We start from the raw sequence: 72,089 nt of genomic DNA on the forward strand, positions 1-72,089 counted from the left end.
AAGTATCAGCTTCATTCACAAAAGTTGATTCTGTTCATCTGGTTGTTTTCAGTGGGAGAAACTTTTCGTCAGTCATCAGGTGACTTCTTCAGTCTCAGCTGACTGCAGGTTTCCCCAGTCTTATAAACAGTACATTTACATAATTACTGAAACTCGCACCACTGAAGGAACAATGGGCTGGGAGGTCAGATCCTTGATCATTAATATGCAAACTCTTGTGCCTATTGATCAACAACCACTGATCAGTGGCCATGAGTACCATTCACAGAGGGTTGGGGAATAGCTGCAATCACAGCATTGTAAGATGGCGAAAGAGGTACCCTTAGGCTCCATCTTATCTTAATGACCTTGTAGTACCATATCACCCTATTAGAGCACTTCGCTCTCGCTCTGCAGGCCTACTTGTTGTTCCTAGAGTATTTAAAAGTAGAATGGGAGGCAGAGCCTTCAGTTTTCAGGCCCCTCTTCTGTGGAACCAGCTTCCAGTTTGGATTCAGGAGACAGACACTATCTCTACTTTCAAGATTAGGCTTAAAACTTTCCTTTTTGATAAAGCATATAGTTAGGGCTGGACCAGGTGACCCTGAATCCTCCCTTAGTTATGCTGCAATAGGTGTAGCTGCTGGGGAATTCCCATGATGCACTGGGTGTTTCTTCTTCACTCACTATGTGTTAACAGACCTCTCTGCACTGAATCGTACTTGTTATTAATCTCTGTCTCTCTTCCACAGCATGTCTTTATCCTGTCTTCCTTCTCTCACCCCAACCAATCACAGCAGATGGCCCCGCCCCTCCCTGAGCCTTGTTCTGCCGGAGGTTTCTTCCTGTTAAAAGGGGGTTTTTCCTTCCCACTGTCGCCAAAGTGCTGCTCATAAGGGGTCATATGATTGTTGGGTTTTTCTCTGTATCTATTGTTGTAGGGTCTAACTTGCAATATAAAGCACCTTGAGGCAACTTTTGTTGTGATTTGGCGCTTTATTTTATTTATTTTATTCAGTGTTTTTAATTTATTTTTTTGTTTTTTTAATTTTTATTGGAAATATTGTAAGTTCTTCTGTTGCTGTTATTAGTTAGGATTTAGTTGAGTTTCATTCTAGTTTTTGTTTGTTCTATAACTCTTGATTTTTAAGTCTTTTCTTGTCCTCTATGTACTCTGTCTTGTCGTCAGTGTTTTACTTTCAGTCATGGTAAAATGGTAAATGGCCTGTATTTTTATAGCGCTTTGCTTAGTCCCTAAGGACCCCAAAGTGCTTCACACACACATTCACACACTGGTGATGGCAGCTACATTGTAGCCACAGCTGCCCTGGGGCGCACTGACAGAGGCGAGGCTGCCGGACACTGGCGCCACCAGGCCCTCTGACAAGTGCCTTGCCCAGGGACACAATGACCGAGACTGTTGGAGCCGGGGCTCGAACTGGCAACCTTCTGATTACAAGACGAACTGCCAACTCTTGAGCCACGATCGCCCCAGTCATCTCCTTTATCTGTTTTCATGTGTCTCTTCTGGTGTTCCGGGTCACCCCAGTCTGTTATGTGTTTTATGTCTGTGTGTTCCATATTGTCAAGCTTGTGTTGTCATGTCATGTCTCTCAATGTTCCCTGTTTTATTTTGAAGAGTCGGGAGTTTCAACGTTCAATGTGTTTTGTTTTACTTCCTGTGGCGTCATTGTCTTCATTCCACTCAGCTGTTTTCCCATGTGTTTCCACTTCCCCTGATCACCTCCTGTGTATACTTGCCTGTGTGCTTTCATTCAGTCTTTGTCAGGTTGTGTCACAGCTGAGTGGCCAGTGTGCTTGTGAAGTGGACCCAAAAGCAGATATGGAGGAGAGGAAATTAAGTATAGCAAAAAGCGAGACATTTATTTAGGCTGATGAAAAAAAAATAGCAAAATCAAGCGAGACAAAACAAAGATGGAACTAAACTGAAACCTAAACTGGAAAAATTAAAACTAACTGTAAAAATGAGGACAAGAGACAATAACATGAAACTGAACAGGAAAGTACAAAAACGTGCCTGTGAAATAATCTGAGCATGAGCATAACCTGCACAGTTGAAACAAGACTAAACACACAGAAGGGTAATGAGTGAAGTGGAAACAGCTGGGGAGACACAGCTGTGGCTAATCTGACATAACAAGACAAAGGAAGCAAAGCAGAATACACTGATATAGGACACAGACTTTCAAAGTAGAACAGGAAACATACAAACATAGAGGCAAGGATGAAAAGGAAGACAGAGAAGAAAAGCTGTATCCCAATTCAGGGTCTGCAGCCTTCAAGGCCGCATTTGAAGGCCAATTACGTCACAGCGACGCGATGAAGGCTGTCCCAATTCGAAGGCTGCTCCGAATGCTGGCAACAAAACCACCCTTCATTTCCTTTAATTTTAAGGATGGGTCGGGTGTATCCTGCGTTGCCCGACCTATCCCTGAATTCATAACACGGCGGTGGGTGTGGATAATTTTTCCGAAAAAAAATGGCAGATGGCTGAAGCGGGGCAGCCGAATGGCGGAGCAGTCTATGCCGACAAACACGGGAGAAACCAGCGCACGGGACGAACAGTCAGCCACATGATTGGAATTACCAGCCACGTACTGAATGTCCATGGTAAACTTTGGACATTGCAAACGTCAAGGGTTTGTGGTCCACGTACGCGGTAAAGTGACGAACCTTGAGAAAAAAAAAGATGGGTTGCCAGGTGGAGAGCTAGTAGCTCCCTGTCAAAAACGCTGTAATTGCGCTCACTGTCTCGTAGTGTACGACTGAAAAAGGTGAGCGGTTGCCAGACACCCGAGATTCAGGTCGAAAGGCATGTGCAGAAACTCAAAAAGGCCGAAAGGTCTAACGACGGCGATTTTGGGGACATCCTCAGCGCGCACGGTAACCTGGTGATAGCCCCGTACCAAATCAATCTTCAAAAAAACCGAGGTCCCTGCAAGATGGGCGGAAAAATCTTGGATGTGGGGAATGGGATAACGATCGTTCTCTGTGACATTATTGAGACGTCGGAAATCCCCACAAGGTCGCCACCGACCGTCAGATTTGGGCACCGTGTGTAATGGGGAAGCCCAGGCACTATTCGAACGCTGCACGATGCCCAGGCGCTCCATGGTGGCAAACTCCTCCCGAGCGACAGCCAGTCTGGCAGGGTCGAGGCGGCGCACACGCGAACACCGGGGGCCCTACTGTAGTTATGTAATGCTCCACCCCGTGCTTCGTCACAGTGCTTGAGAAAGTGGGGACAGTGAGTGAGGGAAACTCAGAAAGCAAACACTGAAAAGAGTTACCCGAAGCTACTGAGTTAGCATGCACCACGGGCTGAGCACCCCGAGTCAAACAGGGTAATGAAGAAAATGACACACCGTCAATTAAACGCCTGTTAGCAACATCAACCAGCAGTCCGTGAGCACAAAGAAAATCAGCGCCTGTTATAGGCACGGAGCTAGCAGCAACTACAAAGTTCCACTGAAAGTCACGGTCATAAAGTCACGGTCATAAAGGCAAACAGTAACCAACCTTTCACCAAAGGTTTTGATGGGGGAGCCATTAGCCGCAGTTAACAGGGGCCCACAGCCCTCAGCTAGCCTGTCCGAGCCAGCTGGGGGAAGAAGGCTCTTCTGTGAGCCGGAGTCCACCAGGAAACGCCTCCCCGAGCGCGAGTCCTCCATGGAAAGCAGCGTTTCCTTGTTGTCAGCAGTCGCGGCTGCTACAGCGCGCTGGTGGGCCCGTTTCCCTGGGTCTTGAAACTGCAAGGCGGCAGACAAAATGCTGGTGATAAAAACAAAGCCCTTTTCCGCGGTGCTGCGGTGCCACCGTGCAGCGATTCCAGCCACCCCAACACTTCCCTTAAACTCGGGTGTGAGTGGAGCCACTTGGTGGTCTGCCACAATAGGAAATATAAATCACTGCAACGTGAATCTTTACTGAAGCTCAGTATTTGACACAGAGTTCGAGTTCACTGCTGTAATAACTAATAATGATTAATATAATAATAACTTTAATAGTGGCCATATTATATTTACATTACCGAAGTGAGATGATTTTAGTCTCATGAACAACATCAGCTAATTGTTAATTAATTTAGCTAATCTTAAAATGACTGTTCAGTACTAAAACTGAAACTTTAAGTTTCAGTTTTAGCTCTCGCCCTGTTCGCCTTGCTTTGTTTTTGTATTCATGTTTTTTCAGCCTAATAAATGGCTCGCTTTTTTGTTTTAACGCAGTTCCTTCTGCTTTCATGTCGGCACCTGGGTCCTCCTCACTGCCACACAGCCAGCTTCAGCCAGACTTACACAGACAAGAGAGGGCTTGAGGGCTGTCACGGTCCTGGGTCGGTGATTCATTGTTTTGTGTTTTTGGTTAAAGTTTTATTCTTCGAATTATGGTTTTCTGTTTTATTATATTTATTGTTCCTGGGTTCTAGGTTTTTATTCTGGATTCTGAAGCTCTCAATTTACCGGTCGATGTACGTCCCTACCCTCACCTATGGTCACGAGCTGTGGGTAGTGACCGAAAGAACAAGATTGCGGATACAGGCAGTGGAAATGGGCTTCCTTCGTAGGGTGGCTGGCCTCTCCCTTAGAGATAGGGTGAGAAGTTTGGCCATCCAGGAGGGGCTCCGAGTAGAGCTGCTGCTCCTCCACATCCAAAGGAGCCAGTTGAGGTGGTTCGGGCATTTCCCGCCGGGACACACCAGGACACGCTGGAGAGATTATATCTCTCGGCTGGCCTGGGAAAGCCTTGGTGTTTCCCTGGATAAGCTCAAGGTAGTGGCTGGGGAGAGGGAGGTCTGGGCTTCTCTGCTTGGGCTGCTGCTCCCGCGACCCGGCCCCAGATAAGCGGAAGAAGATGGATAGATGCATGGATAGGCTTTGGCAGTCTATGTCCTGTCATCTTTTTTAAAAAAAAGTTTTTTTCTTTATTTTATTTTATTTTATATTATTATTATTATTATTATTTTAACTTGTTCAATGTATCATTTCTGGTATGTCAAGTGTACAGCACTTTGTGTTCAGCTGGGGTTGTTCTGAAAGTGCTATATAAATAAATTGCTTGCTTGCTTACTGTGTCCATGTATTGAGTTTTGCTTCCCCTGTGTCTTGTTATGTCCGATATGTCCCAGCTGTGTTCTCACCTGTTCCCCATCCTTTCATTTTCCTACTTGTGTATTTAAGCCCTGGTTCTTCCTGTTCCCCATTTCAGGTTTTTATGTTTCACGTCTCTATCCTGTCCACACGTTCTGCCAACTTGCTAACCGTGGCAGTTTCTATCCCATATGTTAAAACAAATTCCAGAGTGTGATTAGTGTGGTGGGTGGGTTCTTTTACATGCAGAGAGACGCCAATTGAGTCTAAAGCAGTGTTGAGGCTGTCATTTTTAGCATTTACATGGATGGTAAAATCACCCCCAATAATTATTTTATCTGAGCTGAGCACTAAATCAGATAAAAACTCTGTGTGAGGCCCAGGTGGACGATAGATGATAACAGATAAGACTGTTTCTGAGTTTTACAGGATATGCAGAAGAAGATTAATGGATGGAGACTAGTATTTTTACTTTACTTTGATAGTTTTTTTTTAAATCATGTACTATATGGGACGACCGTGGCTCAGGGGGTTGGGAAGCGCATCTGTAACCGGAAGGTCGCCGGTTCGATCCCCGGGCTCTCTGTCCTGGTCGTTGTGTCCTTGGGCAAGACACTTCACCTGCCGCCTACTGGTGTTGGCCAGAGGGGCCGATGGCGCGATATGGCAGCCTCGCTTCTGTCAGTCCCCAGGGCAGCTGTGGCTACAACCGTATCCTCCACCAGTGTGTGAATGAATAGTGGCATTGTAAAGCGCTTTGGGTGCCTTGAAAAGCGCTATATAAATGCAATCCATTATAATATCTTTTATACTGTAGCTGTGTTGTGTTATTACAGTTGTGAGCCTCAGAATATTGTTTGATAGCAACATATTTAATCAGTAAGAGCTGCAGAACTGTAAATAGAGAGCTAGTAACAGCCATGAAACCACGATGTCACACTTACACAGACTTGTTCTAAAAATTAAATTTGATTAAACAGAAATAAAGCAAAACAAATCCTGCCTTCACTGTAACCAAACAGCCTCCTCAGTGAATGTACTGTCCTTGAAAACTGAAGCCAAATACTGAAGAAATCCAGCAAGAGGAAAGGGTTAAGAGGTTGACTCCTAATTTCAAATGGTGTTTGCACCGTACGCTTGTATGTGAAATTCACTGTTACACCACACATTTTTGTATTAAGTTCACAGAGACCAAAGAAACGTTAACATTTACTTTTCAAATTATTGTGACTGACAGGGTTAGCACTGCTTCCTCAGAGCAAGAAGATCCCGGTTTGAATCCCACTTCCCACAGTCCAAAGACATATTAGGTTTCTGTTAGTCCTGCGATAGACTGGTGATCTGTTGAGGGTGTACTCTGCCTCATATCCCACCAAAGCTGGGAAAGGTTACAGGCCCCTCAACCCTGAGCTGGATAAGTGGAAAAAAATAGATAGATCACCATCCATCCATTCTGACTGCAACTAATGGAGGATTATTAAAATTATAACAAGGACAGGCTTGTATCGCTGGATTCTAAAAAACTACTGTAAAAAACAACATGTTATTCTTAAAAGGAAAAAAACAGGAGGAGAAGCTTCTAGTTAATTTAGGATAGTCACTTAGTAGACAGTGTGACAGAGTTTAATGAGCGTACAGAAACATTCATTGCTTCTTTCCAAATGTACTATAAGGGTAAATCTTAGCCTCCGCTGTGGCAGCTAAATGTTTCAGTTGACAACATAGGTTAGAAACAAGGATGGGTCTGATGGTCTGGTCTCTGAGACCATAAATAAGTGCACTCAGACATCTGGGGAGAATAAAAAGAAGGACATAAAGAGCATTCTGTATGAGCACAGACACTCTATTTGAAACAGTTTTTGAGGTGAGTAAAAGTAATGCATTGTTCACAGTTGAAGAGAGGCTGAAGCCGAGCTGCACCAGATGTAGCAGCAGGGTGTTACGAGCCTTCCGGGCTGAAGCTTTGTCTGTGGAGGCCGATCTAGCTGCCAACATAACACCTATATAAGAGCAAGTGACTCCAACAAAAGCTGACACAAACAGAAAGCACGTGTAAGCTTTGTCATACTCATGAGATACAGGTGTGAGAAACATGAGAAATGTGTTACAAACATATCTTTTCAACTGCAGACTCTGCAGCTCTTCAAATGGAAATTCTAACAGCAGCAGAACTCGAATGAGAATATTCAGTGAACAAAAGATCCAAATCATAATAATGGCCACCTCTGTGTTTCTGATGGTGATGATAGTAGCGTGCCTGAGTGGGTAACACACAGCTACATATCGCTCCAGAGACATCAGCACCAGAGTGAGAGGAGAGATTTCATTGGTGAGATTAGCAAACATGACAAGAATACCACAGACAGGATAAGGTAACGTTATTCTACAAAAAGACATCATGTATAGTATCTGGCTCACTGCCATCTGTAGAGTGTCTGCAAGAATGAGGTTGTACAGGAGAATGTAACGGCAGGTTTCACGAAACACTGATTTACTCCTCAAGGTGAATAACGTGATCACATTAATGCAGAAGAAAACACAGCATGGTAATGTAGTCAGGGAGGAGAGCAAACCTCTTTCGAGGTCATGCAGTCCAACAGAGATGTTGGTCTGAGATATATCAGACATATCAGAAGAAACATTGATATCATTAGACAAGAAGAATGCAATAAGTTTCTATTATTATAAATTCTGGTTTAAAACTCCAGTTGTTTACCTGTGCAGGTAATTATCAGGCTTTAGTCTGTGCTTGGTCCTATGGAGGGCTGGTCTGCCAGGTTTGCCTGCATTTGAATGTCATATATCATTTCCTTTACAACACAGAGCTCATGTGACACAGTTATTTGTCAGCATGGTTAGCAGGCCAGTAACAGATGATGTAATCTAATTTATCACACTGACTGATTGGTTCACACAGTCTCTCCACATGTGAACAGGGCCCCTCAGTGCCACACCAACACGTTCTCGCTCCCAACTCGTCAAACGTGTGAGGCATGGTCAGGCTCCCTCTGCTTCACTTATCGACGCGCAGGGTCCCCCCCTCGCGTCGACAATTGACGTGCAGGGTCCTCTCATTGAATACTATAGAGCTCCTTAAACGTTGCTTATTGAGGACGAGAGATTGCCGCGGAAGAGCCTGTTGTCCGTATATTTATATATTTCCAAAATCACATTGTAGTGACGTATACAGAAACAATAAATTATATAATTAAACAACTACCCGAGAAACAGCAGAGAAATTAATTATAGGCTGTTACTTTTGTATCGTTTATTGCATTTATGGAGGGAGTGATGTATGCTGGGTAATGGCACAGCTAGCGACTGGGTGACTTTATTCACCCGCTTCGGCTGTTATCAGTCCATACAATGGGCGTTATTAGCACAAATCAGTCCCATAGATATGGGCCATCTCCTGCTAGATTGTTCAGAAGGTTGTTCTCATCCATCCAGATGGAGGATCACTAACAGGAGCGTGGGAAGACTCCAGAATCCACTCTGGCTGGAATCCGGTGGATACAGCAGTGTGTACAGGTAAGACCATTTAAACGGACAGCATTTATAGAATGACTATTAAAAGTCAGCGAGTGTCAGTAATGTTAATGTGGTTATGTTAGTAATACACAGAGTGCTAATATAACAGCTTTAAGATGCATTTGTAGATATTATTACGTGTTTTACCGTCTTTATGGTGCTAGCTTAAAGTTACGGTGTAAACGTTAGCTGAATGACCACCAAACGTTAGCTTATGGGTTGTACGGAAGCTCCAAACGCAATTTCATTGTTCTCTGACAATGACAATAAATACTTATCTATCTATATTGGAGGAAAGCTGTTACTGTTTAAACGATGTTAGCACAGAAATATTAGCTTCTGTCATGACTGATGAAGTTACTGGTTAATAAAGTTTCCAGTAAAGTGTTTAATCGCAGCCACAGACTGACAGCAAATATCTCGATTAGCTTCAGTGCATCTGTAATAAATATGTGCAAGTTTCAGTGCTTCGTTTAAACTGTATGATACTTATACTGACCCAGGGTCAGTGTAAAATACAATCCTAGCTGTGTGAACAAAGCCTGGCTCCTTTAATCCTGCATGACAAACCTCAGGATGCAGGTTATTATTACTCTTTCCTGCTGGCACACCTGAGAGTCAGCTAGAAACTTACAGTGACGTGGACATCATGCAAAGACTGCCAGACTCTGTAATATGGCCTGCATTTGTATAGCGCTTTTCTAGTCCATAGGACCCCAAAGCACTTTACACTACATTCAGTCATTCACCCATTCACACACACATTGGCGATAGCAAGCTACATTGTAGCCACAGCTGCCCTGGGGCGCACTGACAGAGGCGAGGCTGCCGGACACAGGCGCCACCGGGCCCTCTGACCACCACCAGTAGGCAAACATGGGGTTAGTATCTTGCCCAAGGATATTTGGCATGCAGCCAGGAGGCAGCCTGGGATCGAACCACCGACCTTCTGATTAGTGGCTGACCTGCTCTGCCACCTGAGCTACAGCCACCCCAGCTGTAATACTGCAAATGATCAGTGACTCATGTTAACACTAAACTTTAAACGGCACCTCTGTGTCTCTGTGTGCTGAACATCTAGGATTGAGTCAGGCTGCATCAGCTGAAGCTGTTATTTGTACATATCAGTATTTTTTATTCAGGTGTGGGGAAAATACGTAAGACTGCAGTGAAGCGATGCACCAGATTAATCCCTGGCCAAAGCTATCGTACTTAAATCAGACTACTGATCCAGCCACATCAGCCTTTTGTGAGGTCTGTTTAAAGTAGACTAAAAATGAACTGCAGGTTCCTGAGAGGTGGACTGTGAGCACAGAAACACATGTTCATACATACAGCTGCAGCAAACTTACATTAATTTTAAATAGATTTGTTACTCTGATGTCTGTCTCTGTGTTAGTCCTCTGACAGACTGGTGACCTGTCCAGGTGTGCTCTACCTATGACTACTGGGACAGGCTCTAGCTCCTGTAATAGAAATTTTCTGTTATTCTCATTTAAAGTATTTAAGTGCTTATGCATATGCTTAGTTGTGACACTGTTACTGTTCAGTGAAAGTTTCTAAAACTAGATGAACTTACTTCAGCGTCAGCAGTTTGAGAAAACAACTCCCTTTACAGGTGCTGATAAGGCCAAGGGCACAAAACAGCTTAACCATTGATCCGTTAGGTTTCATAGCGAGACATAAAGGAGTAGGAGCACAACTTCTGTGGCAGCGCTGACATGACTGAACTGTTTGATGTGTGTTGGCGCAGTAATAAATAGCTTGATCACAGCTCTTTCTGTGTTGCAGACTTTATTTAAAAAATTCCACGACACCTCCCACCCTCCCACTGTGAACCTGAATTGAATATTCAGAAGACATTTGTTTAAATAGTTCTACAAATCTGAGCTGTTGCTGTGTCCTTGGATTGTGTGGTAATAATATTAGAGCCTGCAATCTTTCTTACTGAATCTCTGCTATGAGTCATGTTACCTGAGATTAATTCTATGTTTACCTGTCAGCCTGGACGAATGTGCTGTGTGAAGGAAATTACATTAAATCAGATCTGAACTGCGTACATTTAAGGAAGCTGTTCATCCAGCAGGACCCAGACAGCGTTTTCTATCTCCCAGCTGGAGGTTTTTGTTTGTCTGTGACTGGAGAGTCAGATTTTTGTTGAGCTTCACACTTGCAGAGGTAAGTCAGTTTGCAGCGATCCCTCCCACCCTGGCTTTTATGTGCTAGATTTCTTATCTGAAACAGTAATATTTCAGTGACTGCTGCTTATACCACAGGTTAATACGCTCTACTGGTCCCTGATGGGAGAATCATCAATTTTGGCAACAAAGAAGCCTGGTGGATGTTTGTTTACAGTCTGATGATGGGACATCATGCTCTGCATTTCAAAGTTTGCCTCCTCATTATTATTCATACCCAGTAATGTGAAGTATGCTTATATCTACTATAACTGAACCAACCTGGTGCTCTTCATTGAGTCTGAATGTTGGATGTTGTGTATCTCGTGTTCTCTGGGCTTTGTTGTCCTCAGTCTTTTTGCAGGATCAGAAAACAAAACCAGGAGGCGCGTAAATGTTTCTTCTCCATGATGTTTCTTCAAATGTTTCTTCTGGATGATGATAAGACTGTGACACGGGATGCCACCTTTGGTCTTGTGATGAAGCAAAGCTCAGGAAGAAGTGTGATTAAATGGTACCCACATGTGTGCTGCTGAGAAGGATGTACAGGGGCACCTGCAGCCAAATCCAAGCCTCAGGTTAGTTGTAGTTGCAGAACGCTATAGGACTGAGACAGCTGAGGCAGCAAATGTTTGATTAAACGGATGAAAAATAAAATTATCACTTCTTAAAATCTGTAGCAACTTCAAGTCTGTCAGCATGCTGAGCATGCTCAGAATGTGACAATATATTTTTGTTCAATATTTAATTTCTGTCAGTTGCAATTGTTAAATGAAAAAAAAATAAAAATATATTCTTATAATTTAGCAAACTAATTCATCAAAAAAATATATATACACATATCTGTATTAGTTTTAATAAATTAATGTGTCACCTGTATTGAAAATACCAGATTGTATTCATACAGAATCAGTTTGGTATCTTTGTCTGTCTGCTCACTGATTGTTGAAACTAAGAGCTGCTTTGATCTGTTTAGATCTAAAGTATCCAAAGTTGATGTTTCTTCACCCTTGTGTGTGTGATATGTGATTTCCTACATGCTGGCAGAGCAGAGCAGCAGTTTGTGCTCACAGATGGTGACGGTGTGGAGAGACGGTGGCGTTTCCTCAGAAGAACCAGCAGAGTCACAAAGGACACCAGTCCATCTCACCACCGTGACTCGCTGACTGATGCTCGTCTGCACTGCACAGAGGAAATCAACTGACCGAGGTTTGTCCAGTGACGTGTTATGAATGTATATTTGTTTTATGCTTACAGATGTTTTTCTTGACAGAGGCTCTGCAGAGGTTAGACAAAGCAGAGAAAACATGTGCTTTACATTTTACTGTGGTTTACTGGGATATTTGTTGCCTGATGGAGAAATGGAATCAAAGGGAGATGTTTTTGCTGTTTTTGTAATGATGTAAGTAAATCTTCAATATTATTTATTTGCTTGGTTATATTAGGAGTGTTTCTGAGTGAGGGGGAGAGGAGTCATCATCCAGGTAAAGTGACGTGGATCAGTGGATACACTTGTCTCCCCTTTAAAGGAGACAATCAGAGTCATCCTTAAATGTTAGTGCTTTCAAATACACAAACATTTTTAAAGGACAAAAATGAACATCCAACTTTGACTGTAACACAAAATAAATCTTTGCATGTGTGTTTTCAAACTCTCAGATGGGCAGCATATCAGTCTTGGACTGTCTAACCTGCAGCACTGAATGACCACCACACATGAGCATGTTCCTGCAACATTCAGCATCTGATCCTTCATCTGTGTGCTTCTGCTTTTGGTAAGTAGAGTTACCCAACTCCAGTAACTCTAAACACATGCCATCCGTTTCTAACGGCCTGGTTACTTCCTGCTTCCTTTTATTGCGTCACACATTGCTTTAAGTTTTTCAGTGTCCAGTTATTTTTTACTGCTGTTTGAATTCTCTGTATGTTTGACCCTGTAGACTGTTTGATGGACTGCTTGTCTTCCTGTTTGTAACCGCCGCCTGTTTTTGACGAAAGATTTGGATTCCTGACTTTAACACAGCCTCTGCGTGTCCTCCCTTTGTGTCCTCTTCCTCTGTGAATGTGTTGCATGCAGTGTTGGTCAAGTTACTTGAAAAAAGTAATCAGTAACTAATTGCTGATTACTTCCCCAAAAAAGTAATCCCGTTACTTTACTGATTACTTATTTTCAAAAGTAATTAATTACTTAGTTACTTAGTTACTTTTTAAAAACACGATTTACAACCTGAATAGGTGATAAAGTGATAGATCTTTCAGCCCAATTCTACTTTTTCTACATAATCCATCAAATAAATGTAATCAAATGGAAAAGTCTCTTTTTAAAACTTGTTTTATTAGTTTTAATCTTTTAACTTTATGCATCAAGCAAAAATTTAATTATATGCACCATTCTCTGACTGGAAGAAATTAGTTTAACATTTAAACCTATTTTCTGCACATAAAATAATTTTTTTTTTGTGTTTACACTCAGTCTTTCAAATAGATGCAAGTAAAACACAGCAGAAAATAAATAAAATCAAAGACTAGCGGTCCTGTTGCTCTATTTTCACCTGTAAAGCAGGAGTGGGGCAGGCGGAGGTTTACCCTGGTGCAGGTGAGCCGCAGCGGTCAGTGGAAGAATCCGCGAGTTTCTCTGAGTTTCCCATCACGTCGTAGCTACTCGGTGCTTGTTTGGAAGTTTAGGGGTTTTTTTCGCTGTAAAAAGAAGTTTTCTTCCCACGCACAACGGACACTAATGTTTTTGTCACTTTTTATGGAATCAAACTCAAAGTAAGGTCAGTACTTCCACGCTTTAAACGCTGCACGCTCATACTCTCTCCTGCACTCGATATATGATCCATTGTTGATCTGCACACAGCTGTTGTCACAAACTTCGCACTTGCTTACGTCACTGTCATGAGACACTCTCGCAAAAAACTCACGGTTTTAGTAACGCAGTAACGCAGCGTTCCTACGGGAAAGTAACGGTAATCTAATTACCGTTTTTGCAATAGTAATCCCTTACTTTACTCATTACTTGAAAAAAGTAATCGGATTACAGTAGCGCTACTGCCCATCTCTGGTTGCATGTGTCACAGATTCATTTTATTAACAGCTTTCCCACAGTGAGTTGCATCAGCATTCATTCACAGCACATTGCAGAAGGATTCAGATTAATACAGTGATCTTACAGTCAGAAGGATCCTGACAGAGTGCCACTGTGAATTATCTTTCATCAGGTAAATTTTAAAGTTCAGTATTTCAAAGCAGGCGTTATGAAGAATCCTGCTGGCATTAGGACTGTAACAATATGTACTTACAAAGTCTAATTTTTCTAATTATGTTAGAATATTGGAAGACAACCAACTTTTAGTGTTTTCCGCATATTAATTATTCTGACATGGAGACGTGACTCTAACTGTACAGAAGCACTAAACAACTGACAATCTAACAGACATCATTGGCCCGAGCCGTCATGCACAGTGAGTCTGATCCTTTGCTGTGAGAGTCTGACAAGCATGTTTCTGGTCAGTTTGGAAGAAATAATATCACAATGTTGATCTTTCTTTCCAATATTCCTTCTCTTTTACAACAAACTGTGATCCAAGCTACTTATGTTCACAGCATGTAATGATACTGACAGTCCAGGGCATTGTGGTCTGTTGAGCTAGGGTTAGGGTTTCAGACATATTCAGTATCGGTCCTTTTATATTATAACCACGTATCCACCCAGGCTCATGGTGGGGCAGGGCTCTGTCCTGGGATGCTTGAGTACAAGGTAATGTACACCTGGCCAGGTATCCAGTCTGTCAGAATTGTTTTCAATATTTGGTTCAAAAACACGAGTGAAAACAAAAATCCAACAAGGATTCTTGCATATGATGAATGAAGTCTGTCTTTGACTGTATTGTGCAGCTGATCCATCAAACCCCCAGCAGGTGAACCTTATTCATGACATAACACGGCAACAATGTAAAAAATGAAACAGCAACAGTCTAAATGTAAAGTGCATTCTAAACTCCTCTTCAATAAATCATATGCAAAGAGTCATTCAGGACTGTAAAACGTGAACTACAGAACCCAGAGTCTTCATCATTAAATCTCTGGTTGCTTCATTTTTCTATCCTATATCAGATACTTTAAGGTTAGGTTAGGTAAACTTGCATTCTCATGGTGAGGCAAAGTGCTTTATGTGTGTGTGTGCGTGTCATGAACGGCTATAAAAGGCCTATAATTAAAGAACAAAGCGGGGTTTGAGTTCGAGTTGCGGCAGACTGTCACTGCTTGTAAATGGAACGCAGCCTTCCTACGGCGGACAGCTAATAACAGGAATCGGACGCGGTCCACCCAAGTCCACAGCAACCACCATAGCAACCGCCTAGCATGACCTTCAAAACATATTCCGTCATCATAACTGTGGTGGGGCGTGGTCTGCGGTGCCGTGCAGGGAGGGCGGACGCACCTGCATGGCATCCGTAATCACGCCCGCTGGGTTAAAACACGGGGACTCAGGTGTGCGTGGGTTGTGTTGTGGTGAGATGTGGATAAAGGTGGCTCTAAATGATACTCCGTGGACCCGCCGTGCCTTATTCTCACCACATTGGTGCCGAAACCCAGGAGGCGGCACGGCGGGACCTTATCGGAGCCAGGGAAGGGAGGAGCTGGCCCAGAGGGTGGGTGCCACCCCTACAGGTGTGTCCCGAGGACAGTGAAGCGGTGGAGGAGCCGCATGAGGCACCTCAGCAGCCGGACGTGGCGGACGAGGCTCGCGGGGATCTGCGCCTGCCGGAGGAGGGGGAACAGCCTGATGAAGGGCTGCTCCTGCCGGGAGCGGTGGAGGAGCCGCTCCAACCGGAGGCGGCGGACGAGGCGCGTGAGGGTCTGCGCGAGGGCTGCTGGAGCAGGCTCCCGCCAGCGGTGGAGGAGCCGCTCCAGCCGTTAGAGGTGGAGAAACCGGGAGGGGAGACGGCGGTCCCCGTGCCAAGGGAGCCTGCTCGACCTGGGCCCGAGGTCGAGGATCGAGCTGCCCCGGAGCGTCAGATGCCCGAGGGGAGGGGCTCACTACCGGGCCGGCGGGGTCATGCCGGCTTGCCAGGTAGCCGGCCTCCGGACCAGTTTCGCCGCTGCTGCTGGAGGCGTGGCCGACCCCCGGACCAGCCTCGCCGCCATTTGAGGCGCAAGGGACTTTGCTCTGTTCCCAGGTTGGCAACCGGTGGGGTGGGGAGTAGGTTCGGCCGGATGACTCCCCGGCCTCAATTGGGCGATGGGGGTGCGTGGTGGGGCGTGGTCTGCGGTGCCGTGCAGGGAGGGCGGACGCACCTGCACGGCATCCGTAATCACGCCCGTAATATTATTGGCCACCGGGCCACAGTGGATGTCCCAGGTCAGCGAGGGGGCAATATAACTATGTGTGCTGCCATTTCTGAGAATGGTGTGGCCACTCACATCCCCAGTCTTGGCCCATACAACACACACAAGCTCCTCATCTTCTTGGATCGCCTTTATACCAGTTTTATCCCTGAAAATGAGAGAGGTCTCATAGGGCCTCACCTACCCATTTATGTAGTTGTGTGGGACAATGTCAATTTCCACCATAGCCCACTCATTAGGGGCTGGTTTGCAACGCATCCAAGGATGGTCATGGGGTTCCTACCACCTTACTCTCCTTTCCTCAATCCGATAGAGGAGTTTTCCTCTGCTTGGAGGTGGAGAGTGTATGAGCCTCATGCTCAGGATCAGCCGTCCCTGCTCCATGCTATGGACGCAGCGTGTGACGACATTACAGGAGATCAATGCAGGGGATGGTTGCGGCATGCACGCCATTTCTTCCCTCGTTGCATCGCAAGAGAAAGTATCCGCTGTGATGTGGACGAGAATCTGTGGCCAGACGGACAACAGCGTGTAAATAATCAGGAGGGTGAAGACAGTGGACAAGAGCGGGAGAATGAGTACAGCGACCACTGAATAAGTCCTTGTTTTTTGATTTTGTGTTCATACAATTTACTACTGTAATGTACATTTTCTTTTTACATATGTATGAAACTTTCTTTGCGTGTGAATAAAAAATGGTTATCATTTCCTTGGTAGTGTGAGTGCAATCTGTGGCGTCAAACCTCGGAGGCTACTCTTTTCTGTTGTATATTGTTGGTCCTCTGCCATAGTGACACAACATCTAAACATTTTGTATGGCAGTACTCACACAATGCCAAAGGGACGATGCATTTTGGGGGCACTGACTGTTTAAATGAGAAAGGGATTTAGACTGAAGCCTGAGTGGACAGTTTTGGAAGAGAGATGAGCTTTTGCAGAGTGTTTTGCCAAATGATCGTAGAGTTTTGAGAATGTAATTTCTGTTTCAAGAAATGAGCCAAACCAATGGAGAAAAACTGTAAGCCAGGAGTAGCATCTTTCACGGCACCCGAAGTTCTAATCCCAATAACATATTGTTATACTAGGAACCAAAACTTTTCTGTGATTAATCTGGCAGATTTAGGGGTTTTTGTTTCAGTGATAGGTTGATTCTGCCAGTTAGGTTTGGGTTGTCTTCTTATTTTAACAGAGAGAGTTTTTCTATACATGGACATGTCCAGAACTGGGCCCAATATTTTTGTAACAGTGCACTTAGAGAAAACCTGTCAGGTGTCACCCTTATGGTGATGATGTTTTATGTTTTGACGATTTAATAATCAGCTCTCTTTTTCTCATTTTTGTTCTAAGCAGGCCTGCAAGATTGAGTAAACAGCGCTGTAAAACATTTTTGTGAGAGCAAATATAAGGTGAGCTTTTCCAGATTACGATGGGCTCAGGAGAAGGCTGCCTATGGGGGACCTGATCAGAGTGTGAGTCCCTGTCTAAAAGGATTGCAGCGAGTCAATCCAGTCCAAAATCATAAAGAATTGTTTTTCCTTTTAAAAATGATGACGTGATCTTGCTGGTGATGGAGGCTGGAATAGCTTGCGCACCGGACTCCACTATCAGCAATATCTAGTTTGAATGCAGGTGAATGAGTGTGTGTGACTGGACTGACGATGTGGACTAAAGTCTTGACTGACTGGATACTGAGACAAAGACTGGCTGTGATTGGGTCATTGTTGGGAAATGCTAAAGTGGAAAAACAAAAGAAAAAGAAAAAAGGGGTTGCAAATGTGAAGTTCATATTAATCAACAGGTTTTGTATTCAGGCATGGGCGGTGTGGAAGAAAGCTCGAGGAGTTGAAGAGATTTAACATGATAATTAAACTGACTTCATTTCTTAACATAGCTTTGCAGGCCCGGAGCATATTTACTCTAGAGGAGAATTTCTGAGGTTTTCCGAGAAATGATATGACGAACCTTTTTCTTTTAATTTCGTAGATGTGGTGAAGCCTTTTCCTTCTGTTTGACACATGAAAATGTGTCAAAATGGGGAATTTTAGGTTTAATTTGAAACAATGGGTTCCATGTATGACCTTTTGTGTGTTTGATAATTTAGGTATGATAAAACTATTTTCATGTTTAAGCTTAAATGATTAAAATAAACTGAATCCCGTTTAGAAGATAAAATGCATGTGTTCATGAGAAGCTGAGTACCACACTGAAGGGGAAACTGTGGGACAGCAAGCTGAATGAAACATATGCTTTTGTGAAAGAAGGGAAGATGTTAAGATTGAAAATGTTTGATTTCTTTTTGATTTCTTTTACTAAAATAAGCGGTTATAATTATTTTCATACACACATGACAATAATGAAGGACTTAGAGTGCAGAGCGGTAAATGCAAACACGCTTACACACATAGAGAATAATTAGACTAATCCTGTAGATCAGAGAGTCCCGAACATGATATTCTGAGCCAACTTTGAATAGCTAAAAGAACAATGGATGAATAAATTAGCTTATTGAGGCTTCGCAGAGAGGTGTTTGCCTTTTCTGTCCTTTACAGAAGGAGCAGATTCCAGAACCACAGCAAAAGCACGAAGGGGTTGGCGAGAATCCAGGAAGCACCAGACCGAACGGATCTGGCTAACAAAGGGGGACACAGTGATCTAAAAGTAGCATAGATCCCAGAGAATCACCCGTCCCAGAAGATTAGTTGTTTAAATTGTAAAGAAGGTCAAAAGCTCGTTAGACAGAGGTTCTAGTGTGAGCACAAAAGTAATGAAAAGTAATGGGAGAATTAGCTTTAGTAATAGTCTGTAGGATTTTTATGTTATGTCAATTGCCCGAACCCAGTGGTCATGCCTGATATGGTCTAGCCATTAAAGGGGGACAGAGCGACAATTAAGAGAACTGACAGGTACGGGGTATAGAAATAGCAACCTGGGGATTTAGTGGTGTGCTGAAAAAAACAGGAGTGCTGTTTAAAGAGGAAACTGCTTAACTCCGTCGAGACTGTTTCCAAAGATTTACAATAAGACTATTCCAGGACCTTTTACTAGGAAAAGCTGGTTACATTTGGTTGGATTTTACAGTAAGCAGTGAGGGAAGTCAGAAGCGGGTTTAAACTACTTAAACTCATGTAATGAGTATCATAATTTCTATTTTCTGTCCTATTCATCACATATTTCATAATATAAGCTTATATAAGCAGAGAGAGAAGATATGGAGACTGTAGAAAACTTTAGAAAAGGACTGTGCTGTAACTCAGATGGTGGATACATTATTGAAATCTAATAGGTAACATTATTGTAATGTTGTAAATGTAATTAAGTTTTTTTATATAGCACCAAACCACAGCAACAGTCATCTCATGCATTGACAAAGCATCATTATTTAATGTGAACATATGTTAAGCCCTGCAAAGTTAGCACATTATAACTTAATTTCCCACCTCATCCAATGGCAGCAACCTTTCTCTCATTGTTTTTTTGTTTTTGTTTTGTTTTTCAATTTTGAATCCATAGTTTTCAGTCACATGACTGACTCACACATGAACTGTCCAGTAGAATAAAAATCTCACCTGTCCCGAATCAAGACCACTCAGATCATCTGTTCATGGAAAAAAAGCTACGATACAAGGAGAAGCTACACATTTTGGGGACTCGTGATCCATATTCTCCCCCAGCAACTGTCCCACAGCCCCTGTTTGGTGACATCTACATGTATCTTGCAGAGAATCCTTCACCTCACACTGCTGCCTGAATAAAAGCTTTCAACTGCAGACCTGTAAGGCTGGGTTATTTAAGGTATGCTCACATGTTGACGGTATAATCTATGCCATTTTGGCAGCTGTAAATAAGCAAAGTACAGCTATATATATATCACAAAGTCACAAAAGTCACCTCAAGGCGATTTATGTAATGGGGTGAATACCATACAATATACAGAAAGTCTGTGATCAAACTATTTAAGACTTTTTGTTGATTGAAAATTCACCAAATTATTCAAGACTGATAGCAGAGAACAACTTTACCAACACAAAGCACCTTTAGTTTTCCAAAGTGCTGAATTTATTTGCACAACTTGGAACTGAAAGAAAACCCTCTAGGACACCTACAGTAATTCCAAGGCTAAACTGCAGGTTTAGAAGTAGGACAAATGTAGGCCAATTACATCTAATTAAAAATTGCTGCAATTTCTTTGCCTGAGCAGTGCTTGAGATAGCGTGGCTGTGCACAGATTACGGGGTTAAACAAATGTGACGCTCTTTCCTGTTTTACCAAAGCATGTAATAATTTGAGAGAATTATAAAGAATTATGTTCCTTTAGTAAACAGCAGCAAATAATTCCTCACTTGTGTCATTTGACAACTGTATGGTTTTCAATAAAAATTCAAAAGTCAAGTCAGTAACAGAAGGAGTTATCCTAAATTGCAGTACGGTACTTTGAGGTTTGTATGCTTGTAAGCGTGGTGTATACTCTGACTAACACTCTACTTCGATCACAGCCTTCAGTCTTGGCTGTATGACTGAGTATTTCAGTCGACAGCAAAGATAATATATGAGCACAGGTCTGATGCTTTGATCTCTGATACCATAAATCAGTGAACTCAGACATCTGGGGAAAAGGAAAATACAAACATAAAAAACATTCTGGATGCGCACAAACACTATCCTTGTTAAAACTCTTGCAAGTGCTGTGAGTAGTGGGTTACAAATGGTTGAAGAAAGACTGAGACCCAGCTGCACCAGATGTAGCAGCAGTGTGTTACAAGCCTTACGGGCTGAAGCTTTATCTGTGGAGGCCGACCTGGCTGCTACTATAACACCAATATAAGAGCATGTGATTGCCACACTTGCTGAAATAAACAGAACACATGTGAAGGCTTTGTCGTAATCATCAGACATAGACCCACCAGACATTGCTATTTCAGAGCAAAAGTCCTTCATCTGCAGACTATCAAGGGCTTCAAAAGGAAACTCTAACAGCAGAAGAACTCGAGTCAATATATTTAGTGAACCGATGGCCCAGATCACAATGATGGCCACACCTGTGTTGGTGATAGTGATGATGCTAGCATGCCTCAGTGGGTAGCACACAGCGACATATCTCTCCAGAGACATCACCACCAGCGTGACAGGAGAGACCACAGTTGTAAGATTGGCAAGCATGGTGAGAAAACCACATACAGGATATGTTAGTGTTATCCTACAAGCAGCAATAATATACAATAACTGACTCAGTGCCATCTGTACTGTGTCTGCAAACAGAAGGTTATACAGGAGAATGTATCGCGACGTCTCACAGAACAAAGCTTTACTCCTTAAAGTAAAAAGCATGATTCCATTAATGCAGAGAAATAAACAACATGGCAGTGTAGTCAGAGTGGAAAATAAAACTCTTTCCAAAACGCCTTGATACTGCTGGTTAGCAGTGACATTGGTCAGAGACAGATTGGCAAGTAACATTTCAATAAAGAAATTCAGTTTTTAACATCTTCAGTGGAAATAAAACACAAAAAAGTATTCCAACATTTAAAACAGAAAGATCCACAAAGCTCTTTTCAGGTCATCCTCCTTCTGCAGGAAATTAATAGGTTAGAGGGCTGTGGCTGCTTTCAGCTAAACGGCACTGGACAGCAAGATTTTCTTACCCACACATTGTGTATATACGCTCTGTAGTCACACCTTTTCATGTGACTATCACATGTCTGCATTATTTTTTCCAGTTTACTTACAACCCCCCTCCTCGCCCCAGGGACATGATAACTTGAACATTATAGTATAGGAGTAATACATTAATAGCCTGTTAAGTTGATTCCATATTGTTTAAAGTCAAAGGAGCTTGGAAAGAAAAGCGTCTGGACTTCTTTAAGTTGCTTGAAGACGTTTCACCTCTCATCCAAGAAGCTTCTTCAGTTCACTGGTGGAGAGTCCGAGATTTAAACTCAGTGGGAGTTTCCCCCCAAAGAGGGACAAAGGACCCCCTGATGATCCTCTAATCACATGAGCCGAGGTGTGAAAGCGGGTGTGGGTCCCAATCAGCCAGGGTTTCAGGTGAGCTCATTGTGAAACCTGGCCCCACCTTATCATGCGAATTCCTGAGGTCAGATGGCCCAGGATGTGAGTGGGCGTTAAGGCGTCTGGGGAGGATCTCAAAGCTGGATTATAGATGGCAGAGAGTTGGTGTCGTAAACCCCGCCTCTGTTCAAAGATGGTCGCTCACAGTGGACATAGATGCTTCTTTCACTCCTCTTTCAAACCATCTGTCCTCTCTGTCCAAAATGTGAACATTGGCATCCTCAAAAGAGTGACCTTTGACCTTTAGATGCAGATGGACTGCTGAGTCTTGTCCTGTGGAGGTGGCTCTTCTGTGTTGTGCCATGCGCTTGTGAAGTGGCTGTTTGGTCTCTCCGATGTAGAGGTCTGGGCATTCCTCGCTGCACTGTACAGCAAACACCACATTGTTAAGTCTGTGTTTTGGCGTTTTGTCTTTCGGGTGAACCAGTTTGTGTCTGAGCGTGTTGCTGGGTCTGAAATGCACCGGGATGTCATGCTTGGAGAAAACTCTCCTGAGTTTTTCTGATACACCGGCTACATAGGCGATGACAATGTTGTTGTGTCTTATCCTCCCTCGCTGTTGGATAAATTTTCATGGAAACATAATATTGCCTTCCATTGCTATGCAGATGATATCCAAATCTATTTCCCCCTGAATTTGGATCTCCAGTCCCCTCTATTGCTTTTGCTAAACTGCCTGCGTGATGTTAAAGACTTGCTACTGCACAACTCTCTCACCCTTAATGAAAACAAAACAGAAATTAGCATTTTTGACAGTCACATCCCCGTGGAACAGCTATCGGATATCCTGGGATCCTATACCAGTCATCTTTCCTTTACTGTTAGAAACCTTGGAGTAGTGCTGGATAGTTCCCTCAAATTAGACAAGCAAGTGTCTGCAGTGGTGAAAACCAGCTTCTACCAACTACGCCAAATTTCCAAGGCAAACCCTATATACAACATAAAGACCTAGAAAAGCTCATTCATGCTCTTATTACTTCGAAATTGGACTATTGCAATTCTCTTTATCTAGGCCTTCAACTTTCCTACATCCAACGCCTGCAACTTGTCCAAAATGCCACAGCATGTCTTTTAAGCGGCACCAGAAGACATGATCATATTACACTTTTAAATTTTAAAGTTATTTTAAAATTTTAAATAACTTGGCACCCAGCTACTTAATCAACCTCCTTGACCTATACATCCACAAGAGAGCACTTAGATCCTCTAATCAGAGGCTCTTAGTGCAACCGATGTCCCGATGGAAGACTAGAGGGGATCGTGCTTTTGCTTTTGCCGCACCTCCATCCATCCATCCATCCATCCATTTTCTTCCGCTTATCTGCGGGCGGGTCACGAGGGGAAGCCGACCAAGCAGAGAAGCCCAGACCTCCCTCTCCCCAGCCACCTCCTCCAAGGCGTTCCCAGGCCAGCCGAGAGATATAATCTATCCAGCGTGTCCTGGGTCTGCCTTGAGGCCTCCTCCCGGTGGGACATGCCCAGAAAACCTCACCCAGGAGGCGCCCAGGAGGCATCCTTGTCAGATGCCCGAACAACCTCAACTGGCTCCTTTGGATGTGGAGGAGCAGCGGCTCTACTCTGAGCCCCTCCCGGATGGCCGAACTTCTCACCCTATCTCTAAGGCAGAGGCCAGCCACCCTTCGGAGGAAGCCCATTTCCGACGCTTGTATCCGCGATCTCGTTCTTTCGGTCACTACCCACAGCTCGTGACCATAGGTGAGGGTAGGGATGTAGATCGCTTTCACACTCAGCTCTCTTTTCACCACAACGGACCGGTACAGCGTCCACATTGCTGCGGCCGCTGCACCAATCCGTCTGTCAATCTCCCGCTCCCTTCTCCTGTCACTCGTGAACAAGACCCCGAGTTACTTAAACTCTCTTTATTTAGGCCTCCAATTTCCCTCATCCAACGCCTGCCACTAGTCCAGAATGCCGCAGCACGCCTTTTAAGCGGTACCAGAAGACATGACCATATCACACCCACCCTCGCCAACCTTCACTGGCTCCCCGTCAAATATCGTATCGTTTTTAAAATCCTTTTATACCCTTTTAAAATTTTAAATAACCTGGCACCCAGCTACTTAATCGACCTCTTTGACCTATACATCCCCACGAGAGCTCTCAGATCCTCTAACCAGGGGCTCTTAATGCAACCAATGTCTCGACGGAAGAGTAGGGGGGATCGTGCTTTTGCCGCACCAAAACTCTGGAACAGCTTGCCGATTGATGTCCGTGCATCGGAATCCATCCAATCTTTTAAATCATGTTTAAAAACCCACCTGTTTAAGCTTGCCTTCCAAACAACTTAGTTTTTAACTTTTCCCCAGTTCATGCTTGTTGCCACGTCACCATCTGATAACTGTATTTCCTTAGCTGATAACTGCATTTTCCTGCTCCTCTACTGCTGTAACCCCGCAAATGCGGCTCGTCTGTGAAGCACGTTGATGTACCTGGGTCTTTTAAATGTGCTATAGAAATAAAATTGAAACTGAAACTGAAACTAGAGAGGGACCAGCAGATTGATTGGTTGATTGTAATTGATTGTTTATGATGTATTATAATAATAAAAATGGATTGCATTTATATAGCACTTTTCGAGACCCTCAAAGCACTGTTCAATTCCACTATTCATTCACTCTCGCATTCACACACTGGTGGAGGCAGCTACAGTTGTAACCACAGCTGCCCTGGGACAGACTGACAGAAACGAGGCCGCCATTTCGCATAATTAGAGAGTTGAATGTATTAAGAAATAGTAATGAAAATGATATTAATTAAATGTTTTAGTGTGTCAATACAGGTGGACTCTTGTCAACCTAAAAACATGAGTACAGCGGCAAAATGATAGATTAACAGAATTGGGATGAAAACAGGCTTTGGCTTAAAATGTGACAGCTTCACCTCTCATTCTGTCCTCATCCTGAGAAGAAGCTTAAAGGACAGTCAATCTCCTGATGAAGACAGAAGACAGACAGAACATCGTGGACTTGAAGAATTAACAGCAGGCAGAAGGACAGTGCAACTGAACTATAACACTGAAGAGTCCAGCAGCAGCATGTCAGAAAACACTTGATGGAACATGCACTCTGATTTACAGGCTGGGAAGTTGAACAGTGGGATGACTGTGTGAAAGCACTGGACAGCACTGGACACTGAGTTTCAGATTTGCCATGCTGGGAGTGAACCTCAAAGGAAAGACTGAAAAGATCAAGAGAGAAGCAATGGAGAGAAGAAACAGCTGATTTGGGCCTGTGTTGATCTGCGAGGCCACACAGCTGATTGAGGACAGGGACGAGGATGATTGGAAGGTGAATCTGGGGTAAGATAGTGAATGTGGGAAAATTGGATTGAAAATTGAGACTGAACTCATGGAGGTTTAGAAATGTCCAGAACATGACAACAGAAAGGTAAAAAAAAAAAAAAGATAAAAAAAGAAATAAACTAACAAGTACATGAATGAATAGAAAACACACACACAAATTGTTACATGTGAAATTATTTTTTGATTCTTTTTATTATTTTTAAAATAAAAAGAATTTAATCATGTGGTAGTGTTTTAAATATGTATTTCTCTTGTCAAGGCAACTTCTTGAGATATGACTCAGTATGCAAATTAGTTGAATGAGTGGCGACAGGAAAAGAAGAAAAATGAACTTGAGTTTCCTGTCTGACCATCTGAGTGAAGCTTGCACTGAAAGAGAGTCTGTGTCTGTGTGAGAAGAATGGTTTGGTAAAATACAGGATAATTAAATAAAGTGGTCAGGTCTCTCCAGAAGTGCAGATTTGGACAAGAAATTTATAATTTAGTGATGTCACATTGTTATAACGTCTTTAGAAAGGGCTTAATGAGAATATCAATAGCGTGCAAACTGTGGCTTTTAACAAGATTTCCTGTGTATTTAGCAGGTGAAATTATGTCAGGTGACCTCAGATTGTCAGGACGCTGAAGAACCTGAGGCCACTGAAATATAATGTGGGGAAAATGAACAGAGGGAGTGATTTTAAGTCTGATTTCAGACTATGTAAGTATTAATTAAACCAAGAGGAGGGCAAAACCTTTGTGGCCCTGATGTTCTAATCCCCACAACATATCGATAGATTAATAAGCAAAACTTTTCTGTGATTAAGATCTTTGGGGTTGTTGTTTAGTGATGGGTTGATTCTGTCAGTTAGGTTTGGGTTGTTTTCATATTTTAATAGAGGGAGTTTTATTAATCATGGACATGTTTATAATTGGGCCCTTTAAAATTGTAACAGTGCACTTAAGATAAATCCTGTCAGGTGATTTTGTTTTGTGCTTTGATGAGCTACTAATCAGCTCTCTTTTTCTCATTTTTATTCTAAGCAGGCCTGCAAGATTGAATTAACAGCGCTGTAAAAAATTTTGGGAGAGCAAATATAAGGTGAGCTTTTCCAGATTACAATGGGCTGAGGAGAAGCCATCTGTGGGAACCTCGGAGTTCCTGTCTAAAAGGATTGCAGCGTGTCAATCCAGACCAAAAATGATAAACAATTGTTTTTCTTTTGTGTGAATGAGTGAATGAGTGTGACTGAACTGCGATGGACTGACGACGTGGACTAAAGGTTTGACTGACTTGACACTGAGACAATGACTGGACCAAGGTCAGGATGAATGAAGGTTGACAAACAATTAACCACGTAAGGGAGAGAAGGAGACTGGAGGTTTACATAAGTTTGGAGCTGCAGAGATTTTTGTGGGTCGCTGATGTTTGATTTAAGAAAATTTTGTTTTATTGACTGGATTTAGATTATGGTAGTAAATTATATAGTGGGGAAAATGCCAAATGCTAAAGGGGAGAAAATGCTGGACGTTATTCATGTTACTATTAACAAAAGCAGGCCACTGTAGAAGTAAATTAAATTTTATAGAGAAAAAAAACTACAACCAAAGTCATATTTATGAGTCACATAGGGGATTGCTAGACTTTTCATATAAAATGCAGTTATAAAATAACAAACACTTGTCCAAGTGACCAAGGTTTTTCCCTTTAAAGCAGTAAATTATTAAAAGAGCTGGTACTGGCATATATATATATTTTGGGTAAATCTGATAAAGTAAAATGAAAATGTACCGTTACATTAAGAGGAGCAAAATGAAATCAAAATGTGGAAATCGTGTATGAAGAACATGACTGATAACTGTTCTGTCTTAAGTTTTGTTATAACACAGTTTGCATTATAAGTGGGAAAGTTGAGTTTTAAAAATTAAGTTAATGTTAACACACAGGTGTTGTTTCTAGGCAGCTCTGAGTGGAGCCAGGACTTTAAAAGATTTAACATGAGGATTAAACTGATTTTATTCCTGAACACAGGTTTGGAGGTCCGGAGGATGTACCTGAGAGGATGATTGCTGAGGGTTTTAGAGAAATAATATGACTAACCTTTTTCTTTTAATTTTATAAGAGGTGGTGAAGTATTTTCAGTTTTAGGAGCTGGTCTTTAGCTTACTTGACACATAGGATGTGTCAAGAAGGGGGGATTTTGGGTTTAATTTGAAATAAGGGGCTTTAGGATCATTTTATGACTTTCTGGGTGTTTGATAATTTAGCTATGATAAAACTTACTCATAAGTAATTGCTTTTATGCTTAAACTTAATTGATTGAAAATGTTTGTTTTCTCTTTGAATAGAAGAAGTGGTTATAATGAGTTTCTTACATGAAGAGATGATCTATTGTGAAAGGTGACAGAGTGTAGTAAAAGGTCAATGTAAAAAATGCTTGCAGAGAAAGATAACAGGAAGTTAAGACACAGTTTGCTTGGAAACTTTGCACTTGCAGAGAAACAGTTTTTTGTACAGGATGTTCATGATCAGATAAGAGAAGAAGAGAGCTTCTTAAAAGGGTGTCAAAAGTGTCGCTTACCCAAACGAATAACATTGAAGATTATATATGTATAAATGATTTTTTTATACACACATTGCAATTGTGCTCATAGGAGTTGTCACTCGGTCAAGTGAAGGTCAAAAACGTCGTTCAGCGTGACTGACTGAACTGATATATTGTAGGGAGGACCTTCAGTGCCGATGGATAAATGCCAACACGCTTATTTCATTTCATTTCATTTATTTATTTATTTCACGCTTGGTACAACAGTTTCCACAGTTAGTTCTTTCAGACAAACCAACCACACTTTCTATCAGTAAAGCAACCATGTGTGAAAAGGAGCAGGAAGAAGAAAATATTCTTATTAAACCCCGCCCCCTATCTACAATCCAACTTATATTGCAAGTGGGCACCAAAAGTCAGGGAACAAACTAACATTAACATTTATCTCCGGTCCTAACTCAAACCAAACAACAAATTTACAATCAGAATATACCACTCCACATAGTAACAAGGAGAAAAGATAAGTAAATAAAATAAATGAGGCAAAAAAATAATGGATCCTTTTTCAATTAACTCCAATTTATACACATAATTAGGCTAATCCTTTTGATTAGAGAGTCCCGAACATGATAGGTTGAACCAAGTTTGAAGACTTCAGAGAACAATTGATGAACATAATAGGTTATGGAGGCGTAGCAGGGAAAGGTGTTTTGTTTATTTTTTTACAGGAGATTTCAGGACCACAGCGACCACAGGGGTTGGCGAGAATCCAGGAAGCCCCAGACAGAACGGAACCAACCAGAGAAAGGGGAACCCGAAAAAGAAGCACAGAGCACAGAGAACCACAGCTCCAGAAAATGTGTTGTTTAGGAGATTAAAAGAACGGGAGTAAATTTTTGAAGAGGAAACAGGTTAACTTTATAGAGGCTGTTTCCAAAGAGTGACAAAAGTAATGTAGGACCTTTTACCAGAAAAGCTGAGTATATCTGTTTTTAGTTAACAGTAGTTATTGAGGGAGTCAGTTAGTTAGGTTAACTAATAGAATTAGTTAAAAAGGGGAAACTGTTAAGAAATAAATATATATATTCTTAATGCTTATTTGCTGATTAGATTGTTTTATGAGAGGCCCAGACTTGAGTGTAAAACTAGGTCGCAGGCTGACAGGAAACTGCATGTTTTGCAGAGAATATGAGGTGCAGACATTGAGTGAAACTAAGTTCAGACGAAGGGTGACGGGTTGCCCTGGCAACAGACCTCAGAAATGGGAAGTTATTGCAAGCTGCACAGGAAGTAAGACACAAAGAAAAGAGGAACGGAGTAAAAGGAGTTGTTTGTATCAAAACTGTGTGTGACGTGCCAAGTACCAAAATAACACCTATATGAGACACATTTTTAGCTTCTAATGTTAGAGATTCTGGAACTGGCTTTGGGCTGTGCAGGGCTCTCTCTCTTCCGGAAGATGATTGAATAAAGAATTATAAATGTTGTGACCACTCCTGGGTCGGGTTCTCTCTGTTCTATCATGGGGATAAAAGAACCGGGTTTAATATTGGGCAGCGCTGGTTAGCAGAGTTTGACTGAACTCAAAAGCAATTTATTAGCTCGGTGTTTGCAACCTTGTCACATGATGATCACTAATGAGTGATGTTAATTTCTCTTTCACTGTTACCCACTAGTTTGGTCTTCTGTTGTTCTTAGTGAATGAAGTAATGAATTACATTTCTAAAGAACTCCGTTATAGAAAGTAATTAATATACTAATATACTTTGCAACATAGTTAACAGGTACCTACGCACACCTGAGGCCTTAGTGCCACACACTGACATGAATTCTTATTTTAATGAAAACACAGACTATGCTATTTGGCATATTGTAAATGGGATACTTTGTGGCATTTGCATAGTTATGACTTTTTTCTGGCAACTTGACCATGCAGCCCATCCTTCTTCAAGTGCCTCCTTATTGTGCACCTAAAAACAGCCACACCACTTTTTTTTTTATTTTTCAGAGAGTCCTGTATTTCACCTATAGTTATTTGTGGGTGTTTACTTGCATCCTGAACAATTTTTCTGTGGCTGAAATTTTAGTTGGTCTACCTAACCATGGTTTGGTTTCAACAGAACCCCTAATTTTCCACTTCTTAATCAGAGTTTGAACACTGCTGATTGGCCTTCTCAATTCCTTTGCTATTTTCTCTTATACCTTTCCTGTTTTATAGAGTTCAACTACCTTTTCCTGCAGACCCTTTGACAAATCTTTTGCTTTTCGCATGACTTAGAACCCCAAAACTATCAGTGAAAGACTGGATGAAAATGCAAGGGTCTATCAGGGGTCCAGAGTCCAGAAAGTCACTTTTTATACACACTCACTATTTACAAGCAAACAGATCACAGGTTAAGATGGTTACCTTTAATAGCCTTTCTAACCCTTTTGTGTGAAGTTGTGCCCAAGTTATCAGGGCCAATCACCAGGGTATGTAAACTTTTGATCGGGATCATTTGGGTAGTTTGTGTTGTGATTATGATTTAAAAGAATGTAAATGACAACAAATGTATTTGGGAGAAGTAGTAGCTCTTCTCTGTGCTCCTCTGTAACTTCTCACCTATCTCTAGGAGACAGCCCAGCTGCCATTTGGAGAAAACATGTTCCTGCTCTTTGTCGATGTGATCTCCTTCTTTCTGCCACTACCCAGAGCTTGTGACCATAGGCGAGGGTAGGCACATCAATGACTAAATTGACTGCTTCGCTTTCATGCACAGCTCTCTCTTCACCACAAAAGACAAAAGAAGGAACAGCACCAACATCGCTTCAGACATGGTCACACATGCTCCTGTTTTTGCAGGACTTAGCTAGCATTTGTAGTGGCTTTAACATTGTTGGATTTGGACACTTGGTGAATGGACTCCCATTCGATGTGAGAACGTAATCCATCTGTTTGCAGAGGGAAAGTGTGATTTTTTTAAATTAATTTTTTGGGGGTGCATAACATTAGCTGGCACAATGTTAGCTTGGATTTGACCTCTGAATTCAACCTTGTCATGCGATGACTTCAGAAGATCAGGGTTGAGGTAGGGCAGTATAGGATGAGATTTTATCCAGGTGCCAGTCATGCACCCTCTCTTCCTTGTGTTTTCACTTCTTTGATGAAGGAGATTTCTTCTCAGATGATAAAATATAGATATGATTCATATCTTGAATTTGAAGGTGTACACACAAATTCAAATTGGTTTCTAATGGTTCTAGGATTTCTCCTCCAGCTTTATATATGAAAATGTGATTAGGCAGAATGTCCATCTCTGGAGTACGGGTTGGCCAAGGGGAATGATTAGCTGAGTGGAAAAATATAAGTGACTGTTGAACTGGGAGTGGGGAGTGTAGATATATTTGTAGCCTCAGTATCGCTCTGCGTGGGTTGAAAAGAGTGACACAACACATGACCAGAGTGACACCTGATGATGTCCCTCATGAAAATGGCAAGTGTTTAAATCATGCTTGTTAAGCATGATGGTGTTATGGAGGTGAAAACTGTCTATATATAGCAAATGTCTATATTAGGCCCGGTGGTATGATGGAAACACTAATTCTGAAAAAAAAAAAGGTTAGTCATTGTTCTGAGTCAAAGTCAAGGTATGTGACAGTTTACTTCGGCAATGACTTTAATTTTCCGATCAGCAGCAGGATCAAGAACAAGAAAGAGTTTGGCGAAAAGCTGAAATTTTATATTTGAAAATAATTAACAGTGTACTACAGTCTGGATCAGTTTAATATGAGAGGTACACATCTTGCAGAAACCCAGCAGATAATCTGAGGCTTACTTTTATTCAACCATTTCAGATTCCAGGTGAAATATTGCAAGTTACTGACTTCGTTTCTGATGACAGCATAGGTGGTACATGAGGACAGGTCTGATGGTCTGATCTCTTAGCCCATAGACTAGAGAACTCAGGCATCTGGGTAAGATAATAAAGCACAAATAAAATACATTCTGAACCCATGAAAATATTGTCATTGTTACAGTTCTTGAAAGGGCTGCGAGCAAAGGGTTATTAATAGTAGAGGAGAGACTCAGGCACAGCTGCATCATATTCAGCAGGAGAGTGTTTCGAGCTTTACGTGCTAAAGCTTTGTTTGCAGAGGCCAACCTGGCAGCTAATATCACACCGATATAAGAAAAAATGACTGCCACACCAGCTGATACAAACACTAAACATGTGAAAGTGGTATCATATTGATCAGACCTTGTCCCGAGTAATAGAGCTATTTTAGAACAACTGTCTTTCATCTGCAGGTTTTTCAACACTTCAAATGGGAAAAAAAAGATGAGTCGAGTGAGATTATTTAGTGAACTGATAATCCAAATCACAATGATAACAGCCCCTGTGTTTCTGATGGTGATGATGGTAGGATACCTCAGTGGGTAGCACACAGCTACATATCTCTCCAGAGGCATCACCAAAAGGTTGAGAGGGGAGATCCCAGTGGTGAGATTGGCCAACAAGCTGAGACATACACATACAGGATATGGCAATTTTACTCTAAAAATAGAGAACAGGAAAAGAACCTGACTCTGTGCCAGCTGCACAGTGTCTGCAAAAAGGAGGTTATACAGAAGAATGTAACGGGGAGTGTCACGAAACACCGGCTTACTCCTCAGTGTGAACAACATGGTCCCATTAAGGAAGAGAAAAATAAAAGATGGAACTGTTGACAGAGTGGAAACAATAATTACCCTCAGTAGGTCCTGATACTGCACTTCAATAGACATGTTAGTGTAAGACTGAGATACATTTGACATTGCAGAAAATTTATGACATGTAAAACATAAATCTGTTGAAGTCAATGTAGCACAGAATCCCAATAATTGCAGTATTCATAAAGGAGAAAAAAACATTAAAATATCTCACAGAAGCCTGGTGGTTGATAAAAATCCCAGTCCCACAAGAAGATTTTACTGTTCCTTCTACCGGCAGTCAACAGGTCAGGATCTGTGTTTGCCCATTGTTGGCAGAGCTCTTCTACAGAGTTGGTCTGACATTACATACAATTTATTAGTTCTGTCCTCGCAACCTTACAGTGTCACGTGACTCTCAGTTGCAGTGTCACATGACAATGATCACTAATGAGCAATGTAAACATTCTTCTTTGTTTTTGCCCATCCCGTTTGGTTCTTTAGCCATCAGAATTTCTGCCTGAAGGTCAAGGAAGATGCCCAACAGATTTACTTTGGCAAGTGGATCATCACGGCCTTGGTCCATTTGATTGAACTTTGTTATTATTATTTGTTTATTTTATTTTCAGTTCGTACAGATTGGACAGATATGACTGGGGATAGGAAAGGGAGAAAGAAAGTAAGAGAGGGAGGGAAAGAAAAACAGAGGGGAAGAGGGACAGTGAGAAAGTGCACATCAAAAAAAATTAACCGGATCACTTGATGAGAAAAGAAAAAAGAACAAAAGAGAAAACAAGCAAAAAAGAGATCAACATAATAAACACAACACCATTACAATAATCTAGCTAAGTGTAAATTACAGTAAATACTAATTATTGAATGTTATGGTGCATCACGCAAGACCGACAGTGCACAGTGTACTTTGAGGTAGCAGCCAAGAAAGTAGTTTGTGTCTGTGAACACCCTTGTTCACAAACCAGCATTGTTGGGAAGGTTACTTTTACCTCTTCTACTACAGATAACAGAATACATGCTCCAAAATGTATTTTGTAACATATTCCTACTCAATGAGAGTAACATATTCTGAATACTTTGGATGCGCCAGAGTGGACCGAGCCCCAGGCCCCCCCACCCCCTGGAAGGGGCCCAACCGAGCCACGGGTGCCAGGCCCCGCCAAGCAGCCACCAGGTGTAAGTTGGTACACACCTGAGCGCCAAGTCCAGGACACCAAGAACCACCAACGTACCGACATCTGAGGGCATCAGCCCCCGGCAGGGAGTGTGGAAAGCAGAGATATCTTGGAGGATCTTCTGAGGTGTTCCCAGAAGTGTAGAGTCTAAGACCCAACCTAACATATAGACACAGACGTACAGGAACAAACAGACACAAATGTGTCCCACCCTCATGCACACATATACAAATACTCAGCACTCACCCAAAGCGCAGACAGACACAAATGGGCACTGTACACACAACCACTCTCCCCAAACATACCCTATACCCCAGGGCCAGGTAGCCTTGCCCCCAGAGAGGGAAACTGCACCTAGACCCAGGAGATGTTACCCTTTTCCCTGGGGTGGAGACAAGCAGACCGTCCCCGGCTCCACAGTAGCAGGGAGGCCCCGCATCCCAGACCTTTGTCATGGTCCGGGTGAGTGCTCAAACTTTTCTGCGTCCTGGTGATTCCACCTCAGGGGGCGGCCCTATTTCCTTGTCATCATTACGCCTGAGAGTAATTAGGCTGCAGGCTTTTTATGATCAGCGTTCTCAAGAACTCATCGCCAGGACGTCTGCTAACTCACGTTGGTGAAGGCTTCTATAATCAATGAAGAAACATAGTCATAGATATTCTCGTGCTAACGTTATTTTCTGTCCTCACAGTAATCCACTGGATATCGCTGCTCCCCACTGCGACACTTGCCCGTTAATCCGCTGATCAGCTCGCAGATCCTCCGCACCTCTTTACCTACCTGCCCCCTTGCCCAGCCTCAGATATTCACGGAGTTATTCTCTGGACTCTCCTGTTTTCATATTCGGATCACTTACCCCCCTCCACGCCTCCAGCAAAAAAATAAGACCGGTTACATTTCACCATTTACACACTGTTGTAACGGCTGGAACACCTCCTCACATCTGTCTCCCTCATTACAGTGTTTTTGCCACATAATTCCTCTCTGGCTTCATTTCACGGTTGCTGCTCCGGATGTTATCTGGTGTCGGGTTCCCCTCTTTGGTCTACGACAGCTCCAAGACTCCCTCTTGGACCTCACCACCCATTTAACCGATTAACCAGTGCCTCGTTTTCAGTTCGTGTTGTTGAGCCTGTTAGAGTCTAAAGTCTCTTTCATGTCTTCGAAGCGTTTGAATGTGTGTCCATTGGAACACAGTGTATTTTTGTTCATAGTGCCTTCAAAGAAGAAGTGTAGTTCCCTTAGTATTGTGGCTAAATGCTCGCTCATAGTGGTTTTTAATAGGAAAAGTTAAGTTGCGCTGTCAGCATGGTAGCTGTAATCTCATCTCCTGCGTCTTATTTAAGAACTTCTAGTTTAGAATCTTTCGCCACCTAAGTCGCTCGCTCTTAGTTCACAGTGGATGTTTCTGACGTGTTTTTGCATCCTTGTACATTTAGTGTTTCCTCTAGAGTTCCGTAATGAACTTTACTTTGCTCACAGTCCCTGCATCTCTGAGTGGTGTCTGCACCTGACTCTATTTCCTTGTGTTTGGCTGTCTGGCCATGGCAACCCTAACCAGACGGCCAAATCCTTCTACCAGCCCCTCCGTCCCGATGACTAACAGAGAACGGGGGTGTGTGAAGACCTCATACCTCCCTTGGACGGCTTACATATAGTGTTGCTGTATGCTGTTCTAAAGTGTATTTAAAACACGGGAGGTCATGGTGATTCCTGTCATAGAGCAGCAGGTGTCAGCACGGCCCCTCCTGAGAACCTTCAATGTCTACATGCATTTAAAATTGAGAGGTGGGCACCTGTGCCAGAGGTGAGGTTGAATACATAGACCGTCCTCTGGACGCCGTATAGTGTGCCCACCCCCAAGGCCCTATGTGTATGTGTTATGAGAGTGTGAGTAATGTGGATGTCTAAGTTGTGGAATAAAATTGAGGCACAGGTGGCCAGAAGGGGACAGGGGGGGGATGCTTCCCCTGCATCCTGGTGACTAGGGCTGGGTGCCGTCACTGATTTCTAGAATCAATTCGATTACGATTCACAAGGTCCTGAATCAATTCGATTCGATTCAATTCGATTTGAATCAGGGAAATTTTGCCTCAGACAATCAGAAATATTATAATTCTGATCACTTATCAGTACATTTCCATATTTTATATCTCTAGAAAAGAAAGCTGACACTTGCGAGACTTTATCAGAGGTATAAGCATCACAGCAGATACCTTTGTGTCAAAGTAACTGAGGATAAAACACAGAAAAATATGAAGGAGATTTTCCTGGGCTGGGTTTTTATAGCAGATAACCTTAAAAATATTGTGCAGTAGATCAAAAACGAAAGAAAACCATTCATCAACATATGAACATGAGCTGATGCTGCTGAAGTGAAGTAGCACAAAGTTACAGAGGTTTTATTAGAGACACAGCTAAGAGTTTTGCAAACAAACAAACAAACAAACAAAAAACCCAGGCTGGCAGCACTGTAAACAACAATAGACGGGTGGGTAATCAGCACGAATAATGCAGAAAAAGGAGATTTTTGGATGGGAAACTGTTCCTGAGAGAGAGAGACGGCGAGCTCTGCATGAAGTGTGACTTTATCGTGGATGAAGCAAAACAGCAAAAGTCAGAGGGAATTCGTGACGATGTTCTTGTGAAGCAAAATGTGAAACGTAGTTGGGATCTTCTTTAGTTGCTGGTTCAGTCAATATTGTTAGAAGAGAGATAAAACCTGCAGCTTCAGAATCTAGCTCAAAAAAGATGTAACCACAAAGAGTGGGCCCACCGACGCATAAAAATCAGTGAGCTGTCTGCTTTCAGCCCCGACGCCCCCAGAGATGGGCAGTAACGTAATGGGCAGTACTGTAATCTGATTAACGAGTAAAGTAAGGGATTACTATTGCAAAAACGGTAATTAGATTACCGTTACTTTCACGTAGGAACGCTGTGTTACTGCGTTACTAAAACCGTGATTTTTTTTGCGAGAATGTCTCATGACAGTGACGTAAGCGAGTGCGACGTTAGTGACAACAGCTGTGTGCAGATCAACAATGGATCATATATCGAGTGCGGGAGAGAGTATGAGCGTGCAGCGTTTAAAGCGTGGAAGTACTGACCTTACTTTAAGTTTGATTCCATAAAAAGTGACAAAAACATTAACGTCCGTTGTGCGTGGGAAGAAAACTTCTTTTTACAGCGAAAAAAAACCCTAAACAAGCACCGAGTGCGCTACCACGTAATGGGAAACTCACAGAGAAACTGCCGTATCCTTCCACTGACCGCTGCGGCTCACCTGCACCAGGGTAAACCTCCGCCTACCCCACTCCTGCTTTACAGGTGAAAATAGAGCAACAGGACCGCTAGTCTTTGATTTTATTTATTTTCTGCTGTGTTTTACTTGCATCTATTTGAAAGACTGAGTGTAAACACAAAAAAAATATTTTATTTTATGTGCTGGAATGTGCAGAAAATAGGTTTAAATGTTAAACTAATTTCTTCAAGTCAGAGAATGTTGCATATAATTAAATTTTTGCTTGATGCATAAAGTTAAAAGATTAAAACTGATAAAACAATTAAAAAAAAAAAGAGACTTTTCCATTTGATTACATTTTTTATGATGGATTATGCAGAAAAAGTAGAATTGGGCTGAAAGATCTATCACTTTATCACCTATTCAGGTTGTAAATCGTGTTTTTAAAAGTAACTAAGTAACTAAGTACTTAATTACTTTTGAAAATAAGTAATCAGTAAAGTAACGGGATTACTTTTTTGGGGAAGTAATCAGTAATTAGTTACTGATTACTTTTTTCAAGTAACTTGACCAACACTGGTCGAGATTTTGTGAAGTTTAACCTGAGATTCTGGCATTTCGGGGAAAATAAATCTATATTTAAAAATCGATTCAGGATTTTAATGAATCGATATCACATTATCCAAGCTAGAATCGATTTCAATCAATAAATCGATAATCAAAACCCACCCCTATTGGTGACACATCTGCATCCCAAAGCCCTGCATGTGTGGGTGGGTGTGGTGGAGCATGAAGACAGGCGGTTTTTCCCGAAGTCGCAAAAGTATGACATCACAACATTCTGATTGGTCACTTGCAATGTTGATCCTGGAACAACATTTACTATGTTGACCTGGGAACAACTCCAACACGACGATATCAGATCGTGCGTCGGTGAGAGATTTGACCGACTCCCGTAGCGTGGCATTTTCAGCGGCAAGCGTTTCCACCTGCTGCCGGCTGAACTCCAGGGATTCTCACAGAGATTTAAATTCCCAGTGTAAAATCTCCACCAGGGACAGCCTCGCATTGAAACTGGACAATCGCTTGTCGATTGACTCCAGGATGTCTGCAACGTCTTTGCCGGCAGGCGATGTTGTGCCGGGGGAGTCTGCCGGGCGACATCTCTTCGATGACGGTGTCTCAATTTTGGCCGGGGAAGATGCACTCTGGGCCTTCTTCCTGACTAAATCTTGGAAACAGCGGTCGATGTAATCTTGGAGAGCGTCTAAACTCTCCCCGTTGTCCTCCAGGGTGTTAGAGATGATAGGACAGATGTTGTTAGTTATAAGACAATTGATTAGTATATTTGGTAATACTGAAGCTTAAAGAAACTTTGTTAAATTCTAAACTACCATTCGCTTTAATTTTCCGCCAAAATCTCCGGCGTCTGACGTCAGTTACAACATGAGTCGCTTACCTTGTCCGTCACTTTCATTCCCAACAACACCGCTCCAGATGTCTCTGTAACCAGGGCTCTGGAGGGTCTGAAAACTTTGTCCAAAACTATGCATGAACATTCGGGAGTCAATAATGCGCTGGAGAACTGGGTGACATCTGTGTTTGGGCAATAGAAGGGTGTGTTTATGTCTGCCATGTTTTCTCTTGTTACTTTCATAGGAATATTGGTTACAGGTTGTTGTCTCATTCCTTGTGCCAGACGAGTGCTGGAGAGACTGATAGAGAGGGCTATGGATTCGGGGCCGAATGGTCCGGGGTCTATGATGCTGTTGGTGGTGGTGGCTGACTGGACTGAGGAGTGAGACAATAGGAAGGCTGTTGGCCTTTTTCAAAGGCCAAAGAGAGGGAAATATGGGGATCATATCATTTTATATCATGTTGATTCTTTTCTTCTTTTTATTAAGCTTTGAGCAGTGGCATTTGATTAAACATTTATTCAATTAATTAAACATACAGGTTTAATCATGTTATTACACACATTGCATTTGTGCTCATGATAGAGTTAAGCATACAGTCTAATGAAGGTTAAAAGCGTCGTTCAGCGTTATGTCTGAACTGATATATTGATGAAATGACTTGAATGCTGTGAATGAAGGCCTAACACGCTTACATACACATAGACATGAAGTATAATTTCTAGGGTAAAGGTGAAAGACATCTAGCTTTGTCTCTGCTTGGTAACTAGTGATCCGGGGTCTACAGGAAGCATCTGGAGGAGCCAGACAACCATATAGGGAAAAATGCTGTTAAACATGGAAACTTGTTGAACTGTCGTTAATTATAACCTATACATGTGATGTTTTGTCTAACGCGAGAAGGGGCGTTAACCCTGACATAATAAAACCATGCTGAAAGTATGTTTTGACGGGAGATCTGGGGTGAAAATATCGAGCTGTGTATCTTCCCACACATGTGTTTAATAAAATCATTGTTTTGACGCACTTGGACCAGAGGTCGTTTGTCTCTCACCTCAATCACGAATCAGGACAGTTTTTAAGCCCCTCAAGCAGACTTGGAAAATGTGGTAAAAAAAAAAGAAAAGAAATGGCTATAGCTATCTATGCTTCTTGAACAATAATACCTATCGTTCATTTGTTTGTTTGTTTTAATTGAAAGATGTTGCTTTAAATCACGAGACTCAAATATGCAGACCAACAAAGGCCTCCATCCAAACTAAACATGTCACCCCTTGTCTTCTACCACTGGGCATTTCAATCGACAGCATAGATGATATATGAGGACAGGTCTGATAGTCTGATCTCTTAGTCCATAAATGAGAGAAGTCAGACACCTGGGTAAGATAATGAAAAACAGATAAAAAGCATTTTGAATGCGAACAAGTACTATCCTTGTGACAATCATTAAAAGAGGCACGAGTAATGGGTAGTAAATAGTTGAGGAGAGGCTGAGGAACAGCTGCATCAGATTCAAGAGCAGTGTGTTACGAGCTTTAAAGGCCAAGGCTTTGTCTGTGGAGGCTGACCTGGCTGCTACAATCACACCAATGTAAGAGAAAATGACTGCAGAATGCAAGTACAGTAAATCTGTGCAGAGTGTTAGCATCCTATTGTTAGTATTTGTTGTGATGTGGGCAGAGCTGTTCTGCAGTGTTTTCTTGAATTCACTTACAATTTATAATGTTTGTCCTTGAAGCCTCTTCACAAGATGCAACACGTCAGCAAATTTACCAGCTCATTAAGCGCTGATGTAATCCTTCTTCTCACATGTAGTGTAAGGTAATAATGCATACGGCTTTAAATTTTGGTTAGGGTGGTTCTGAATTACCTGACTACCACTGTTTAAAACCCCAGTTCCTAAAATTTTGGGAAACTAAGTAAAATCACTACACAATATTAAGCAAATAAATACAGAATGCACTGATTTGCAGATCAGAGAAAATGTCTCTGTCATCATAGGCTGTGTGGTATGCAGGGAGGAAAGGTGGACCCAAGAGCAGGACTCAAAACCGGGAGTTTAAACTCAAAACACAGCTTTATTCATGGGAAAAAAACTCCTCATAAACAAACTCACAAAAACAAAACTCTGAACAGAGAAACTAAACTGGAGTATGAGACAATCACACAGCTTACAGAGGGTAGGAAACATTGACGACGTGACAGAGGGCAAAGGCAAACACAGGGTTTAAATACACAGAGACCTAATCAGGGAATGGGCATAACCAGAACAGAGTCCACTGACACAGTTCAGGAGAGTGACCCTGGGGCCAACAACACAGAAGTCCGAGCCGTTCAGGTGGCCAATGACAGATCCAGAGGCTGACCGCGGGGAAGGCAGCGGTGGCGACAAAACAGGTCCGGAGGCCGGCCGTCTAGAAGGTAGCGGGGGCGACGCTCAGTCCCTGCTGAGTGTAGCTGTTGCTGTTCTGTGAGTCTATGGTGCATGTCGTGTGATATGCCCATGAAGAAAGGACAGCACTGCCTGTATTTGGTAAATGGTCTGTATTTGTATAGCGCTTTACTCGTCCCTAAAGACCCCAAAGCGCTTTACACAACCACCCATTCACACACACATTCACACACTGGTGATGGCAGCTACATTGTAGCCACAGCTGCCCTGGGGCGCACTGACAGAGGCGAGGCTGCCGGACACTGGCGCCACCGGGCCCTCTGACCACCACCAGTAGGCAACGGGTGAAGTGTCTTGCCCAAGGACACAACGACTGAGACTGTCCAAGCCGGGGCTCGAACCGGCAACCTTCCGATTACAAGACGAACGCCCAACTCTTGAGCCACGATCGCCCCCAGCACTGCGACGCTGGACTTGCCCTTACTCTGGGCTCCCTCTTTATTCTGGCAACTGGTACAAAGAAAACAGCACACAGTCGTCATCAACAGTGTAAAAAGCAACTGCAACATTCAGTTCACCAGCTTGGGAGTATTTTCCTTTTTTTTCAAACATAACACTTAACAAAAGACTAATATACATTTCTCCAACACAACATCGACAAAGTCTTTCTTTAAAAGTTCTAGCTGAAACCAAACCTGTGATCATATAGTGGCAGTATTATTTATTTATTTTTCTCCTTATGGTAACTGAGAGATGACATCATTCTTCATCATTTTTTTATACAACAATATCAACTAAAACTTGTACTTAACAGCGCCTACCTCAGCGGTCCCCAACCTTTTTTGCGCCATGGACTGGTTTAATATCAGACTATATTTCCACGGACCGGCAGGTGTTGCGGATAAATGCAACAAAATAAAATGATACAACGAAGACGACAACTGTGGTATTTTGTAAATATAATATTACACGCGAATTCACTGTGTAATCGTGTAATTTTATTAACAGCGTCCTCCTAAAATGCGCCAACAACATTGAGAGTAACATCCTCCTCTCTCCCCCTTAATGCTCTTTGGTCACTATGGTAACCCATAAATATTTCTTTCAAAATAAGACACAACTACAAAACAAATATAAAAGTACAAGAAAATATATAACTCACCATAACGCTCAATCAGTGAGAGCCCTGTGCGTGTTTTTCTGCAACGAGACGGTCCCACCTGGGCATAATGGGGGACAATGACACCCGAAGTGTGTTGCTTATGTTAAGTCTGCTCCTCAATTTTGTTTTCGTCGCTGTTGTTGTGGCAATCTCGGGGTATCCTGCCATGACTTTTATCCAGAATACCGGCAAAGTTGATGTCTCGAACATACTTGTAAGGCCGCCGTCATTTGTGATTTCCAACAGCTGATCTTCTTCTTACAAACACAAGCGTGATTCACCCGGTTTATTGACAAATGGGTCGCGGATCCATTCCTTGTCAGTTTGTGGGTCTTTTGTGATTGGGAAGTAGCGCTCGAACTCTTTTAAAAGCAAAGACAGGTGATCGTGCACTAGCTGGGAAAATGATTGCTCAGGCTGAGTCTCTTCCAAAAATCCAGCCAATGTTTGAAACATGTCAAATATGCCTCTGTTTACGCGTCGTCTCCACAAGTCCAGTTTGGCTTTAAATGCAGCTATTTTATCTGCCAACTTGAAAACAGTTGTCATTTTCCCCTGAAGGGACAGATTGAGTTCATTTGGTAGGCTGAATATGTTGCATAAGTAAGCGAGTTTTGCGACCCACTCCTTGTCACCGAAATGTGCTGCCAGCGGTGACTTCTTTTCTGAGAAAAATCTCTGCAGCGGCTCTCGTAATTCAAAAACTCTGGCCAGTGATCGCCCTCAGGATAACCACCTTATTTCTGTGTGCAAGAGAAGGCGGCTGTGCTCTGCATTCCTCTCCTCACAAAGTTGCTCAAACAGGCGTGAGTTGAGGGCGTGTGCTTTGATGTGGTTAATAACTCCAACTACATCATTCAATACGCTGTTAAGTTCTGGTGGCAGCTTTCGACTAGCCATCATTTCTCTGTGAATGACACAATGTGTAGATTCACATTCTCCTGAAACTTCAGAACAAGGCTTAACCAGCTGGATGATCTCAGTGAAAACAGTCTTTTCTAGATCAGACTGAACAGGTGAGGTAGAAAAACCATGGTTGTTGTCATTCTCTGCCACAAAAACACAGTCCCAGAGTAAACAGTCCCAAAGTCTGAAACAACAGGAAAAGTCAGTTTTGCTCACCACAGCCGGCTGCTTTGACGCCCCGGAATCCGGCTGTGGGATGGAATGACGGCAGTGTGGACGACGTTTCCTCCCAGATGAGGGAATGGAGGTGCTGGAGGATGTCGTGCTCCCAGGATAAGCCCGCTGGGTCCATGCAGTGTTGCCAACTCCTCAGTAAGGAAAATCGCTATTGGCTGTCCTAAAAGTCGCTAGAAGTTGCTAAATGACGTCATCACCTAATTTGCATAATTGGTCATGCTAATGTAATTGTAACCTACGCTGTTGGAGAGAGACCTAACATCGTGGAAGAGACATAAAGTGAGCAAAAAACGTCCTAAATGCATTTAGAATTTATTTAGAACTACAAATTAAATTTATTTTAGCAATTATTGTTTTTTAATGTCACAATTTCAACCCTGCTCCTTTATCCGGGCTTCGACCGGCAAAAGTGACCCAAAATTGGCGCTCTGGTGGAGTTACTTTGTGTGTGTGTGTGTGTGTGTGTGTGTGTGTGTGTGTGTGTGTGTTTATAAGTAGTTTTAAACCTTGTGATCCACAAAACAGCATAACAGTAAAAGAAGAACTGACTGCGTTACAGTCAGTGCGGGAGCAGCGGCTTCGCTCATGCGCGATTCATTTGCAGTTTGGACGCATAGGTGTGAACGTCTCCTGCAGCTGGGGGAGGACTATCCTCCGCCCGTGAGCGCTTTAGCACGGGTGAGGTGCCCACGGCAGCACCGCTGCTTGTTGAGAGTAAGAGCAACACGCCCTTTCACGTCAAAAAGTCGTCATAAATAAGTCTCCAATAACACCAGAAAAAGTCGCCAGATTTGTCGCTAGTCGCTTTTTAGAAAAAAAGTCGCTAAGGGGTCTGAAAACTCGCTAAATATAGCGACAAAGTCGCTAAGTTGGCAACACTGGGTCCATGTAGTGGTCGTGTTGTTCTGTCATGATAGGCTGTGTGGTAGGCAGGCTGGAAAGGTGGACCCAAGAGCAGGACTCTGAGAGATAGACTAAAAGAACATAACACATGAAACACAGAGAAGACAGTGACCTAAAATAGAGACCAAAAAAGTAAATAACGTCAAGAGAACAAAACCAAGAGTAACCAATAATTAGGAAATAGAATTTAAACACAAAACGCTGGGTAACACCCAGGACCACGACAGCCTCCTTTTAAGAAAAACATTATTTAATTATGGATTTGATAGTAGCGCTTTGAGGCAACTGGCGTTGTGATTTGGTACTATATAAATAAAACTAAACTGAACTGAATAGTAGTTGTGAGCCTGACTCTGCCAGATGTTTCTTCATTGTAAAATGTTGGGTTTTTTATCCCAAAAAGTTGATCCTGTTCATCTGGACGTTTTCAGTGGGAGAAACATTTCATCACTCCTCCAAGGGACATCTTAAGTCTCAACTGACTGCACATTTCCCTGATCTTATAAACAGTACATTTGCACAATAACTGAAACCTTTATATAAATACTTTGTATAAACACTACAAAATGAGGAGCTTTTCCCCAAAAGAAACAACGCGAAATCTCTCAGACAGACCCAGAACCTTGAAAAAGAGGTTCGAGGTCACTGGCAGAGGCAATTCCTTTTTTCGTTAGCTGACCAGTACTCAAAGTAACATTTCATTCATGAGTTCTATCTGATCTTTAGTAGTGATAGGGAGGGTGTGATGAACAGTGAAAGATACGTGTCACGGCGAGTGAGATGAGCCGCGTGGAAGTAATAAAGGAGGATCCAAATGCAGGCACTTGTAAAGGTGTGAAGGTGGTTTATTAAACACAAAATAAAAATGGGCAAACGGCAAAAGGAACAGAAGGCTATCTAAACTGAGAACAACTAAACTAGTGAACACAAACCAGGACATGAACATGAAGGAGGATGAGCAGCGGAGAATGACGACGGACAGCAGGGAAAACACACGAGTGAGACATGGTGGACACACAGACGGACCAGCAACTACAATGACAGAAGACGCGACTTAAATACACACAGAAACACAGGGAGATTACACACAGGTGGTGGACACAGCTGGGAGTAATTAACGAGATGAGACAAGGGAGGTAAACTGAACACACTCACATGAGACGCAGACCTTCACAATAAAACAGGAAACAAGAAAACACTGCACAAAGACGCAGACTCGACACTGAGACAGACTAGACACTGAACTAACCCTGCAATAAACATGAGAACACAAAACCTACAAACTAATCCCTAACCAAGAATAACTGAAACATAGATTCATCATCATCATCATCATAAGAAGAAAAGAGTCCAAAATGCAAAAACACACCAAAACATAACAACTCAAAATACTGGGTCAAACTGACCCAGAACCGTGACAATATGGAAAGAAGGAGAAACAGGTGAGACATTAAAAACAAAAACAGACTGGATCAGTTTGGAGAAATATACCTCTACAGTAAAATGCTACAAATTAATTTTATATATAATGTCTTAATATTTTATATATGTGCATTTGATAACCATCCATTTATGGTAATTAAGGTTGGTGACATAATTTTTTAAATTCCCTTAACGCTTAGAAGCGACAAATTAAAGTCCTTCTCTGGGTTTCTCTTACACCTGCCATTGAAGGTTTTCAGTTTAGACCCTACATTATGGAGAATGGAGAGCACTGGGTGTATTTTTGCCCTAATTAATAACTAATACTGAAGTCTTAAATTGGCAGATGAATATTCCTTGGCTGATAAAGGGAGGTTTGGGAACAACTGGAAGACAGAATTACTGCTGAAGATTTTGTTCTGGCTTCCTCATCTGAGCCTGCAAAGGTTAATGTTAAGTGGAGAATGGTTTTTACTGTACTGTCTATATAGCTTGTGCACTAACAAGGGCTATGGCTATGAACAGTGTAGATTCACCGTTTAAAACAGAACCGAAGAGTGTCGGAATTTGATTTAAATGTTCTTAAGATCTTTCAGTTTCTCAGCAAGAGCTTATTCAGGAACAGTGTGCTGATGCTACTTTGATTAAGCCGTCTGACCAAGTGTGGCCTAGTGAACCAGCTAGAAGCACAGCCATGGGTATTTTCAGAACAGTACTGTACTTATTTGACTTACACTGTGTTAGAATTCAAGTTATTTAAATCATAGTTCCATTTAAGTATCGTGAGAAAGTATTAAAATGTTTTCATGATCAGAAATTGAATTTAGAGAGGAAAACAAATAAATTCAATAACTTGTTTAAAGCATCTCGCATAATGTCTTGGCCTGATGGTCTTTACAGCATTGCTTCACTTCATTGAGGTTTGTGGCTTTCAGCTACACATACCATCTCAATTAAGTCAGGTTGAGGTCTAGAGCTTGGATGGGTCATAGCAACTTTTTGAATCTTTTCTTTTTCATACATTCTGTTGGATATTTGCTGCTTGCTTGGGATCATTGTTCTGCTACGTGCCCCAATACAGGCTAAGCTTCTGCAGGCAGACAGATGACTGCGTATTTTACATTTCCACTTTAGTATACTGAGAAACTTGTGGTTAACTCAATACCTGGAAGTTGCCAATTTCCTGTGGCTGCAAAACAAGAATCAAATCATCACCACTCCACCAAATGTGGCAGTATCCATTGCAGCTAAAAATCTACATTTTTTTGCCTCTCCACACCCAACATTTGCAGGGCCTAAAATTTAGAACAGCCACACTAATCTCATCAGATATGTGGTTTTGTTTAAATCAACTACAGAAAATCAATTTTCATGTCATTTTCAAATACTGCGCAAATATTTTTTTGACCATAGTTAACAACTATTGCATGTATGTGTCAGGATCTGGAGACTCGACTGGAAAATTCCATCAGGCACCTGAGTTCCTTGGTCTCCACCCCTGGGCGGAGCCATCATCCCTGCTGCAGTCCTGCACACCTGAGACTGATTCAGGGCAATCAGGTTGAGGATTTAAGGCCCCCTCAGACTCTCCTTCACCGCCAGTTCGTCAACGACCTCACGTTGGTATTGACTCTACGGCTTTTTACGCGCTTGCCACTTTTTCCTTGTTAACTTTGGTTTCATGCGCTTCAGATTCCCTGGACCTTCTTTGCGATCACTCTCAACCTCAGCTCTCCGTGGATCATCTTCATATTCAGGAAAAATACAAGGACCCTCACCTGCCTGCCCTCCAGCCTCACTCACCACCTTGGACACAGCGGAACTCAGGTCTGCCAGCCTCTCCACTACTCCCCTGGACTATCGCTGCCTCTCCCTCAAAGCGAGGTTCACGCCGGTCACCAACGCAACCGCTCCGTTCCCGTCGCAACCTGCTAGACCCCCGTTCACCCCCACTGTCACACGGTTACATCATTAGCGACACCCTGCCACATATTCACTTGTTGACTAAATAATAAACACTGCAAAACGTTGAGCCGTCTCTGTTGTGGTTATCTGCAATCGAGTCCGATCTAGCTATCGGCCCGTGGCCACTGTGACAGTATGTCAGCATGTCATTAGGAAAAAACCCAAAAGACTGTACTTTTGACTATCAGTTTTTATATCTGGTAAATATATACTTTTTAAGTGTGTGTTTTTATTGAAAGCAATTTGTCACTCTGTGTTTTGAAAATTGATATAGTGTGAAAACTATTATAGACATTATTACAAATCAAGAACAACCTGTCGTAATAGCAATCAGCAGCAAGTAACAGTAAAAGGTGCATAACAACAAGACAACAGATTAATAATTCATTATTCATTAATAATACAACAATACATCTCTCACATAAAACTGCTGTGTGGGAAATTTCAAACAACGGAGCTTCACCGTTTGCCCAGGTTATCTGCAAGTAGAACACCCACCGAGAAATCTTTCTGGTATAACAAATAGACATCAACTTGAAAAAACAACAGGAGAGTGGAAAATGCCCCCAAAAACAAAGTTTTAATCATAACGATGACAATAAGCAGCCTGAATATTTTACATGTAATCATTAAGGTTGTATTTATGATGAGTATCTTAGTGAACCTCGTGTAAAATTGTCTCAAAACTGGCTCCCACAGTGGCATAAACAAATAGAATTTATACAAAATATTTGACTGGAGACAGGAAGTGGAGTACAAAAATATCAACATCAATATCAACAGTCTGCAGAGGGTCACAGTGCTGTGGAAGACATCATGCATCGTCCCTCGTCCCTGTACCAAAGACGCCACGCCCCAGTGGCCCCCAGGATTACAGGCCCGTGGCACTGACGTCCCACATCATGAAGACCCTGGAAAGGCTCATCGTGGACCAGCTGCGACCCATTGTCAGACCACATCTGGATCCCCTTCAATTCGCTTACCAGCCTCGTCTCGGAACAGAGGACGCCATCATCTACCTGCTCAATCGTGTCTACACCCATCTGGACCAGCCGGCGAGCACTGTGAGGGTCATGTTTGTTGACTTTTCCAGTGCTTTCAACACCATCAGGCCGACCCTCCTGGGTGATAAGTTAACAGAGATGCAGGTGGATGCTTCTCTGGTGTCCTGGATTGTTGATTACCTGACAGGAAGACCACAATATGTACGTCTCCCACAGTGTGTGTCTGAGAAGGTACTCAGCACCACAGGGGACCGTCCTCTCCCCCTTCCTCTTCACCCTCTACACCACAGACTTCAGCCACCGCACAGAGACCTCCATCTTCAGAAGTTTCCTGATGACTGGTGGTTGGATGCTTCAGCAGGGATGATGAGACAGAGTACCGGGCTGTGGTCGACTCCTTTGTCACGTGGTGTGAGCAGAATCATCTGCAGCTCAACGTGGCAAAGACCAAGGAACTGATCGTGGACTTCAGGAAGACCAGGAAACACTTGACCCCTGTTTCAATCCAGGGGGTCAGTGTTGACATTGTGGAGGACTATAAATACCTTGGAGTACACATTGACAATAAACTGGACTGGGCTAAAAACACCACAGCACTTTACAGGAAGGGCCAGAGTCGTCTCTATTTTTTGAGGCGACTGAGGTCCTTCAACATCTGCTAGAAAATGCTCAGGATTTTCTATGAGTCTGTTGTGGCCAGTGCGATCCTCTATGCTGTTGCATGCTGGGGGAGCAGGCTGAGGGTCGCAGATGCCAACAGACTCGATAAACTGATCCGTAAGGCCAGTAATGTTGTGGGGATGGAGCTGGACTCCCTCAAGGTGGTGTCGGAGAGGCGGATGCTGTCCAAGATAAAGACAATGTTGGATAACACCTCCCACCCACTCCATGACATGCTGGTCAGTCACAGGAGCTCGTTCAGTGAGAGACTGAGGTTACCGAAAAGCACCACTGAACGACACAGGAAATCTTTCCTGCCTGTGCAGCGCATCCACTTAACACACTGTATACTGCAATAGCTACACCCTTTTTGGACATGTTCTTCCCTTTTCAACCATTTATTAATAAGTGACTTTATGGATATATATGCATGTATATATGGTGCTATTCTTAGTTGTGTATTGTCTTTCTTTTTTTACTGTCTTTTTACTGTTTGTTTATAATGGAGCACTGTAACGATAAATAATTTCCCCTAGGAATCAATAAAGTATTCTGATTCTGATTCTGATTAGGTAAGAGCCTCAAGCAGACTTGGAAAATGTGGTAAAAAATGGCTACAGCTATCTATGCTTCGTTGAACAATAATACCTATCGTTCATTTGTTGTTTGAATGAAAAATGAAAAATGTTGCTTTAAATCACGAGACTCAAATATGCAGACCAACAAAGGCCTCCATCCAAACTAAACATGTCATCCCTTGTCTTCTACCACTGGGCATTTCAATCGACAGCATAGATGATATATGAGGACAGGTCTGATAGTCTGATCTCTTAGTCCATAAATGAGAGAAGTCAGACACCTGGGTAAGATAATGAAAAACAGATAAAAAGCATTTTGAATGCGAACAAGTACTATCCTTGTAACAATCATTAAAAGAGGCACGAGTAATGGGTTGTAAATAGTTGAGGAGAGGCTGAGGAACAGCTGCATCAGATTCAAGAGCAGTGTGTTACGAGCTTTAAAGGCCAAGGCTTTGTCTGTGGAGGCTGACCTGGCTGCTACAATCACACCAATGTAAGAGAAAATGACTGCCACACCAGCAGCCACAACCACAATACAAGTGAAAGCTTTGTCAAAATGATCAGACTTTGTCCCGAGCAGAATAGCTATGTCACCACAAAAACCTTTCACCTCTAAATCACCCAGCTCTTCAAATAGTGATAAAAACAATAGAGTGCGAATAATAATGTTTAAAAAACTGATGGCCCAAATCACAGTGATAGCTGCCCCTGTGTTTCTGATGGTGATGATGGTTGCATGTCTCAGTGGGTAGCACACAGCAACATATCTCTCAAGAGGCATCACAACCAGCGTGAGAGGAGATATCACAGATGTGAGATGAGTGAAGCCCACAAGAAACGCACATACAGGATATGACACTGTTATTCTAAGAACTGCAAGAAGAAAATGAATCTGACTCTGTGCCAGCTGCACAGTGTCCGCAAAAAGGAGGTTATACAGAAGAATATAACGGCAGGTCTCACGAAACACAGGTTTACTCCTCAGAGTGAACAACATGATGCCATTGATAAAGAGAAACACACAGGTTGGAAGTGTAGTTAGAGTAGAAATCATGACTCGTTCTGCTAACCCTGGAGACTGGACTGTGATGTTAGTGAGAGTCTGTGATGTGCTTGTCATTGAAGAGAAATATTGCTGAAATATTAAGCTGTTAAAATCACTGAAATACAAAAGTATAATGCCCAATATTTACAAGAAACACAAAACAAAATGCAAGTACAGTACACAAGTACTATCCTTGTAACAATCATTAAAAGAGGCACGAGTAATGGGTAGTAAATAGTTGAGGAGAGGCTGAGGAACAGCTGCATCAGATTCAAGAGCAGTGTGTTACGAGCTTTAAAGGCTAAGGCTTTGTCTGTGGAGGCTGACCTGGCTGCTACAATCACACCAATGTAAGAGAAAATGACTGCAGAATGCAAGTACAGTAAATCTGTGCAGAGTGTTAGCATCCTATTGTTAGTATTTGTTGTGATGTGGGCAGAGCTGTTCTGCAGTGTTTTCTTGAATTCACTTACAATTTATAATGTTTGTCCTTGAAGCCTCTTCACAAGATGCAACACGTCAGCAAATTTACCAGCTCATTAAGCGCTGATGTAATCCTTCTTCTCACATGTAGTGTAAGGTAATAATGCATACGGCTTTAAATTTTGGTTAGGGTGGTTCTGAATTACCTGACTACCACTGTTTAAAACCCCAGTTCCTAAAATTTTGGAGTTAATTGCTGATAAGTTTGGTTGTTTGTGGTGATTTGATGTTCTGAGTTTGCTGTGTATTGTTTTTGGGAGGCCAAATTGTTTAGGAAGATTAAGTGGAGGCAGTCATATTTAACACTGATGTGGTTTATTTGTGGTGAATACAACGGTTTATAGAAATCCCTGAAAATGTTGTTCATTTTTTTCGGTTCATATATTGTGTTCCCAGATGAATCTTGAACAGCACCTATAGTTGTTTTTTCTTGATTTATTTTTAGCTGGTTTGCTAGAAATTGACCGGATTTATTACCATGTTCATAATTTTGTAAGCGTAGTCTTTGTACTGAGAATTTTTATTTTTTTTTAACAATTATCTCATTTAATTCTAGTTTTGCTTTGCGTATTTTGTTCAATGTTTCCTGATCTTGGTGGGACGCGTAGGCTTCTTCTAGGGATTTGATGGTTTTTTCTAATTCCTGAATATTTTTGTTTCTTTCTTTCATTTTATGTGATGAGAAAGAAATTATTTTACCTCTCATCACAGCTTTCCCTGCTTCCCATAGAACAGAAGCTGATGTTCCGGGAGTGTCATTATAGTCTAAATATGAAGTCCACTCTTTTTTAAAATATTTAATAAAGTCTTCATCTTTAAGCAGTGATGTATTAAATCTCCAGTTTTTACTTGGCGTAGTATTATTCTTGTGCATTAGTGTTAAAGATACAGGAGCATGATCGCTGACAGCTATAGGGTGAATCTCAGTGTCTGTAATGTCGCTCAGCAGTGAGCTGCTGACCAAAAAATAATCCAGACGAGAGTAGGAGTGATGGACATGTGAGAAAAAAGTATTTTCCTTACTGGTGGGGTGAAGGGAGCGCCATGCATCGCCAAGACCAAAGTCGCTCATATACTGTTTGATTATATTTGTGGACTGCCAATTATGCTGAGTTCCTGCTGTGTTGAGCCTATCCATTTCTTCATTTAGTCCAAGGCTGAGGTCGCCTCCAAGAACAAGTGTGCCATCTAAGTGTTCAGAGAGTGCACTGAAAAAACCGTGAAAGAATGAGGGATCATCAACATTTGGACCATATACACTTACAATACATAGCTTTTTATCACGTATAGATAGTTTAATGATTAAGAATCTGCGCTCTGGATCTATAACTGTATCGAGTATTGTGAAATTAATATTTTTATGTATTAAAATTGCTACTCCCCTTTGTCTAGAATTATAACAAGCTGAGAACACATTAGGAAACTCAGGTGTTTTAAGTTCATTCGAACCTCTAAGAGGTCTGTGGGTCTCTTGTAAAAGGACAACATCTGCCTGTAGTTTTTTGAGATGGTTAAATATTTTTAACCTCTTTTCTCTGGAGCCAGCTCCATTTACATTCCATGTAACAAACCTTAGTGCGCCCATAGATGTGTGTGTATAAATAGGGATGTACGCTGTGTGTGTCGCTTATACAGGTGGAGAGAATACATCACTTGTTTGTGAATAAAGAGAAGGAGAGAGAAAAACAGACTGTGAGAGAGTGTTCCAGGGAAAAGCAACACAAAAAACACGAGACTAGACAAGGACATAAGAGGCTAAGCGCTAAGTATCAAAAATAACTGGGAAATGATCCGAGATCCCAGCAGCACTTATATCCTTGATACAAATGTCCAGACCATATGAGAAAACCAAGTCCAAAGTATGTCCTTTAACATGGGGTGGGTCATTAACCTACTGAGCCAGGTTAAAAGAGTCAGTTAAAGCAAGGAAGTCTTTAGCAAATGGGTCATCCTTATAGCAAGTGTGTATGTTAAAATCACCGACAATGAGAACACAACCATACTTAAAAAGAACGGAGCCTAGGAGATCAGCAAAGTCCGTGGTAAAACATTTGCTATATTTAGGCGGCCGGTAAACCACCACGCAGAGTGTGGTCGTGGATGCAGTCATCTCCAATAACTGGACTTCAAAACTAGAGTAGGTAGGTGAGGGTAGCTGCCAAACTGCATATGAATTTTTAAAAACTGAAGCTACGCCGTCACCCCTACCAGTAAGCCTTGGTGAGCTAAAAGCGACACAGTCTGATGGGAGAAGTTCGGTAAAAGGGATGAACTCACCAGGACGAATCCAGGTTTCAGTCAGGAATAAAGCATCAATCCCATTAGTGGAGAGGAAGTCATTTAAGAGAAAAGTCTTATTGACCAGCGACCTGACATTAAGCAATGCCATCCGTATCCTAGGGGCTAAATCGCGACGGGTGGTGCGTCGTAGGACACTTAAGTTGCATCGGCAAACGCCGCATCGGAGCGATGTTATCCAAATCCAAGAAGGAAAACATGCCACAGGAAGGGCAGTGTAGACTGCGTGGTCAGCCGAGCAGATCCAACGGTGGGTGAGCAACTTAGCATCAGAGCGCTCCTGGGAAGGAGGAAAAAAAGATAAAATGTCCAGGCTGGCATGTGGGTAGCCTGTGCTCTGGCTTTAAAGTAGACCCTGAGGCGAACGCGACAGACACTCCTACCGCGTTTCCTGTAGCGTTTATGTGTAGATTGGGAATAGGTAGGTGGAAGAAGCCAGTCGGTGGGTCTAGTCGGGGCGGGGTGGCGTCGCCCAGGTTCCATCAAGGATCAGCCCGAGAGGAATGGGAGAGTCTTAGATTTAAAAGTGTTTGCCTGTCGTATGTAATCAGTGCACAGCCATTAGATGAGCATACAACTGAAAGGATAAAAAAATACAATGCCAAGGTCCATAAAAGAGCGTAGAGGGGGTAAAAAGCAGCAAAACAGATACAGCCGAGGACGGCAAGCCACGTACACTGGCTCCATCTTCTGCCGGGAGACATGTATAATGTAAACAGAGTTGGTTCTAGCACAGAACCCTGTGGAATTACTGAAGTTATTTCAGAAAGACCAACCGGAGAAAAAGAGTCTAAATGAATTCATTATACTGCAGTTTGTGGTGTCTTTTCAGGTTGTTGAATATCTTTGCTGCCTTGTGGTTTGGGTGAGACACACACCACTCTGGATATGATTACTTGCTGGTTAACATCAACTGGGCTAAATCTTGAGATATTGGATGACAGGCCATTTTGGGACATCCTCTTTACATTTTGCTGTACTAGACATGTGATTTTTGTTGTATACCTGTCTTCTAATTTTTTGTTACATCATCATTGTTACATTTTTTGTCATCAAGAGTAGTCAAGGAAACTGACAGCTACAGAGAACAGTGAACAGCTTCTTTCTGCATTTTTAGTTGTAGAAAGTCAGGGCTTACAGATGGCGCCATTTTGCGCTCATGGCACAACTGTAAACCTACCAAGACAAGGCCGTCCACCTAAACTCACAGGCCGAACAAGGAGAGCGCTGATCAGAAATGCGGTCAAGAGGCCCATGGTGACTCTGGACGAGCTGCAGAGATCTACAGCTCAGGTGGGGGAATCTGTCCATAGGACAACTATTAGTGGTGCACTGCACAAAGTTGGCCTTTATGGAAGAGTGGCAAGAAGAAAGCTATTGTTAACAGAAAACCATAAGAAGTCCTGTTTGCAGTTTGCCACAAGCCATGTGGGGACACAGCAAACATGTGGAAGAAGCTGCTCTGGTCAGATGAGACCAAAATGGAACTTTTTGGCCAAAATGCAAAACGCTATGTGTGGCGGAAAAACTAACACTGCACCTCACTCTGAACACACCATCCCCACTGTCAGATATGGTGGTGGCAGCATCATGCTCTGGGGGGGCTTCTCTTCAGCAGGGACAGGGAAGCTGGTCAGAGTTGATGGGACGATGGATGGAGCCAAATACAGGACAGTCTTGGAAGAAAACCTCTTGGAGTCTGCAAAAGACTTGAGACTGGGGCGGAGGTTCAGCTTCCAGCAAGACAACGACCCTAAACATAAAGCCAGGGCAACAATGGGATGGTTTAAAACCAAACATATCTATGTGTTAGAATGGCCCAGTCAAAGTCCAGATCTAAATCCAATCCAGAATCTGTGGCAAGATCTGAAAACTGCTGTTCACAAACGCTGTCCATCTAATCTGACTGAGCTGGAGCTGTTTCAAAGAAGAATGGGCAAAGATTTCAGTCTGTAGATGTGCAAAGCTGGTAGAGACAGACCCTAAAAGACTGGCAGCTGGAACTGCAGCAAAAGGTGGTTCTACAAAGTATTGACTCAGGGGGCTGAATAATTACGCACACCCCACTTTGCAGTTATTTATTTGTAAAAAAAAATCATGTATGGAATCATGTATGATTTTGGTTCCACTTCTCACGTGTGCACCACTTTGTGTTGGTCTTTCAACTGGAATTCCAATAAAACTGATTCATGTTTGTGGCTGTAATGTGACAAAATGTGGGAAAGTTCAAGGGGGCCGAATACTTTTGCAAGCCACTGTATATTAGTTATCCAGAATGTACACAACAGACATAATTTAGAAAGCAGCTTCATTGCCTTGCTTGTATTACTATTATGCAATAATAAGAAAAGACTTACAGTATAGTATAAAGCAGAAATATGATGTCAGCTTGGTTGTCTACAACATTAGCTTTGTTTATAAACTAGAGTCTGCTTTTCTTTAGAACAACATATACAGTATTATTCCAAATTACATTAATTTAATGTTTGAGTAATTTTATACTGTTGGGCAGTTTTACTCGACAGCACAGATGGTACATGAGGATGCCTCTGATCATTTGGTCTCTAATGCCATAGATAAGTGGGCTCAAACATCTGGGGGAAAGGATCATAGACACATAAATTATACTGTAGATGCGTAAAAATGTTACTCTGTCAAGGACTTTTGAGATCTCTGTAACCAAAGGGTCATGAATAGTTGAGGACAGACTGAGGCCTAACTGTATCAGGTGCAGCAGCAGTGTGCTACGAACCTTACGGGCTGAAGCTTTATCTGTGGAGGCCGACCTGGCTGCTATCATAACACCAGTATAGGAGCAAGTAACTGCAACACCAGCAGATACAAAAATAACCCAAGTGTAAGCTTTGTCATAATGATCAGACATGGGGCCAAGCAACAAAGGAGCGTTAGAGCAAAAGTCTTTCATTTGGAGACTCTCTAAATCTTCAAATTGAAAATTTAACAGCAAAATCAGTCGAATAAAAATATTTAGTGAACTGACGGCCCAAACTATGATGATCGCTAGTGCTGTGTTCCTGATGGTGATGATGCTAGCATGCCTTAGAGGGTAGCACACAGCTACATATCTCTCCAGAGACATCACCACCAGTGTGAGAGGAGAGATCCCAGTTGTGAGATTGGCAAGCATGACAAGAAAGCCACAAACAGGATATGTCAGTCTGATTCTACAAGCAGCTAGTAAGTACAATAACTGACTGAGGACCATCTGTATGGTGTCTGCAAAAAGTAAATTATAAAGAAGAACATAACAGGCTGTCTCACGAAACACTGCTTTACTCCTCAAGATGTGTAGCATGGTCCCATTGATGAAGAGCAACACACAGCAAGATGTTGTAATTGGAGCAGTAAATAACAAGACTTCCAGTATCCCTCGGTACTGCAGTCCAACAGTGAAGTTAGTCTTAGATGGAGTGATGTAGGACATGTTAGACACACATTTACATGACTGTCCTAAAGATCTGACCAAGGATTTTATCTAGACATGTAGTCATTCTCAACTAAAAGTCAGTTAACACACAAAAAAGTTTTTTTGTTGCAGCTATAACCCAAAGAAACAATAAGTTTTAAGTTCACATTCCAAAGAGAAAAGTTCTGCTTTGTCAGTGGTTAGCAGGTAACAAGCAGTGCTTGGTTCCATCTGCTCAGGAGTCTTCTGCAGGATTCACCCACGTCCACATGCATTTTAAGAACTCAGTCCTCGCACACCATTCACATGACAGCATCACATGTAAGTGTAGTAAGCCAATTAGACGGCAGTGAGTAATGTAATCCTTTTTCCAAAACTGTGATCTATCCTTTTCTCAATAGATATGATGACATTAAAAAACCTCAATTACCACCAATGCCTGTTACAAAAGCTACTCTCTATAACCGATAAAATAAATAAAATGTTGGCTGTAGACACAATCTCATCAGTCTCGATCTTACAGTATAAGCTTCTGATACTTCACAGAGTTGAGATGGTGATTCAAATGATAGTTGAGAGTCCAGGGTTCCTAGCATTACTGCAAACTGTGAAGAACGTGAGTATACATGACATTACTATTAGATGTTTTTTTTTCTTTTATAAGTGTAGACATTCACTTTAAATTCAAAATAAATGCCATATGCAGTTTTATTTATTTATTGTGTGATTGCTATTTTGTTACATTTTATGGAATTTGTATATTCATGCACAACAGCTGGAAGTTATAGTACAGTATTCACGGTGTTTCACTTGTTCCACATTGTATCATGTTACCACCTTATCCCAAAGAGGATTAAATTCATTTTTTTCCACCTCAAAATTCAATACACAATGCCCCATGAAAGCAAAGTAAAAAACTTGAAATGACCTATTTCTCAATTAAACAGGATACTGTTCATCAGCTTTGGGTCATTTTTAGGGCCTTGAAATACTCTAGGAACAACAAGTAGGCCTGCAGTGTGAGAGCGAAGTGCTCTAATAGGGTGATATTGTCATGGTGCTGGGTCGTTGGCCCAGCGTTTTTTTTTTTTTTATGATTATGTCCCTCTGTTCTAGTTATTCTGTGTCCTCCCCCCTTGTGTCCGGTTCGGGTTCTAGATTTCCTGTTTTGTTCTGAAGGTCTGTGTCTGTTGTCATTGTGTTCAGCTTGTCTCCTCCGGTCCTCATGTGTATTGGGTTCAGCTGTTCTTCCCTCCTGTGTGTGATTAACCGATTACCTTGTGTGTGTATATTTAGTCGGCTCGTCTGCGTTCTATGGTGTTCCTGTTCCTTAGTCTGCATCTCTCTGCTCTGCTCCCCGTTTCGTTAAGATTTCAGGTTTGCTCTTTAGTTTCTCCCAGTTTAGGTTTCCGTTTGTAATTACTCACGCTTCGTTGCCTGTTTCTGCCACTGCCACCTTGTAAATAAACATCACTCGAAACATCAGTCACTGCCGCATTTTGGGTCCTCCTTTTCCTCCACACCACACGGCTCAACCCGCCAGCCGTGACAGTACGAGCCGACCAAACATGGACCCAGCAGCATCCGCACCTTCCCAGGAGTTTCGGGAGGAAGTAATCGACTCTGTTTCGAGGTTGGTTAACCTGTGGCTTGAACGTGAGGGAGAGGAATTTCACCGCGCTGTAGAAGCCAGGCTACAGCAGCTAATTTCTGCTCACCCCTGGCTACTGGACTCTCTTCCCTCGCTCGCACAGGACTTCATTCTGAATGAACTGCACCTTCACCCTCCAGCCGCTACCGCTTCCCGACCCAGCCCGGTGGTGAATGTTTTGCGCTGCCCGCCGGGCAATCTGCGGCCCGGCCCGCCAGAGGTGGAATTACCCGGCCGGTCGGAGCTATCCCCGAGAAGGAAGCGATGTTCACGCCGCCGACGCCCATCACCACAGCCGGGTCCCGAGACTTCTGAGACGCCGGCTGTGGTGAGTGGAAAAGACACTTTTTCTGTTTCGCCAGACCGTGTGACTGTTTATACCGGGGCTGTGTTTTTTGAGTCAGCTGCCCAGCCGGTAGCTCAGTTAGCTGCCCAGCAGCCTCTAGCTCAGTTAGCCGCTCAGTCGTCACCTCCATCACATTCAGCCTCACAACCCATAGCCCAGTTACAGTCACAGTCAGACTTATTGGACACTATGTTACAATCCATAGCCCAGTCAATAGCTCAGTTGGTAGAAGACTCATCAGCCTTATTATCAGCTCAGCCGCCTATTCAGCCATTATCTTCACCAACTCCTCCTGTACAACAAGTTAAGTCAGTCCAACCCGAAAAGAACTATTTTTCATCTGTCCATTCTAAGCAGAGAGACAAACCGCACAATATTGTAATCAGTCCTCAAAAGCTGGCCAGTTCAGAGACTGTGACGCACTCCAGGGCCTCCCCAGAGGCTGGGTTTCAGTCCCCAGCTGACTCTGGACCCCTGGAGGTTAAGAAGCCAGCTGAGGACCGCACCCGGCTGTCGCTGCCTGAGCTGAGTCAATGCTCTGTGCAGCTGCAGTCTGCTTTGTGTTTGCCAGAGGCCCGTGCGCCTGCTGGTTCTGATCCGTTCCTGCCAGAGGCCCGTGCGCCTGCTGGTTCTGATCCGTTCCTGCCAGAGGCCCGTGCGCCTGCTGGTTCTGATCCGTTCCTGCCAGAGGCCCGTGCGCCTGCTGGTTCTGATCCGTTCCTGCCAGAGGCCCGTGCGCCTGCTGGTTCTGATCCGTTCCTGCCAGAGGCCCGTGCGCCTACTGGTTCAGCCCTGCGTGTGCCAGGGGCCCCTGTGCCCCCTGGTTCAGTGACTATTTCCGCTGGGGGTTCTGGCGAGCCCGGCCAGCACTTTCCTGTCTCCGCTGGAGGGTCCGAGGGGCCCGTTCAGCCTCCTGCTTCGCCAGCTGGAGGGCCCGAGGAGCCCGTCCAGCTTCCTGCCTCGCCAGCTGGAGGGCCCGAGGAGCCCGTCCAGCTTCCTGCTTCGTCAGCTGGAGGGCCCGAGGAGCCCGTCCGGCCCCAAGACTCGTCAGCTGGAGGGTCAGGGGAACCTAGCCAGCTTCCTGCCTCGTCAGCTGGAGGGCCCGAGGAGCCCGTCCAGCCACCAGCTGCAGCTTCATCCTCGCCGCCGGCAGCAGCAGCAGCTTCATCCTCGCCGCCGGCAGCAGCAGCAGCTTCATCCTCGCCTGCTGCAGCTTCGGCTTCATCCTCGCCTGCTGCAGCCTCCGTGTCTTCTGCTTCAGCCTCGCCTGGTGCTGCGGGGGCCACGCAGCCTTTGGGTCCCAAACTGCCGCCTCGACATCGGCGGTCATCTGCCAGGCCGCTTGTTGGGCGTCATCGTCATTATGGACGACCTCCCAAACGCCACCGCTGCCTTCCGCGCGGCCGGCCTCCGGACTTGTGTCGCCGCCGCCGTTGCTGTCCGCACGGTCAGCCGCCTGAACTGTTTCCCCGTCGCCGCCGTTGCTGTCCGCACGGTCGGCCGCCTGAACTGTTTCCCCGTCGTCGCCGTTGCTGTCCGCACGGTCGGCCGCCTGAACTGTTTTCCCGTCGCCGCCACTGCCTTCCACATGGTCGGCCCCCGGAGATGAACTGTTCTAGGCTCCTGAGTTGTCAGCCTCCGGGCCGGCCTCCTGAACTATGTTTTGGGACCCTGTTCAGGGACTCCAGTGTGTGTTGTGTTTTGGACAATTCTTTTGGATCACTGGAGCTTGTTTTTTGTTTGGTTTTGGTGTTACACCTGAGACAGTTTGAATTGACCAATTTATAATTCCTTACTTTAGTCCAAAATATAAACCTTTCAAGAATAAAGTAAGTTAAAAATGTAAAGGAGTAAGTAAAGTAAGTTAATAAGTTTTAAACTCTGGATGCCACATGTTCCAAAATCTGTTTTATGCAGTCCCAAAAGGTGGATTCTGTTGATCTGAATGTAGCGTTTACGTCGACATCAATGGAATCCACCTTTTCGGACTTGCTTACATGGACGATTGAGCATGGATCAAGATATTTTATGCAGTGTTGTTGTGTTGTTTGTTAGGTTACTGGTTCAGGTTTTATTCTAAAGGGTTATGAACACTAATATTAACAAAAGAAAGGAACAAGTATGGAGAGTAAGAGTTGTGAGTAAAACTTTGATTCCTACTAAACTTTCCAAATAATTATGTTGTTTTTTTCCTTCTGTAAACTTTGTTTTGAGCTTGATGAAATACTCAGAGGTATAAAAGTCCCCTGATTAGTCATTTAAGCACATTAATTATTTAATTGCTTTTTTAAGGTTGGCAGTAAATAATGGTGTAATAACGCCTCCTGTTGGCATCATTAAGCTTAATGAAGTGAGTGTTGTGTGTATCCCTGTAGGGACAAAGTGTAAGTTTAACAAGCACAAACAAGTACGAATGGAGAAAACTTTAGTCTTCACTGCTTTTCCTGAAGACTTTGCCTACATCTTAAAGATCTGAACTTGTTAACAATAATAAATAATTTGAAGTAAATAAATAAATGTTAAAGATCTTAATTTATAATACAGTTTGCAAAAAAATGAAAAGCTTGGATACTTACAGTATATTTTATTATTAAGTAATGTATAGTGTAGTTTTCTATAAAACACCTTAAAGTTAAATACTGCACAAGTTCAAGCGACACAGCAGTTAAAGTGCCTAAAATTAATATGAATGCACATTATGACTATGATACCATAAGACTCATATGTGACGCTCTAGCCAAAGTAATTGTTTTCTAAAATGCATCCACCACAATAGTTTAAGATCTGGGTTAGAGAAATCCTCCTTCAGTGCAATGTGGCTGTGGTGGCACCATCATTGAGCAAAAAAACTAAGCAGTATGACAGTAACCATGTAGTGACTGTCGGCAGTGATGCTCACGTAATCATTCTTGTCTGCTACAGAATTTACAGAAAGTCATACATCATATTATTTTTGCCTGCCTTGCCATGTTCTTTGTTCAGAGCGCTCTTAAAAGGCTTCTGACAATTAAGAATGTCCTTACCTGATTTTAAGGGACATCAAGAAAAATGAACATAATACTTCAGTACTACAGTGTTTGTCTCTTCAATTTCATGTTGATTTTAAAGTCCTATTAAAGACTAATCTGGCTTATAATGAAGCATTAAATACCCTTGCTCCATTGTCCATTAAGCACTGGTCACTGAGCTCCATGAATGGGGCTTCACTAGATTCCTAATAGATAGATAGATAGATAGATCGATAATGTAATAAAAAATGTTTATAAATAAGTACAGTGCAAGTGCAACATGAAAACACTAAATATACAATACATGACGTTTTAAATCTCTTCATTTTTACCAATGGCAGCATCTTGCAGAGAAGAGGGAGTCTTGTCTAATTTCTCTTTGTTCCTGTTTAAAAGTTTTTAACTGTTCCTTGGATTTTAAATATACATTTGTGTGAAGCACTTTGAAACTTTAAGAAGTGCTTTCAAATAAAGCTTTTTAATAATAAGTTGCCATTGAAGACTGAAAGCTGAGAGCCAGATATTGGGGATACTGGCAGTCCGCCGTGTCACAAGTTGCATTACCAGCAGGGACAGACAATATGTTTTAAGCAAAATTGGTAGGGAGCAAAAATCTTTTCAAGTACATTCCAGGGTCCTTAATCGTCAGAATCAATTAAGCTAGGGGGCTAACACACACACACACACACACACACGTATATGTATATATTAGGGGTGCAACGATACACAAAATTCACGGTTCGGTTCGGTTCGATACTTTGGTGTCACGGTTCGATATTTTTTCGATACAAAAAAAAAATGTTCTTGCCTTTTTAATTTGTCATTTATTAAAATTATAAATATATATTTTAACTCAAAAGTACAGTTTTTAAATTTAATGCTGCTGAAACAACAAAGTAATAAAAAAATAAATCTATCTGATCGAGAAATCACTCATCTTTGGAAAAGAGAGTGTATTACAGAGAAATGGCTCTTTCCAAAATAAAAGATATACTATACGCTTCTTCTGGGCTATATTCTCAGCAGCACATTAAACATATCAGGTCCCCATAAGGAGAATCCTGTGCTAACGGCTGTCTAAATGACTCGGGTAAAGTTTGTAGCATGCGTGCTTGTTGTTTTTGTCTGCTTCCACTTGTCTTTGCACTAGGATGATGTCGGCGTAAATGTGCAGTCATATTCGTTGTGTTCCCACTAGTGCTGTCAGCGTTAATCTCGTTGAAATGATGTTAACGCCACAACACGGCAAATCTCTGTTAACAAGCTACCGCGGATCGCCCCGTGCGTGGGGCTGGACGGCGTCAACACGTTAGCGAGCTAACTGCGCTAATGCACTAGTTCCCACCCATGTAATTGAGCATTGCGTGGCACATCCAACATACTGTTTTACTTTAGTCCATGACGCGCTTACCTTCAGGGTCATACGTCACATGAAAACCAAAATAGTTCCAAACGTCAGATCTGAATGAGGGTGGGGGAGGTTCAATTTGCCATGTTGCAAGGAGAGCTTAACTTCTGTCTCGCTAGCTTGCCCTGCGTTCAGTGACTCTGCGTTCGACTACTCCGCCTAGGCTGCACTGTTGAGCGCAGATCCACTGAGCGCTCAACACAGACAGCATCGTCAGAAGGAAAGTTGATAAAATAAATTAAAAATTTTGTATTTTTCGATACATATTTCAATTCAATTCAATTCAATTTTATTTATACAGCGCCAAATCATAACAAAAGTCACCTCAAGGCGCTTCATAGATACAGAGAAAAACCCAACAATCATATGACCCCCTATAGGCAAGCACTTTGGCGACAGTGGGAAGGAAAAACTCCCTTTTAACAGGAAGAAACCTCCGGCAGAACCAGGCTCAGGGAGGGGCGGCCATCTGCTGTGACCGGTTGGGGTGAGATGCGTACCGAACCGTATCGAACGGTTCAATATCGATACGAGTATTGTTGCACCCCTAGTATATATATATATATATATGTATATATGTGTATATACATATATATATGTGTGTGTGTGTGTGTGTGTGTGTGTATATGAGTATATATATATATATATATACATATATATACATATACATATATATATATATATATATATATATATATATATATATATACACATAATGAACCAGCTGCTAGTTGACGGGAGACACCCGGAATGGCTAACCGAAGGCCAGAAAGTCCTGATCCTCAAGGACCCCCAGAAGGGACCAGTCCCCTCCAACTACCAACAAATGACCTGTCTCAGCACCACATGGAAGCACCTGACATGCATCATAGCAGCAAAGATGAACAGGCACATGGGTCAATACATGAGTGGCGCACAGAAAGGGATGGGCAAGAATTGCAAAGACACAAAACACCAGCTACTGGCAGACCAATCAGTCAGCCGAGACTGCAGGACCAGACTGACCAACCTGTGCACTGCCTGGATTGATTACAAGAAGGCCTATATATATATATATATATATATATATATATATATATATATATATATATATATATATATAAAACACCCAGCATGCCCCTGCGGGCGGTTTATCCTTCAAGCTCGGGTCCTCTACCAGAGGCCTGGAAGCTTGAGGGTCCTGCGCAGTATCTTAGCTGTTCCCAGGACTGTGCTCTTCTGGACAGAGCTCTCCGCTGTTGTTCCCGGGATCTGCTGGAGCCACTCGCCTAGCTTCGGGTCACCGCACCTAGTGCTCCGATTACCACGGGGACCACCGTTACCTTCACCCTTCCCAATGTATTCTTGGATGTTCGTTGTCTCATCCTGGACTGTGGTGCTGACACTCACCAGTCCCCGGCCCCCTTCCTTCCGCTTAGCGTACAGCCTCAGGGTGCTGGACTAGGGGTGAAACCCTCCATGCATGGTAAGGAGCTTTCTTGTCTTGATGTCAGTGGCTTCTATCTCCTCCTTTAGCCAGCCTATTACCCCAGCAGGGTACCTGATCACGGGCAGGGCGTTCAGCTGACTCCTCAGGACTTGCCTGACCCTCTGCAGGTACTTGGTGGTTGCAGCTTTTCTAGCGGCCTCTTCATGGTTCCCATTTGCCTGCGGGATCCCCAGGTACTTGTAACTGTCCTCTATGTCTGCAATGTTGCCTTCTGGTAGTTTGATCCCCTCAGTTCTGACTACCGTCCCTCTCTTTGTTACCATCCGACTACACTTCTCCAGTCCGAACGACATTCCAGTGTCATTGCTGTATATCCTGGTGGTGTGGATCAGTGAATCGATGTCTCGTTCACTCTTGGCATACAGCTTGATGTCATCCATGTACAGGAGGTGGCTGACAACTGCTCCGTTCCGTAGTCGGTATCCATAGCCAGTCTTGTCAATGATCTCACTGAGGGGGTTCAGGCCTATGCAGAACAGCAGTGGGGACAGAGCATCTCCTTGGTAGATCCCGCACTTGATGGTGACTTGTGCTATGGGCTTGGAGTTGGCCTCTAGTGTTGTACGCCACATCCCCATTGAGTTCCTGATGAAGGCTCTCAGGGTCCTGTTGATCTTGTACAATTCTAGGCATTCCAGTATCCAGCTGTGGGGCATTGAGTCATAGGCCTTCTTGTAATCAATCCAGGCAGTGCATAGGTTGGTCAGTCTGGTCTTGCAGTCTCAGCTGACTGTTCTGTCTACCAGTAGCTGGTGTTTTGCGCCTCTGGTATTCTTGCCAATTCCTTTCTGTGTCCCGCTCATGTATTGACCCATGTGCCTGTTCATCTTAGCCAACATGATGCCTGACAGGAGCTTCCATGTAGTACTGACCCCAAGAAGGGACCGGTCCCTTCTTGGGGTCCTTGGGGATCAGGACTGTCCGACCTTCGGTTAGCCATTCCGGGTGTCCCTCGTTAACTAGCAGCTGGTTCATTTGTGCTGCCAGACGCTCGTGGAGTGCAGTCAGCTTCTTTAGCCAGTAGGCGTGAACCATGTCGGGCACTGGTGCTGTCCAACTCTTCATACTGGAGACCCTTTCTTGGATATCTGCCACTGTGATGGTTACTGGACCCTGTTCAGGGAGGTCGCTATGGTCTGCCCTCAGATCCACTAGCCACTGAGCATTGCCGTTAATGGTTGCGTCCTTTTCCCATATGCTCTTCCAGTATTGCTCCGTCTCCAGCCTTGGTGGTGCTGTTCTCTTATTATTGTTCCCTTGCCACTGAGAGTACACCTTTGCTGGTTCTGTGGAGAACAGCTGGTTTATTCTCCTGCCTTCTATCTCTCTGGTGTACCTCCTCAAGCGGCTGGCCAAGGCTGTGAGTCTTTGCTTGGCAGTTTCCAAGGCCTCAGGTATGGACAGCTTGCTGTATTTCTTAGGCACCTTCTTTGTCGCACCTTTCTGCAACTCCGTTAGTTGGCTAACCTCCCTCCGTGCTACTTTGATCTTGCCCTCTAGCCTCCTTCTCCATGGAGGGTACTGCCCCTTGTGGCTGTTCAACTTGTAGCGAAGCATCTCACTGATCACTGCTGCCATATTGTAGATCAGCTTGTTAGTGTCGGTAATCGTGGTTGTAGGTATTGTCCGTAGTGCTGCATTCATCATCTAGGTCTGCTAACATCATCTAGCAGACCTTCTGAGGGTACTTCACGTAATCTTGGTAACCGGCTACGGGGGATCCAGGTTTCAAGCTTGACCATGATCCTTTTTTCAGGTCAGTTCCTCTCGCACTCAACGATCCTTCTCCTATTGCACTTGGGGCTTGGTACCCAATCTCGGGTGGGGGTGATGATATCTCCCCCCTGACCTGGCGTCCTGACTCCTCCTTGTTGTAGCATTTATGTTGTACCTCATCAATCTCTAGCTGTGAGAGCAGTCCCTTCTTTAATTCTTTAATAATGTCTGTTTAAACACTTTCCTGTGATTATTTCCATGTTGGCTTGAAAATTTGTATCTCCCTCTGTTGGTATTGCAGCTTACTGTATTTTTTTTTTTTTTTATGCCTGTCCCGTTTCGTTCTTTTGCCATCAGAATTATTGTCTAAAGGCGAGGAAAGATGCCCAACGGATTTACTTTACCAAATTGACCATCCCAGCCTTGCCGTAATGGTCTATTTGATTCACCTTTTATTGTTTATTTTATTTTATTTTTTTATTTTCACTTGCCAGACTTGACTGGACAGACTTGAATGAGGAAAAGAAAAGGGAGAAAGGAAGAGGGGGAAAAAACAGAGGAGAAGAGGGACGGGGATAAAGGGCAAAAAAACAAAAACCAACTAAATAAGCAGACAAAAAAAATACATATATCAATCACCTGGATCACCTGTTGAGAAAGAAAAAAGAAAACAAGCAGAAGAAAACGAGAGCAATACAATAAACAACATCACGATGATATATGGGAATATCACAGTAAATACTAAATATTAAACATTATTGTGCAGCACGTAAGATCGACAGCGCACAGTGTGCTTTGAGGTAGGAGCCAATAAGGGTGTAGTTTGTGTGTGTGAGCACCCATGTGTACACCTGTGAGCATGGACGCGCTTGTTTTTAAAAGGTTCCTTCATGTAATGATCTGCTAGAGGGTGTGGGGGGGGCCACAGCCCCGTCCTCCAGGGCATGAAGCAGGTATGGAGGAGATCAAGACTCCAGACATCCAGAGGCCCTCAGAACACAAGAGACCAAGGAAGACCAACAGAGGGGCAGCTGCACCACTATCCCAGAAAGAGCTGAGGAGAGTCCCAGATGAGGGGTCAGCCGCGGAGCAGAAGCCAGGGGGGGTTGCAGTGACGTGCCCGTGAGCTCCGCCGGCAGCCAGCTGCGCCAGAGTGACCGAGCCCCAGGCCGAGAGGCCGCGGGCACCCCACCCCGAAGTGGCCCGAGCGAGCCCCAGGCTCCAGGCCCCGATAAGCAGCCACCAAGGAGTGAGCTGGTGTGTACCTGGACGCCCATCCAGACACAAAGAACCACCAACGCACCGATGTCTGAGGGCGTCTGCCACCGGCAGGGGAAGTGGTGGGGGGAGATAGGCCTCCATACCTTGGAGGGCCTGAGATGTCCCCAGAGAGGTGGCGTCTGATACCCAACCTGACATATAGACACAGACATACAGGCACACACAGATACAAACATCCATTCCCACCCTCATGCTCTCATATGCAATTACTCAACACTCACCCAATGTGGAGACAGACATAGAGAGACACTGTACACACAATCACACTCCCCAAGCGTACTCTAAGAACCGGGTCTAGGTACCCTTGCCCCTGGAGGGGGAAACTGCACCCAGACCCAGGTAGTGTTACCCTTTTTCCCTGCAGTGGGGAGAAGCAGACCGCCCCGACTCCGCAGCAGCAGGGAGGCCCTACACTCCAGACCCCAGTCAGACGGCCAACCCCTCCTCCTGGTCCCCCGCTCCAGCAGGCTGCAGAGAACGGGGGGGGTGTGAAGACTCCAAACCTCCCTCCGCTCGCTCATATGTAGTGTTGATGCATGTGTGTTCTAAGGTGCATTTAAAACCCAGGAGGGCATGGAGCTACCTGCCAGAGAGCAGCAGGTAAGCACATAGCTCCTCCTGATAGCCCTCAGTGTCTACGTGTATTTAAAATTGAGAGGTGGGCAACGACGCCAGGGGTGAGGTGTACACCCTGATGGTCTTTTGGAGTCCGTGTAGCGTGCCCACCCCAAGATCCTATATGTATGTGTTATGAGAGTGTGAGTAATGTGAATGTCTAAGTTGTGAGATAAAATTGAGGCACAGGCAGCCAGAAGGGGACAGAGGGGGGGGGGGGGGGGGGGGGGGGGGGTTGCCTCCTCTGCACCCTGGTGACACACCTTTACCCCAAGGCCCTGCATGTGTGGGTGATTGTGGTGGAGCGGGAAGAGGGAGGCAGCTGGAGATGGGGAGGGAAGGAAGGGAGGGGCAAGTGACCCCTCCCTGGGGCAAGCTCCCCCGCTGACCCCAGTAGGCACCCCCATACTCCGCAACCCGCCAGGGAAAGGGGGCCCAGGCCCATCCGGACCGGGGCCCAGAACAGCAGCGCCGCCCGGCCCCACAGAGCCCAGGACAGCCCACCTGACCCCACCACAGAGAAAACTGCACCCACCCCGTCATCCACTCATCTTCCAGACTACACAAGACAATAGACGCCCAGGCTGAGATCTTCCTCCACCTCTCCTGTATCTCCCCCTCCTGCAGAGTGAGTTCCTGCAAGGTGTAACAACCTCCCCCACCAGTTGAAGAGCCCCCCAGGTGGCTCGATGCACTGGCAGCACCCTGCGCCAGGGCCAGGTTACCGTACAGCTTACTGTAGCTTCCACATGTGTTTACTTTTCATGTTTTGGAGAGGTAAAGCATGAAATGGACATGGTGGACAGGCGTGTCAATTACATGCTTTGTCATGATATCTGGTTGCATATCAGCTCAAGTGTGTGAATGAAGTTGTTAATTAATCATAGTGCCCTTGAGTTAACTTACAACACAAAGACACCCCCACCCCCCACCAAAAACGCAGAAGTCTCCCAATCATCATGTCCACAGATGATCCTGTCACCTGAAAAAATTCAAAACAAAAGTGACGAAAAGGAAAGTTTAAGTTTTAATATGTGCATGGATCCAAACCGAAAACTGCACGTCATATGTTACAATGTGTGTCACAGTGCTTGACAGTGTTGTGTTTTTGGTCTTTTTTGGCTGTGGGTGGCTTTACTTTTTTTGGTATAAATGATAAATAGACAATGGCAAAGAAGCAAGAGTTGGTTGTACCTTTACATTTTTTTAACTGTAGAAAATATATTAGAAGAAAAAATATAAATCAGTTTTTGTCTCTATCCACTATTTTTTCCTCTCTTGGATTCCATCATCAACATCAGCAGTTTTTTTTTTTTTTACTGTGTCTTTGCTCCTGTTTTCTTAATTAACCACTGCCATTTTCCTAATGTGCTAAGTCTAAATGTTGTTGTTGTGGCATTGTTGTTTTTCAGTGGCTGAAACCACTCAGAGGTACCGCAGAGAGAAAGCTCCCATCTAACAAAGTCTCCTGATAACTCATTTAATTACATTAAATATTCAGAACCTAACTAATTAATGCTTTTAGTAAATATTGACATGATTAATGAATCCCATGGGTATTGATTAGCAGTCTTCGTGGGGAGCAGATGATGTGCATCCCAGCAGAGACAAATTATGGGAAAGTTAACAAGAAGTCAAAGGCAAATCGAGAAAAGTTCACTTCAGTGTCCTTAATGGATCCCATGGGCGTTGATTTACTAGTGCGTCAAATCTGAGTGATCCAACTAGTTGACTACTACTGGGCCTTTTAAGTATGCTCAATAGAAAAAACTCATAAACAGTTACATTGAAATTTAAAATCGTATAAAAACAAGAGGAAAACCCTTATTCTCAGATTTGACAGGTAAACTGCACAACTACTTATATCTCATATTAGATATATAAAAATAGCTCCATGCTGAAGTATATTAACATGTAACAGCTAACATCTGAGAAATTTGGTGCATATGTGTTGATTATTTGTTGAACAGTGCCAACCAAAAATGCTTCAATACACTCTAAAAAGTAACTCACCAGGCCTTTTACCTCCACTTGATTAAATCCATGGCTGCAACATAAAAATTCTAATTTATTGATTAAGATAGACCTTCTAAGTTGCAAACTTTCTTTTTTGGGGTTGTGTTGAATTAATAATGTTGGTAATTACATTAAATTCATTTTATATGTAATTTCAAATTAAATCCCAATGTTAGTGGGCTCAAAATAAAATTCAAGTTGTAATTACTTAAAGAAATTGAATAGATAACTTATTTTATTTCCACTGTAACTTCTGATTTCAAGTTCCCTCCCTTACCCACTTAACTAACCCGGGCAAATTCACATATGGTGCGTTGCATGGTGGACTTGCAAGCTTTTGTAACATTTCATTTACAATAACAGTTCTAACAAAGCAAAGCATTTGTGCTAGTCACTTGTACTGGATGATGTGATGCTCATACAGTTAAGGAAATATTTTGCACTACCACATGTAGCTAATGCTAGCCATTCTAAACTTTAGCACAGGAGAGGATAAGACTTATAAAGTTTCATTTGACAAAAGTCTTCAGCTAAAGAGTGCAACTGTGGCTAAGAAAAGCGTGGTTAAAGTTTTGCTACACAATGCAATCTCATTTTGATCATAGGCTGATTTTGTTTTTCTTTAAGCTGTGAATAGTTTTGTCAGAGGATGACCTAGACCTTTTCTTTAGAACAACATATACAGTATTATTCCAAATTACATTAATTTAATGTTTGAGTAATTTTATACTGTTGGGCAGTTTTACTCGACAGCACAGATGGTACATGAGGATGCCTCTGATCATTTGGTCTCTAATGCCATAGATAAGTGGGCTCAAACATCTGGGGGAAAGGATCATAGACACATAAATTATACTACAGATGCGTAAAAATGTTACTCTGTCAAGGACTTTTGAGATCTCTGTAACCAAAGGGTCATGAATAGTTGAGGACAGACTGAGGCCTAACTGTATCAGGTGCAGCAGCAGTGTGCTACGAACCTTACGGGCTGAAGCTTTATCTGTGGAGGCCGACCTGGCTGCTATCATAACACCAATATAGGAGCAAGTAACTGCAACTCCAGCAGATACAAAAATAACCCAAGTGTAAGCTTTGTCATAATGATCAGACATGGGGCCAAGCAACAAAGGAGCGTTAGAGCAAAAGTCTTTCATTTGGAGACTCTCTAAATCTTCAAATTGAAAATTTAACAGCAAAATCAGTCGAATAAAAACATTTAGTGAACTGACGGCCCAAACTATGATGATCGCTAGTGCTGTGTTCCTGATGGTGATGATGCTAGCATGCCTTAGAGGGTAGCACACAGCTACATACCTCTCCAGAGACATCACCACCAGTGTGAGAGGAGAGATCCCAGTTGTGAGATTGGCAAGCATGACAAGAAAGCCACAAACAGGATATGTCAGTCTGATTCTACAAGCAGATAGTAAGTACAATAACTGACTGAGGACCATCTGTATGGTGTCTGCAAAAAGTAAATTATAAAGAAGAACATAAC

At 43.1% G+C, this 72,089-nt stretch overlaps 5 protein-coding genes and 1 long non-coding RNA gene across 7 annotated transcripts in view; 1 reads left to right on the forward strand and 5 right to left on the reverse strand.

Moving 5' to 3' along the window:
* Window positions 1-11,078: 11,078 nt before the first annotated feature.
* Window positions 11,079-12,782, forward strand: LOC146379738 (uncharacterized). Of its 2 annotated transcripts, none has more exons than XR_014801460.1 (4): window positions 11,079-11,373; window positions 11,848-12,004; window positions 12,241-12,279; window positions 12,455-12,782. It is a non-coding gene; the product is annotated as an uncharacterized LOC146379738 (long non-coding RNA). The 2 variants fall into 2 exon arrangements; XR_014801459.1 differs by having other exon boundaries at window positions 11,853-12,004.
* Window positions 12,783-20,617: 7,835 nt separating this feature from the next.
* On the reverse strand, window positions 20,618-21,601 carry LOC146379739 (odorant receptor 131-2-like). The gene has a single exon (XM_084941120.1). It carries the CDS (start codon window positions 21,599-21,601, stop codon window positions 20,618-20,620), a length of 984 nt encoding a protein of 327 aa, XP_084797246.1.
* Window positions 21,602-31,916: 10,315 nt separating this feature from the next.
* On the reverse strand, window positions 31,917-32,855 carry LOC146379740 (odorant receptor 131-2-like). The gene has a single exon (XM_084941121.1). The coding sequence runs from the start codon at window positions 32,853-32,855 to the stop codon at window positions 31,917-31,919; it is 939 nt and encodes a 312-aa protein (XP_084797247.1).
* A 17,122-nt stretch (window positions 32,856-49,977) lies between these two features.
* Window positions 49,978-50,928, reverse strand: LOC146379741 (odorant receptor 131-2-like). The gene has a single exon (XM_084941123.1). The coding sequence runs from the start codon at window positions 50,926-50,928 to the stop codon at window positions 49,978-49,980; it is 951 nt and encodes a 316-aa protein (XP_084797249.1).
* A 5,185-nt stretch (window positions 50,929-56,113) lies between these two features.
* On the reverse strand, window positions 56,114-57,079 carry LOC146379742 (odorant receptor 131-2-like). Its single transcript, XM_084941124.1, has one exon. It carries the CDS (start codon window positions 57,077-57,079, stop codon window positions 56,114-56,116), a length of 966 nt encoding a protein of 321 aa, XP_084797250.1.
* A 14,219-nt stretch (window positions 57,080-71,298) lies between these two features.
* LOC146379743 (odorant receptor 131-2-like) overlaps window positions 71,299-72,089 on the reverse strand; it is a 966-nt gene continuing 175 nt past the window's right edge. Inside the window, exon 1 of the mRNA XM_084941125.1 lies at window positions 71,299-72,089. This exon is cut by the window's right edge and continues 175 nt beyond it. Coding sequence (XP_084797251.1) covers window positions 71,299-72,089 — 791 coding nt within the window.

Source organism: Perissodus microlepis, chromosome 10, assembly GCF_051167445.1.
Source record: "Perissodus microlepis isolate ML-2025 ecotype Zambia chromosome 10, ASM5116744v1, whole genome shotgun sequence".
NCBI classification, from domain to species: Eukaryota; Metazoa; Chordata; class Actinopteri; order Cichliformes; family Cichlidae; genus Perissodus; species Perissodus microlepis.

Excerpts from the sequence above, each read along its gene's own strand:
- LOC146379739 (XM_084941120.1), bottom strand. The coding sequence starts at position 21,601 with ATGTTACTTGCCAATCTGTCTCTGACCAATGTCACTGCTAACCAGCAG.
- LOC146379740 (XM_084941121.1), bottom strand. The coding sequence starts at position 32,855 with ATGTCAAATGTATCTCAGTCTTACACTAACATGTCTATTGAAGTGCAG.
- LOC146379741 (XM_084941123.1), bottom strand. The coding sequence starts at position 50,928 with ATGACAAGCACATCACAGACTCTCACTAACATCACAGTCCAGTCTCCA.
- LOC146379742 (XM_084941124.1), bottom strand. The coding sequence starts at position 57,079 with ATGTCCTACATCACTCCATCTAAGACTAACTTCACTGTTGGACTGCAG.